Source organism: Scyliorhinus torazame, chromosome 8 (assembly GCF_047496885.1).
Source record: "Scyliorhinus torazame isolate Kashiwa2021f chromosome 8, sScyTor2.1, whole genome shotgun sequence".
NCBI classification, from domain to species: Eukaryota; Metazoa; Chordata; class Chondrichthyes; order Carcharhiniformes; family Scyliorhinidae; genus Scyliorhinus; species Scyliorhinus torazame.
Window position 1 is genome coordinate 198017558 of NC_092714.1, and position 72089 is coordinate 198089646.

Sequence of the window (72089 nt, forward strand, 5' to 3'; positions counted from 1 at the left end):
CACTGCCAGGGGTTAAGGAGTGAGGAGGGCTCCAGAAATCGGTGGGGGGGGGGGGGGGGGGGGGAGTTCAGGGCTGCACCAACTTGTAATCAGCTCGCCAGCAGGAAATCGCTCTTAAGTGCAGCCTCAGTTGTGAGAAACTTACTGAGGAAAATTAAATGGCAAAGTGCCATTAAATAATGGGGTAACTTGCCAAACACCCTGTTAAGCACACCCGAAAGCTGACTTTGTTTTAAGTCCACTGAAGCGCGCCCAGTCTAGGGGTCCATTGTCTCCTTTAGAGCAAGTTTCAACAATAGCTGATGTGAAATTCAATGACTGGTGTGAAATTCCACAAAGAAGTGCTGTTTATGCATGTCCATATGTCTGTACTAAAGCTGCAAAGGTCATGTGATGCCCGAAGCAGCCATCTTAACAGTTTATCAGTGTCCATTTAAATAAAGTACAGTTTGAAAATGTGTATTATCTGTATTCTTGTATTGGCGTGATGCAATAAAAATACAATTCAGGTACCATATAGCAAACCGCTGAACAGCAGGACATAATTACACTTTACACTCACTGTGAAGTGTATTTATATTGTATTCATCAGCTCTTTCATGGAGTTGGCCTGAAAGATAATACTATCTTATTGAATGTACAGTATGTCACCAAGGCCAGTAGATATGGTGATAGAAAGAAGCAGAGGAGGAAGAAGAGAGATTAAGTGAGTGAGGAGGAAGGAGCAGATATGTGATTTATACATAAAACATGCAATACTTTAAATTTATGAATTAATGTTGACCAAAATTCATTTTTTCAGATATCTACACCTTGGCTGATCAACAAATGACACATTAAAATAATCAGAAAACACTCACTTGTTTAAAGTATATAAAAACTGTCTGTTCACTTGTCTGTGCCACAGTTCCCTACCCCTTATCCATCAAACCATACCTCTCCCACAAGTTCTGAAGCACAGGCTTCAATGTGTAATGTTAATCCTATCGTTCACTCTCCACAGGTGCATCCTGGCCTGCTGAGAGCTTCCAGCATTTCCTGCTCGATTTCAAGTTTCTGGTATCAATTATGTGTTTTGTCCCTCACTCAAGGTTCTTGCCCTGAACATGTTTTTTAAAACAATTCTCTATCTATCCTCGCATCCTCTCTGAGTTCATCTTGTCCGTAAGACTCACTTCCTACTCCTTTGACCCGATGACCGCTGAACTATTAACCTTCCCTCCCTGTCATCCATATTAATTATCACTTTGAATGGTTACTCTCCTCATGTACTCTTTCCAACTATTATCATCCCCGTCGTGAAAACTGACTCATAGCTCTCAGTGGTTGGCAGCCTAGCAAAATTGAAGGAAAACATATTGGGCTGGTAACTGAATATCTTTCTGTCTCCATCTAGATTTCCAAGGTGTGGGTTGCCAGTGAGGTAGGAAACATCTATGGATTAAATACGCAGCCATTTAGAACAATTAAGCCAATAAAGAGCCACTTCATACCCGCAATTTATCTTTCCCCAGGGCACATAACAATATGCTTGGTAAGCATTGTGTTTTGTACCTGGAAGAGATGCAGATATGACACACAGGGTGATCAGAAACTTAATTTTAATGCTTCTACTTTTTCATTCTCAGGACTGGATTTTCCCTGCATTTCACTGAAAGTAGGAATAGGCGTTTTTGTTTTCACCGTTCCCTTTGGTGACAAGTTTTCACACCTGTATCATCCTCCCACACCACATTAGTTATGCAGGCATAGGAAACATGCCAGATCGCTGGCAGGAAGCCTCTGATTTTCCCGGCATGTCGTGACCTCAGCGCTTCCTCACTCTGGGTGTCATATTTAAACTGTGCTTGTGCACACCTATCTCAATCTTTCAGCCCAAGACTGCTACAGGACATAGCACAGAGGTGACCCACAAAGGCAAAAAGATTGCTTCCCCTAAGTTCAGTCATGCCCTCCTAGGCCAGATGCTGGACATCGTGGAGGCCTGCTGCATGTCCTCCACTCCTTCTTGGCTGCAGGAGGTCCAGCAAGCTGACCAATCTGACTAGGGAGGCATTGGCAGCAATGATCAGTGCCAATGCTGCACAGAGGAGGTGAGCCATCCAGTGCACAAAGAATGATCTTATCCAGTGTAAGTCAACCATCTCATCACTCTCAACTCACATCATCACTCAATCTCCGGCATCTCACTCACTCCAAGCTCAAGGGACATTCCTGCTCACTTTCTCATTCACAACTTCATCTCTTCTGCAGTTCACATCCTCACCCCATCTATGGCACCATTCAACATGTACACATGCCAGGCAAACGTCTCATCGAGCCTGCATATGACCCTGCTCACACTCTCTCCAACTGTCTTAATGCAGGACAAGATTTTGCGCAATAAAAGGAAGAAGTCCCAGAGCAGGAGTGGCGGGCTGGACTTTAAGGTCCTCATGGAGTTCGGCAATTGCACCATTGAACTGACCGGAGAAGATGCGGACCATGCCTCCAGCGACAGTGAGGTCGGCGACCAAGACCCACATGAGGATCCTACACCATGTCATCCATCAGTCAACGCTACTTTTAGCAGTTTGGATCAGAAATTGGCTAGCTGGAAGAAGACAAAGGGTGGTGGTTGATGGGAAATGTTCAGTCTGGAGTCCAGTTACTAGTGGTGTACCACAAGGATCTGTTTTGGGGCCACGACTGTTTGTCATTTTTATAAATGACCTGGAGGAGGGCGTAGAAGGATGGGTGAGTAAATTTGCAGATGACACTAAAGTCGGTGGAGTTGTGGACAGTGCGGAAGGATGTTACAAGTTACAGAGGGACATAGATAAGCTGCAGCGCTGGGCTGAGAGGTGACAAATGGAGTTTAATGCAGAAAAGTGTGAGGTGATTCATTTTGGACGGAATAACAGGAAGACTGAGGACTGGGCTAATGGTAAGATTCTTGGCAGTGTGGATGAGCAGAGAGATCTCGGTGTCCATGTACATAGATCCCTGAAAGTTGCCACCCAGGTTGAGAGGGTTGTTAAGAAGGCGTACGATGTGTTAGCTTTTATTGGTAGAGGGATTGAGTTTAGGAGCCATGAGGTCATGTTGCAGCTATACAACACTCTGGTGCGGCCGCATTTAGAGTATTGCGAGCAATTCTGGTCGCCGCATTATAGGAAGGATGTGGAAGCATTGGAAAGGGTGCAGAGGAGATTTACCAGAATGTTGCCTGGTATGGAGGGAAGATCTTATGAGGAAAGGCTGAGGGACTTGAGGCTGTTTTCGTTAGAGACAAGGTTAAGAGATGACTTAATAGAGGCATACAAGATGATCAGAGGATTAGATAGGGTGCACAGTGAGAGCCATTTTCCTCGGATGGTGATGTCTAGCGTGAGGGGACATACCTTTAAATTGAGGGGAGATAGAAAGAAGACAGATGTCAGAGGTAGTAGTAACGGCGTGGAATGCCCTGCCTGCAACAGTAGTGGACTCGCCAACACTAAGGACATTCAAATGGTCATTGGATAGACATATGGACAATAAGGGAATAGTGTAGATGGGCTTTAGAGTGGTTTCACAGGTCGGCGCAACATCGAGTGCCGAAGGGCCTGTACTGCGCTGAAATGTTCTATGTTCCATGTTCTATGTTCTAAGTGAACTGTCCTGTTTTATACCCGGCTGCCATGCATTATATCTACTGCCTTTCTTATGCACCTCTGTCCAGTGCCTGGTGCCGTAAAACAGCCTGGTCCTGAGCAGCAGGACATCTCTCATGAGAAAGCTGTGGAGAGTACCCTTGAAGGACCATTAACATGCTTACCCATAACCGCCACCACACACTTCGGTGGGAGCTAGATCTAGATCAGGCTCAGGTTCACAATCTGCTGAGTACAGTGCACAATCCTGGTCCACAGAATGCAGAGGTAGGGACATCCAAGTTGGCCGACATTCAGAGGACTGATGGAGGCCACGATTCTGCAAAGTCCGAGCCATGATTATGAGCCCCTGGACTGGTTCCTAAACCCATTACTGGAGCTGCAGCGACAGTTAAGGGAATATCAGGAAGGGATATCAACTGCAATCTCCAGGTTGTAATGTACAATGGAGGTGTCCATCTGCATTTAATCCTAGGTGATACTGTCAGCATGCCAATGCAGCTAGATCAACACTGGCAGCTCAGCGGCCACTGTGGAGATCTTGGTATGCGGCATTGATCCTACACTGCTGTAGGTGAAGCGCTCGATCGCTGTAGCCGTTGGTAGCAGCCATTACTGGTGACACAAGAGAGGGGGCGGTCACCTAGATCTCACTCCTACAGCCCCTTCTCCTCAGGCAGTCAGCCAGGGGCCCTCGGGGAGGCGGAAAAACAGCTGGACCTTTGCCAAAAGCCACTGTTGGCACTCAGGTTCAAAACGGCATGGTCTTAGAGAGCTTAGTCAGGCTTCAATCCACTGAGGACATCGGGTGTACTTCTCTGGCTATGGTTTTATGGAGCAGTGTCAAGTCAGTTCAAATATGGATGAACCCGTTCAGTTTTGGGACTGGGATTGTAGCAGAACACCCTAGACAATGACCCCCATATTTGGCTGCTCAGGACCAGGCTGTTGTACGGCACCAGGCATTGGATAGAGGTGCGTAAGAAAGGCGGTAGATTCATGAGTGGGGGAGGAATGTTTTGTGGTGTGAATAGGCATACAGGTTTAGCACCCTTCCTCAGTGTGATCTTGCATCTGTGCTTCAGTCACCCCAATCTAGCAAAGAGCTTCGGGATAGATTTTTTATACTTAGAGCCAGGCTCTCATTGATTGACCTCATCAATATTTTTGTAAATGTTTAAGGGCGATGCAGATTTTTCGGCTGAGAAAACAGCCCTGATTGTGGACTACAAACAGGGTCTCTCAAATTATTTTGTCTTTGTTCCTGAGTATCGACTGCAGAGTACCTTTCACTGGGAATTCGATGCTTCCTGCTCCATACAGGTGCATTGTGGGTGGCATCAACTGTTGGGTCACCAGCTGTGGTTCTCTGTCCGATTGGACTGTAATGCTGGCTCCCGTGTTCAACTAAAGGTTTGTGAGATAATCATCAACGAAGATGTAATGTAAATCCAGGATATTTGACCTTATCCAAGAAGCATTACAGTGTGCCTTCTTGGTGTTCAGTCTGGACATTGTGAACCCTCTTAGGATCTTCTGTGCTTTATGAGGTTTTGGCTTTTCACTGCTTCCAGAAGTGTCCTCTTTGATTACACTGAAAGCATTAGGCTGAAAATGCTGGACATTCATCACACCTGTGCTTTGCCTCACAGTGCTGGTATGGTCGCTCTAATGGTGGGTTAGGACATTGCTTTCCTAGGCCTGGAGTCACCCTGTTTCTGTGCTGTTTCACTAGCTGAACAGCTGGATTTACTTTGTACCATGGATTTCTTTCTCTCCTCAATATCGTTCTGCCCTACAAACGGATTTCAGATTGTCTGACCATCTGGATTGCTTTCTCAAGGACTAGCTCTTCCTTCACATAAATCATGTCTGAGAGAGTGTTGCCCATCACTCCTACATTCAATAGATCGATAGATTGGTAGATTTCTAGATACCAATGTCAGTAAGGTGAAATTGCTGGGCGAGAGTGTTGAGGTAGAAAATTAGCCATGATCTAGATAAATGACAGAGCAGGCGAGAGGGGCCAAATGGCTTACACTTGCTCCTATGTTTTTATGACATCCCTGAATGGCTCAGATTTCATGTCAAAGTATTCACAGCCTTCAGCCATTCTGTACAGCTCATTAATGAATAAGTCAACAGGTCCTCCTGGCTGCTAAACACCATTAAAAATTTCGCCCTTTCAAGGATTTTGTTACTTCTGAGGTTAAAATAATTGTTGAGTGATTTTAAAACTTCATGAAGTTTTGCAGATGATACATTGAATTTCTTATCTTGTTTTTATATCACTGGCTGTCAGGTTTATTGAATAAAGCAATGTGTTAACTTGGTCAGTTTCTGTCTTTTTATCCAGATCTGAAGCAATCATGGATCTGAGGAATCTCTTCTCCAAAGTCCCCAGTTTTGTGATTGATCTGAACCTTGGTTAAGTCCAAATTGGCCTGTAAGAGTGGATTTCTGATCCATGGTTAAAACTTTTTAATTGTCGGGCAGCACAGTGGCGCAATGGTTAGCACTGCTGTCTCACGGCGCCGAGGGCCCAGGTTCGATCTCGGCCCCGGGTCACTGTCTATGTGGAGTTAGCACATTCTCCCCATATCTGCGTGGGTCTCACCCCCAGAACCCAAAGATGTGCAGGATAGGTGGATTGGCCATGCTAATTGCCCCTTGATTCGAAAAAAATTTAAAAGAAGAAAAAAATTTAAATTGCAGGTCTAACGTCAAGAAGTTTCTAAAAATCCAAGATGGTGCCACCTTCTGCTTATACACAACGCGTTTGTCTCTGGTGGCGGTTTTGGTGGGTTCCCTTGGTGTTTGTGATCTCAGCATTTAAATGTTTTCCATAGTAGCTGCCTGGATCAACTGGTTAGAGTCTCCTTTCGTGCAATGTTTTTGGACTTGGAAGCATAAATCTGGGCTTTTGCTAGGGTTTTAAAGCTGCCTGTTCAATCGTGATTAATTTCTAATTGTTTTTTTTCTTTGTTCAGAGCAAGCTTGGCCATCATATGTTCAGGCACCGGTACGCGGGAATCATTGAGTCTTGGATTGCAATTTAAATGGCAATTTCTTATCACTGCAGTATTTAACATTTTTTCATGACTTGCGTTGTCCAGGGATTTATATTTTTAGCTCAGCCCTGCTAGGTTTGCTTACTCTGCCTGTCTGGGCTTTGCAGCTAGACTTCCACATGATCCATTGGAAGCTTCTGGGGCAGAGATGAATTAAATTTCTGCCTTCAGCTTCCAAGCCTTTCTTTGTAGTTTTACTCTGGCTATTTTCTTCTGCGCCTTTACTTCAAGACCTTTTCTTCGGGTTGGAATGATACATTGATTTTTACATTAATTTTTCAACAGTTTCCCTCGTCTGTCACCTCTGTGAGGTTTTGAGTTTCTCCATTCACTGCCACCATATTGTAAGGTGTTGGGCATACTTTGATAGGTCCGATTAAGGTATTTGTAGTCTTAGGTAGTTCAACAGTAAGTATTTATTAGCTACTAGAAAGTATATACATTGGCACAGTGAAGTTCCAAGTTAGGAGCTATCTCCAAGCTTGCTTCTGCACACGGCTCTGTCCAATACAACACTAACCACTAGGTGCAGGTCATGGGATGGATTCTCCAAAAATGGGGCTATGCCCCCACGCCGGCGTTTCACTCCGAAGATTCCTGAAGAAAGTCTGAGCTGATTCAATGCCCTGCAGGGGGCTAGCAGGGACACAGAGTAATTTGCGCAGCTTTAGCTGCAGATACGGGCCCCGCACGTCTGGTATCGAGTCCGCACATGCGCACGGTGGCGGCTTCCAGTGACTGAGTCCGCAGCCGCCATGCAAGGTTCCCGAACGGCAATAGGTTGTTAGAACCACGTCGTTGGGAACTCGGCCGGTTGGGAGCAGAGGATCGCTGGGCAGGCCTCTGGCAATGGGCCCCCAACTGCGCGGAATACTCTGCAGAAAAGCTGATTCTCGGGTCCTGGAGAATCGCCAGACCGGCGCCGGACCCAATTTCGGCGCAAAGGTTGATTCTCCGCACCTGCTCTTAAACTCTTTGCCTTGGCTAATAAAGACAAGCATACCATATGCCTTCTTAACCACTGTAACCACCTGCCCTGCTACCTTAAGGGATGTGTGTACATGCCCATCAAAGTCCCTCTGAATCTCGGTACTTCCCAGGGCCGTGCCGTTTACCATATATTCCCTTGCCCTGTTTATCCTGACCAAGTGCATCGCCTCACACTTATCTAGATTGAATTCCATTTGTCACTAATCAGCCCATCTGACCAGCCCGTATATATCCTCTTGTAATCTATGGCTCCTCACAATTTACCACCACACAAATATTCGTATCATCCACAAACTTACTGACGAACCCTCCTACATTCAAGTCGAAATCATTTATATCAAATAAAAAACAGCAAGGGTCCTAACACCATACGCTGAAGGGACCACTGAACACAGGCTTCCAGTCAGAAAAACACCCCTCAACCATCACCCTCTTCTTCCTGACTCTCAGCCAATTTTGGATCCAATTTGCCAAATATCCTTGGATCCCATGGTCTCTTAACTTCAACACTAGTCTCCCAGGTAGGATCTTATCAAAAGCCTTGCTGAAGCCCAAGAAGATTGGGTTAAATGCATTGCCCTCATTTACACACCTCTTCGAAAATACAATCAAGTTTGTCAGATATGACCTCCCCTTAACAAAACCATGCTGACTGTTCTTGATTAATCCCTGCCTCTCTAAATGCAGACTGGTTCTGGGCTGGATTTTCCAGTCCATCAGTCGCGTGTTTCTTGACTGCGTGCCATTCACTGGTGGCAAGATTCTATTTTCCTGCTGCTTTTCGATGGGATTTTCCATTAAAACCACCCACACTGCCTGGAAACCTATGAGCGGGGGTGCACTCTTGGCGGGAAAAGTGAATCGCCACAACTGGAGAATTTCAGCCTCTGTCTCTCATAATTGCTGCCAATAGTTCCTCCACCACTGAGGTTAGACTGACTGGCCTGTAGTTTCCTGGTTTATCCTTCCCTCCCTTCTTGAATAATGGTTCCACTTTGGCTATCCTCCAGTCCTCCGGCGCCTCTCCTGTGGCTGGAGAAGAATTAAAATTATTGCCAGCGCCCATGTATTTCCTCCCTTGCTTCACTCAACATCCTGGGATGCATTTCATTTGGCTCTGGAAATTTGTCTACTTTTGAACCTACTAGACCACTCAGAACCTCCTCTCTGCGTTAATTTCTTAATTTGTTTTATCATAGGTCCTTCTATACCCACATCCTTCCTCTCATGAGTGAACACCAATACAAAGTATATAGTTAGACCCTACCTACGTCCTTCGGCTCCACACACAAATTACCACTTTGTTTCTTAATGGGCCCTACTCTTTCCCCAGTTATCCTTTTACCCTTAATATACTTGAAAAACAACTGACAGCATGTCCCCTTTTGCTCTCCTAATTTCTTTTTTATTTTATTTTTATAAATTTAGAGTACCCGATTATTTTTTTCCAATTAAGAGGCAACTTAACGTGGCTAATCCTCCAAACCTGCACATCTTGGGTTATGGGGGTGAAAGCCACGCAGACACTAATTTCATTTTTAAGTTCAATCTGGCACATTCTTGGGCTCCTGCTGTTTAGAGCCTTCGATATCAACCAGAAGTCTCCCTTTTTTTCTTTATCCAATGCTGTATATCCTTCAATATCCAGGTTTACTGGGTTTGTTGCTCCCAACCTTTTTCTTTACTGGAACATGTTGGACCTGTACTCTCCCTATTTCCTTCTTGCCTGCGTCCTACTGTTCTGTCACAGATTTACCTAAAGGTGTCTGCTCTGAGGTCACTCTGGCCGAATTATAGCTGATCGTATTCAAATAGATCTTCTCTCAGTTTAGAACTTTGATTCAGGCTCACCCTTGTCCTTTTCCATAACTATCTTGAATCTAGAGGAGTTTTGATCGCTGTTTGCAAAATGCTTCCCCACTGATACGTCAACCACTTGCCTGGCTTTGTTACCTAAAATTAAGTCCAGGACACGCCCTTTCTTGTAGGTCCTTCTACATACTGGTTTAAAAAGTTCTCCTGAATGCATTTTAAGAATTATGCTCCCTCTAAACCTTTCACACAATGACTACTCCAGTTAATGCTGGGGGTGTTGAAATTCCCCACTAACATTAATCTATTACTTTTGAAATTTGTCTAGGCGGCACTGTGGCACTGCTGCCTCACAGCACCAGGGACCTGGGTGCAATTCTGGCCTTGGGTGACTATATGTGTGGAGTTGGTACATTCTCCCTGTGTCTGCATGTGTTTCCTCCGTGTACTTTGGTTATCTCCCACAGTCCGAAGACGTGCAGATTAGGTAGATTAGCCATTGTCAATGAGCAGGTTTACGGGATAGGACGGGGAAGTGGGCCTGGCTCGGGTGCTCTTTCAGAGAGTTGGTGTAGACCTAATAGGCCGAATAGCCTCTTTCTGCACTGTTGAGATTCTATGCATATCTGCTCTTCTATTTCTCTCGGACTGTCAGGAGCGTTATTGAGCACTCCCAGCAATGTGATTGGTCCTTTTTGGTCTTTAAGTTCTACCCATATGGCTTCATTTGAAGAGCCTGCTAAGATGTTTCCCCTCCTTACTGCTATAATTAATTCCCTGATCAAAATTGTGACACTCCATCCTCTTTTACCTCCTTCCCTGCCTCTCTCGAAGAACCTGTATCCTGGAATATTGAACAGCCAATCCTGCCCCTCTCTCAACCATGTCTCAGTGACAGCAATGACATCATACACCTTGTTTTAATGTGTGCCCTCAACTCATCTGCCTTGTTCATCAGACTCCTTGCATTAAAATAAATAGCATCCAATCTTGCCAAACTATTTTGTGACTTAACTGACCTATAACGAGGATGCTGACCGCAACACCGGGCCTAGCCTAGATCAGCACCGCCACCAGAAAAACAAGATGGATCTGATAACTGGCTCCAAGGACTGCAATGACACCCCTATCCTTACAGCCCTCCGAAGCTCACTCAGTCCTGTCCTGTACAAGACATGGCTCCGAAAGAAATCCTCCTGAGAGGGATCACCTCACCAGACACACTACCTGCCACCAAAAATATTTAGACCAGCATCATTCAGCTTCAGGGGCAGCATGGTAGCATAGTGGTTAGCACAGTTGCTTCACAACTCCAGGGTCCCAGGTTCGATTCCCGGCTTGGGTCACTGTCTGTGCGGAGTCTGCACGTTCTCCCCGTGGGTTTCCTCTGGGTGCTCCGGTTTCCTCCCACAGTCCAAAGATGTGCGGGTTAGGTGGATTGGCCATGCTAAATTGCCCTTAGTGTCCAAAAAGGTTAAGTGGGGGTTACTGGGTTACGGGGATAGGGTAGATACGTGGGCTTGAGTAGGGTGCTCTTTGTAAGGTCCGGTGCAGACCCGATGGGCCGAATGGCCTCCTTCTGCACTGTAAATTCTATGATTCTATGATTCTATGATAACCTCTATGCCTTCCTGACCCACTTGCTGACTCTTTTACTTTTGACTGTGAAGCGGGTGGCACGGTAGCACAGTGGTTGGCACTGTTGCTTCACAGCACCAGGCTCCCAGATTCGATTCCCATTTGGGAGTCTGCACATTCTCCCCGTGTCTGCATGGGTTTCCTCCGGGTGCTCCGGTTTTCTCCCACAAGTCCCAAAAGACGTGCTTGTTAGGTGAATTGGACATTCTGAATTCTCCCTCTGTGTACCCAAACAGGCGCCAACTTCATTCCTGTGTTAATGTAAGCCTACTTGTGACAATAATAAAGATTATTATTATCTCCCCCGACTGAAACTTCTCTCAGGATCTCACCCACTGGCAAGTTAATTTAAACCTTGCCTTAGCAAACCTCCCTGCAAGGCCACATTTCAGTTCAGGTGCAACCTGCCTGACTTACACAGGTCTGACCGTCTTATTGTCTATTAACACATTCCTTAAATGTTGCAGCCTCCAAATTATTCTCCCACATCGTCCATTCCACTAAGAGATTTTTCATTGTCCTATTCTGCACACGGTACTAGTTTCAATCTAGTCAGATGAAGCTGTTTTAGTGTCTAAAAGCTATCAAGAATTGTTTTACAGATTGTATGCTTCGTAATGCAGTACACGACGGCACTCTTGGCAACACCATAAAGCACACATTGTACTCTTGATGTAATGTTCCCTGTGAAGTACTTGTAATGAAAACAATACTACGTATGTTTGTTGAATAGTTCCCCGACCTGGAAGAACAGAAGGCAGCTGGAATGTCAAAACATTGCTCGTGAACCCTGAAGGACATGGGTGAGAATATAAAATTCATTGTTAAAGGTACAGTAGTCCTTAAAATGAATGGCTGATGTGAAATGCATGAGTGGTTCTCCTGAATTCTTCTGAGGGAAATATGGAAAGAAATGCATGCATTTTTAAACACTTCTTTGGAAAGTTCAAGGTAACTGTGGACTCGGATGTTGAGTGCATCACTTGATACGTTAATATTCTGTTTTTTTAAATTACTTTCCACATTTAGTGATTGTTATTTGAAGAGCTATTCCATGGAGTCCTAAAGATGTCAGTTGAGTCCATGAAGAAATCAAGCAGATGTATCACGTTGATGTCAGTGAATGAGACCCCTGTTGTGTATATCCACTATCAGCTACTTACATGTTGGTCAGTGCTGTTCAAATGGGAATGAACATGATCAATATCAATATCCTGAGGGTTACCATTGATCAGGAACTGAACTGGGTTAGCCATGTAAATATTGTGGTGACAAGAGCAGATCAGAGGCTAGGAATTCTGCAGTGGCTAACTCACTTCCTGACTTCCCAAAGCCTGTCCAACATCTACAAGGCACAAGACTGAATACTTTCAACTTTCCTGGATGAGTTCAGCTCCAACAACACTCAAGGAACTCAACACCATCCAGGACGGAGCAGCCCAGTTGACTGGCACCCCATCCACTACCTTCAACATTCACTCCTCAAATCACTGAGGCACAGTGGTAGCAGAGTGCACCATCTAGAAGATGCACTGCAGCAACTCACCAAGGCACCTTCAACAACACCTTCCAAATCCATGCCCTCCTCCACCTAGAAGGACAAGAGAAGCAGATGCATGGGAAAGCCGACATCTGCTAGTTCCCTTCCTGCAAGCTCTACGCCATTCTGACTTAGAACTATATCAACATTCCTTCACTGTCACGCTGTTTCAATTGGTTTCCCAGGTGAAGTCCTCCAATTTGTTATGATTCCAGGTGGGACACTCCTAAATTGTTCTGCTCCCGGGTGAGGAGGGAGGGATGAACTGACTCCTTTCTTTATTCTATCCTGTTTTTCGGTCAAAGCAAGAGTAATTTAAAAAGGATCCTTTCCCTCATGCTTACTTCTGCCCAGTACAAATGTATTTATGTTTTAAAATAAGCTAAATTAACCAGGCTTTCTTGAGTTAAACAAAACATGAGAAAACAATAAAACGCATCCATACACAATCAGATCAAGGGTGCGATTCAGTGACCGTGTTGTGCCCAGTGCGGATCTGGGTGCAATGGGTGAATCCCCGAGAATCCCAAAGCAGGCTCCGTGCCGGGCGTTGGGCTGATCGTGAGTCACCCAATCGGGCATGATCCAGATCTGCATGTTTAAATGAGCCATTAGGCTCATTTAAATACCCGTTCTCTGCTTCCACCCGGAGCCCGGGAGTCAACAGCCATGCCTGGGTTCCTGGGTGCCAGGTTGGCACCCCCAGGTTGGGCCTTGCCCATTAGAGGGGTAGTGAGGACAAGTTCCAGGGGCCTTGAGAAGATTGTGGGTGGTGAAGGGGGCGGGGGTCCTGAAAGCCGGGGGTAGCTGAAAGGGGGTGTCAAGAGATTGGGGCAGCCTCACAAAATGGCTCCCTGATCTGTGAGGTGCCGTTGCTGCTGATGAGCTTAGCTCTCCAGTGCAGGATAGATACCTAAGTGGCCTCGATGAGGAGAAATGCCCCGAGGCAAATAAATATGGCAAAGTGCCACTTAATAGCGGGGCTATTTTCAGCGCTGCAGCCGTTGAGAAACACCCTGCCAAACACGCCCGAAAGAGGACTTTAACTTTTTTCCATTGAATCGTGCCCTGGAAATGAAAAGAAAGAGTTAAATAAACATATAACAATCAGGCATTGGTCAGTCTCGAAGGAGTAGATGGTGAAATGGTGAGGCCGTTAAGTTTGGCAGTTGGGCAGTTGGTGTGGATATTCCTGTTTCTGCAGGTTATCCTGTTTCCTTTTCAGCTGTGGCTTTTCTGACTTGACTTGCTTGACTTGTAATCAGAGAGAGAGTTTTTATCTGTCAGCATTAGGGATGCCTCGTCGATGTTCTTCAGCTGTGACATACACAGCACTCATCAGCAAAGTAGACCGAGAAGACCATACTTGCATGCAGAAACCATGGTTGCAGTTGGCTTTTATCCCTTTTTCCTGTGTATTTCTGGAAGGAAAAAACACAAACAGATCTGACACACAACTCAAAAACTATGGGGCGGGATTCTCGTCTCGCCAGCCTCGTTTTGCAACGCAGCGCGCCCCTGCCAGCAGCGGGGATCCTCTATTCCGGCAAACAGCCAATGGAGTGTCCCATTGAGCCATCCCACGCCATGGGGAAACCCGCGGGCGTGGCTATGCTGCTGGCGAAGCGGAGGATCCCGCTGATGGAGAATCTCGCAGATCGTCTCTGCTGAGATGGTAATTAGCTTACATTATCACTACAGGAGATTACAGTTAAGAGTTTTCATTGCATCCTTTCCTTTGAAATGTCTCTGTCTAAAAAAGGGTGTGACATTCATTGTCTCGCTTAGAGGGACTGAGGATAGTCCACATAGAAATTTCAACAAGTGGTTACTTTGCAGTCTCAGACAGTTTTTGCTTGTATGTCCACTTTTTACAAATGCATGTCTTATTTAACAGGTGAATATGGCCAAAAAATAAATTGAGGCTATACAAAGAACAAAGAACAAAGAAATGCACAGCACAGGACCAGGCCCTTCGGCCCTCCAAGCCCGTGCCGACCATGCTGCCCGACTAAACTACAATCTTCTACACTTCCTGGGTCCGTATCCTTCTATTCCCATCCTATTCATATATTTGTCAAGATGCCCCTTAAATGTCCCTATCGTCCCTGCTTCCACTACCTCCTCCGGTAGCGAGTTCCAGGCACCCACTACCCTCTGCGTAAAAAACTTGCCTCGTACATCTACTCTAAACCTTGCCCCTCTCACCTTAAACCTATGCCCCCTAGTAATTGACCCCTCTACCCTGGGGAAAAGCCTCTGACTATCCACTCTGTCTATGCCCCTCATAATTTTGTATACCTCTATCAGGTCTCCCCTCAACCTCCTTCGTTCCAGTGAGAACAAACCGAGTTTATTCAACCGCTCCTCATAGCTAATGCCCTCCATACCAGGCAACATTCTGGTAAATCTCTTCTGCACCCTCTCTAAAGCCTCCACATCCTTCTGGTAGTGTGGCGACCAGAATTGAACACTATACTCCAAGTGTGGCCTAACTAAGGTTCTATACAGCTGCAACATGACTTGCCAATTCTTATACTCAATGCCCCGGCCAATGAAGGCAAGCATGCCGTATGCCTTCTTGACTACCTTCTCCACCTGTGTTGCCCCTTTCAATGACCTGTGGACCTGTACTCCTAGATCTCTTTGACTTTCAATACTCTTGAGGGTTCTACCATTCACTGTATATTCCCTACCTGCATTAGACCTTCCAAAGTGCATTACCTCACATTTGTCCGGATTAAACTCCATCTGCCATCTCTCCGCCCAAGTCTCCAGACAATCTAAATCCTGCTGTATCCTCCGACAGTCCTCATCGCTATCCGCAATTCCACCAACCTTTGTGTCGTCTGCAAACTTACTAATCAGACCAGTTACATTTTCCTCCAAATCATTTATATATACTACAAAGAGCAAAGGTCCCAGCACTGATCCCTGTGGAACACCACTGGTCACAGCCCTCCAATTAGAAAAGCATCCCTCCATTGCTACTCTCTGCCTTCTATGGCCTAGCCAGTTCTGTATCCACCTTGCCAGCTCACCCCTGATCCCGTGTGACTTCACCTTTTGTACTAGTCTACCATGAGGGACCTTGTCAAAGGCCTTACTGAAGTCCATATAGACAACATCTACTGCCCTACCTGCATCAATCATCTTAGTGACCTCCTCGAAAAACTCTATCAAGTTAGTGAGACACGACCTCCCCTTCACAAAACCGTGCTGCCTCTCACTAATACGTCCATTTGCTTCCAAATGGGAGTAGATCCTGTCTCTAAGAATTCTCTCCAGTAATTTCCCTACCACTGAAGTAAGGCTCACCGGCCTGTAGTTCCCGGGATTATCCTTGCTACCCTTCTTAAACAGAGGAACAACATTGGCTATTCTCCAGTCCTCCGGGACATCCACTGAAGTCAGCGAGGATCCAAAGATTTCTGTCAAGGCCTCAGCAATTTCCTCTCCAGCCTCCTTCAGTATTCTGGGGTAGATCCCATCAGGCCCTGGGGACTTATCTGCCTTAATATTTTTTAAGACACCCAACACCTCGTCTTTTTGGATCACAATGTGACCCAGGCTATCTACACCCCCTTCTCCAGACTCAACATCTACCAATTCCTTCTCTTTGGTATTAATTTAGTACCTCGCCCATTTCCTCTGGCTCCACGCATAGATTCCCTTGCCTATCCTTCAGTGGGCCAACCCTTTCCCTGGCTACCCTCTTGCTTTTTATGTACGTGTAAAAAGCCTTGGGATTTTCCTTCACCCTATTTGCCAATGACTTTTCGTGATCCCTTCTAGCCCTCTTGACTCCTTGCTTAAGTTCCTTCTTCTGTTCCCAGCCTTTTAGCTCTGACAAATGCCTCCTTTTTCTTTTTGACGAGGCCTACAATATCACTCGTCATCCAAGGTTCCCGAAAATTGCCGTATTTATCTTTCTTCCTCACAGGAACATGCCGGTCCTGTATTCCTTTCAACTGCCACTTGAAAGCCTCCCACATGTCAGATGTTGATTTGCCCTCAAACATCCGCCCCCAATCCGCCTATGATCTGTTGTCATGACAAACGGAATCCTTGAACTTTCTCCCTAACAGCACTGTGAGTGTTCCTAACCACATGGACTGCAACAGTTCAAGGAGGCAGGTCACCACCACATTCTCAAGGGCAATTAAGACTGAGCTATCAATCCTAGCCTAGCCAGTGATATCCACATCCCACGAAGGAATAAAAGAAAAAGTAATTTCTCCTTTTTTCCCAAATAAGACTCCAATAAACTTTGATTGTATTTAGATTCATTTGGGACTGAGAGGGAAAGCTTTCGAGATGGGCTTTGATTTTCCGCATCATTCAATGGTATGTTTTGGGATTTTTAAACATTAACAGTGTTACTGGCATATGAAAAGACATTTGGAATGTAGAAAATCCTTCCCTTTCAAACAGAGAGCAAAAAGAAATGCTTTAAAACATCAGTATTCACCAGTATTGCATCAGTATTAAACAAAGAGAAGGAATTGGTGGATGTTGAGTCTGGAGAAGGGTGTGTAGATAGCCTGGGTCACATTGAGATCCAAAAAGACGAGGGGCGCGATTCTCCACTCTCGCGCCGGTTGGGAGAATCGCCTGGGCCGCCAAAATTTCCCGGGAGGCCGGTCCAACACCCTCCCGCGATTCTCCCAAGCGGCGGGAACGGCCCGGTCGAGTTTCGCGGGCCGCAGGCCAGAGAATCGCCGGAGACACCCAAAATGGCGATTCTCCGGCACCCCCGCTATTCTCAGGCCAGATGGGCCGAGTGGCCAGGCCAAAACGGCGGGTTCCCCCCGGCGCCGTCCACACCTGGTCGCTGCCGTCGTGAACGGTGCGTGAACGCTGGGGGGGGGTGGCCTGCGGGGGGGGGCGAGGGGGGATCCTGCACCAGGGGGTACCTCAAATGTGGGGTGTCCCGCGATCGGTGCCCACCGATTGTCGCACCGTCCTCTCTGAAGGAGGACCTCCTTCCTTCCACGGCCCCGCAAGATCCGTCAGACGTCTTCTTGCAGGGCGGACTTAGAGAGGACGGCAACCACGCATGCGCGGGTTGGCGCCGGCCAACCCGCGCATGCGCAGATGACACCCGTTATGCGGCGCCGGCCGCGTCATCTATGCAGCGCCGCTTTTACGCGGGCGACAAGGCCTGGCGCGTGTAGATGATGCGGCCCCGATCCTAGTCCATTGTCAGGGCCTGAATCGGTCGGGATCAGAGTCGTTTCGCGCCATCGTGAACCTCGACGGCGTTCACGACGGCGCGGCCACTTCGGCGCGGGAGTGGAGAATCGCGCCCGACGTGTTGGGCGTCTTGAGAAATATTAAGGTAGATAAGTCCCCAGGGCCTGATGGGATCTACCCCAGAATACTGAAGGAGGCTGGAGAGGAAATTGCTGAGGCCTTAACAGAAACCTTTGGATACTCACTGTCTTCAGGTGATGTCCCGGAGGACTGGAAAATACCCAATGTTGTGCCTTTGTTTAAGAAGGGTAGCAAGCATAATCCAGGGAACTACAGGCCAGTGAGCCTTATGTCAGTGGTAGGGAAATTACTGGAGAGAATTCTTCGAGACAGGATTTACTCCCATTTGGAAGCAAATGGACGTATTAATGAGAGGCAGCATGGTTTTGTGAAGGGGAGGTCTTGTCTCACTAACTTGATAGAGTTTTTCGAAGAGGTCATAAAGATGATTGATTCAGGTAGGGCAGTGGATGTTGTCTATATGGACTTCAGTAAGGCCTTTGACAAGGTCCCTCATGGTAGACTAGTACAAAAGGTGAAGTCACACGGGATCAGGGGTGAGCTGGCAAGGTGGATACAGAACTGGCAAGGTCATAGAAGGCAGAAAGTAGCAATGGAAGGGTGCTTTTCTAATTGGAGGGCTGTGACTAGTGGTGTTCTGCAGGGATCAAGGCAGGGACCTTTGCTGTTCGTAGTATATATAAATGATTTGGAGGAAAATGTAACTGGTCTGATTAGTAAGTTTGCAGACAGCACAAAGGTTGGTGGAATTGTGGATAGTGATGAGGACTGTCAGAGGATACAACAGGAGATTGTTTAGATCGTTTGGAGACTTGGGCGGAGAGATGGCAGATGGAGCTTAATCCGGACAAATGTGAGGTAATGGATTTTGGAACGTCTAATGCAGGTAGGGAATATACAGTGAATGGTAGAACCCTCAAGAGTATTGAAAGTCAGAGTGATCTAGGTGTACAGGTTCACAGGTAACTGAAAGGGGCAACACAGGTGGAGAAGGTAGTCAAGAAGGCATACGGCATGCTTGCCTTCATTGGCCGGGGCATTAAGTATAAGAATTGGCAAGTCATGTTGCACCTGTACAGAACCTTAGTTAGGCCACACTTGGAATATCGTGTTCAATTCTGGTCGCCACACTACCAGAAGGATGTGGATGCTTTAGAGAGGGTGCAGAAGAGATTTACCAGGATGTTGCCTGGTTTGGAGGGCATTAGCTATGAGGAGCGGTTGAATAAACTCGGTTTGTTCTCACTGGAACGACAGAGGTTGAGGAGCGACCTGATAGAGGTCTACAAAATTATGAGGGGCATAGACAGAGTGGATAGTCAGAGGCTTTTCCCCAGGGTAGAGGGGTCAATTACTAGGGGGCATAGGTTTAAGGTGCGAGGGGCAAGGTTTAGAGTAGATGTACGAGTCAAGTTTTTTTACACAGAGGGTAGTGGGTGTCTGGAACTCGCTGCTGGAGGCGGTGGTGGAAGCAGGGACGATAGTGACATTTAAGGGGCATCTTGACAAATACATGAATAGGATGGGAATAGAGGGATACGGACCCAGGAAGTGTAGAAGACTGTAGTTTAGTCGGGCAGCATGGTCGGCACGGGCTTGGAGGGCCGAAGGGCCTGTTCCTGTGCTGTACTTTTCTTTGTTCTTTGTTCTTTAAAACAATTTTCCAAAATTAACCACATTCAATTCACCCATTATTTAGAGATTGAAAAGCGAAGCATATTTGCATGAAAACTGAACTTTATGTTTCTTGTAAATAATTCTTTAGTCAGAGCATTCCCTTGCCGGCAATCCAGCCAATCACTAACTTCAATGTAATGTGTTGAAGTGCCTTGTCGGCAGTACTGTATCTGTCTGATGACATTTTTATTGTGTTCAGTGCTCTATTATGAATGTAGCCTTGGATGACACCGTGTGGAGATTTGCCTTTACAGTGCAGTCGAGCCCTGTATTCTTGCTGTTTGCCAAGCAACGAAAGCCAATAACAATAGCAGCCTCGAGTGACAACAACTTGGATCCTTTCCTATTTGGTCTTGTTTTCCCCACAGCACCATTTGTGCTGCAATAAAATAAGTCTGTCCCTATTTGCAGTGTCTGTTTCTGCAATTCTACATCTATTTTAATTCTACTGCTCATTTGGAGGAACTGGGAGCATTTTTACTCTTGACTCTTGTGACACGATAATTAGAATCAAGCATACCAGAATGTGAAAAAGTTACACAGCCAAAACCCAGTGACATTATTAGCCAAAGACAAATGGAGACCTTGTGAAACAAATTAGAACATTACAGAATGTGCTAAAAAGTAAAGTGAAATCTACTTCTGCATATATTAAGCAATAATGGGTGTGGGAGCGTAGCAATTGTAAAGAGGCAGCACAGTTGAAGGGTGAGAAAGGGTCTCTTTTCTTTGGTAAAATAATTTGCTCTCACTTAAAAAGGATTTTGTAACTATACTTTCAATGCTTTCTTTCCAAGAAGGCCTTCGGCTGGATTCTCCGCCCCACCGCGCCACTTTCGTGTCCCGACCCGCCGGCGGGATTCTCCGTTACACCGGCCGGTCAATTGGGTTTCCCATTGTGGGGCAGCCCCACGCCTTCGGGAAACCCCCGGGCGCCAGCAAAATGGAGAATCACGCCGGCGGAGAATCCCGCCCCTTATCCTCAATCCAATTTTTAAAGTATTTTTTTCTTGATATTTGGGAGCATTTTGCAACTGTTCAGTCAAGTTAATTTAAAGTGGCAGCTTTGTTCCGAGCATTCATTTACAACTCTAAATTAATTTCAAGGCAAGGCTTTCTTTCTTACGGAATTTGATTTTTTCTCTTCTTTACGGATGAGCAGTGTAAATTTCCATCCAAAGTCAACGGACTTTATGCTGCCTTCCAAATTCTCCATTATGAAAAGGTTCACTATGAGTATTGGTGGAACGGTGGCACCGTGGTTAGCACTGCTGCCTCACAGTGCCAGGGACCCGGGTTCAATTTTGGCCTTTGGTGACTGTGCGGAGTTTGCACTTTCTCCCCGTATCTGCGTGGGTTTCCTCCGGGTGCTCCGGTTTCCTTCCACAGTACAAAGATGTGCAGGTTAGGTGGGGTTGCAGGGATACAGCGGGGGAATGAGATTAGGTGGGGTGCTCTTTAGAGGGTTGGTGTAGACTTGATGTGTTGAATGGCCTCCTTCTGCACTGTAGGGATGCTGTGGATTCTATGAAAATCCGAGTCTAAGTCTTTAGGTGCCATACATCATTTAATGTCCACCAGTGCAAATCTGAATCCACTAGTGCCCTAGTGTTACTATTTCAACAGGAAAATAATCAAAGGGTCACATCCCCACAAATCCATGACTGGAAACTCAGCATTCGAATACAAGAAAATTTGGATGAAGGAGAGGGCTAATCCATCAAATCCAGCCACTTGACATAGTTCACTTATTGCCTATAGCACTATTGGTTCGCACTGTTGCTTCACAGCACCAGGATTCCAGGTTCGATTCCCGGTTTGGGTCACTGTTTGCAAGTTCTCCCCGTGTCTGCGTGGGTTTCCTCTGGGTGCTCAGGTGTTCTCTCACAAGTCCCAAAAGACGTGCTTGTTAAGTGAATTGGACATTCTGAATTTTCCCTCTGTGTACCCGAACAGGCGCCGGAACGTGGCGACAGGGGATTTTCACAGTTACTTCATTGCGGTGTTGATGTAAGCCTACTTGTGACAATAATAAAAATAAAGAGAAAAGAGAAAGATTATGCCCACATACAAAATGAGGTCAGTGAGCTCAGTTGGCTCGTCGGCTGGTTTGTGATGCGGAGTGATGCCAGCAGTGCGGGTTCAACTCCCGTACTGGCTGAGATTATCCATGAAGGCCCTGCCTTCTCAACCTTGCCCCTTGCCTGAGATGTGGCGACCGTCAAGTTAAATCACCACCAGTCTGCTCTCTCTCAAAATAGGAGAGCAGCCTATGCTCCTCGGGTATTTTGGCGACTTTTATTTCAATCTTTCACATCAAAATGTCCTATTAGACAGTTCTGCATGAATTGTTCACTGATTCATTACAGCTGAAACACAAATTAGAATTCCACCATAAACGTATTAATCTTTAATCCCCTTGTTGGTTAGTTGAAATAATGTGGCAAATTATTTGGAACAGAGAAACAGCAATACATTATTCACCCCCTTGAGTCTGTTCCACCATTCAGGTAAATTATGGCTAATCTGTATCTTAACTCTATTTACCTGCTTTGGTTCCGTAGCTGTGACGACGACTCTTGCCGATCAGAAATCTACCAATTTCAGTTTTGAAACTTTCGGCTCAACAGTTTTTTGAAGAAGAGAGATCCAGATGTCCACTCCCTTATTAGTGGATTAGAGGATCATGCCATTGTCTCCACACTGCCTCATGTTATGACCCCAGAGGGAAGAGCTTCCACCAAATCAGTTCCTTTAACCATCTTGAAAATCTCAATCAGATTATCCATTCATTTTACAAACTCAAAGGAATGCAAGCCTACTCTATGCAACCTCTTAATTTAATTCCTTTTTAGTCCCACTTCGATTTTGATTAATTTGCATTGCACCCTCTCAAAAGGCAAAGTATCCTTCCTAGGTAAGAACTGAACACAGTGCTCCAAATGGAGGATATTGAGAGCTTTACATAACTGGAACATAACTTCCACCCTTTGCGTTCCAGTTTCCTTGGGATTCAGACTGGATTACTACCTTCAGTTTAAAAAAAAGCATGAACGATTGTCATAATTATGAAGTAATGTGTTTATCTTCAATATCACACAGAGCAATTTTATTTCAAACATCCTCATTTCCCAGTTTTGAACACTGGCCATCTGTCTTCCATACAACCATTCTCCTCTATCCCTGTATTGAATATTGCTGAAAAAAAGAGACATGCTGTCAAATCTTTTTGCCTTGCACTCATCAGGACAGATATGCAAGGATATTAATTGTAAAAAGAAAACAGCAATTGATATGGCGTGAAAAAAGAGTGCTGATCGGCATGTCTTTTCTTTCAGCAGCACTCAGATTTTTTTTTAAATGTTGGAAACATTCAAAAAGTCAGACAGCATTTATGTAGAGAACAGAATCATATTCCACTTCATCAGAATAAGAAGCTATTACTGAAATACAGCATTTCAGGAGAAAAACAAAGGAAGCAAGGATTGGAATAAACACAAAGATAAGAAAATAGAACAAATAGGATAACATGTAAAGTTGTGAAATGATAAACAGGTGATGTTTCAGAACTATTTGACCCTTAGAATACCTAATAATCTCAGCCCACGCATACCTTGAGGAATTGTATTTACTGACTCACGAGTGGGCATAATACATTGGTGTTCCAATGCTGTAATGTAGGGCGGGATTTAACTAAACGGGAACAAAGTCCTATAGCGAATGCGTTTAGCCACGTGTTTCCCAGCGCTCACAGTGCTGAGAAACACAATGCTATAAAACGGCACTTGCATTAGATAGAGTTCCTCAGCAGGGAATGCGTGGCAGAGGACACACATAGTCCTGTTTTGTGCACTGAGGAGCTCTGCTCGTCAGGACACCTCAGTGTAGTAAGAGATCGGGACACCATTTTAAAATGGTGTCCCCGATCTCTGGAGCCCCCAAAGCGATCACTGATCCTATCCCAAGCAGGGGAGGGTCCCAACCACCCCTTCTCCCTCCTGCACTCCCCACCACCCATACAGGACGCCCACAGCCCAGTCGCCACCATGCAAAAAAATGCAAGCTTGGCACTGCCAACCTGGCAGTGCCTCTTCCAGCTGGCAATGCCACCTGTGCACCTTGGCACCAAAGTGGTAGAATAGCACTGACAGGATGCCAAGTTGACATTTACAGGGTGCCCAGGTGGCACCAGCAATGCCAGAGTGCCACCCTGCCCAGAGGGCATGCACCTGGGGACCTCTAATCTATGGGACACCCCTATAAGTGCCATTCCATCTAGTACCCATTTGTGGAGAACAATACTGAACAGCGCTCGCTCGAGGCCTCCGAGGTAAAGGGATAGATCCAAATGGCTCGGGTACTTCGGAAATCTGAACATTAAAGTGAGACTAGCTGCCTCGCTTTAATATGCAGATTTGCCTAAAAGTGATCTTGTGAGGTGTTGCGAGCTGGCTAGATCCTGGAAGCGGGGTCTCCAGCTTCTATTAGCCATGTTGCGCTGCGGGGAGCTGCTTTTCAGGCGCAGTGTGACCGTTCGAGCATGCTCCTATGCTCAGTTAGTATTAATTAACTTACAGACGTAGATTTTCCAGGACACTTGCTCCATTGTAATGAGGCATTTATGATGGTAGGTACTTTGACTGGCACAAATAAAGAGGAAAGCATAGAGTGAATGTATTTAAAAAAAATTTTTTTTAGAGTACCCAATTCATTATTTCCAATTAAGCTGCAGTTTAGCGTGGCCAATCCACCTAACCTGCACATCTTTGGGTTGTGGGAGCAAAACCCACGCAAACACGGGGAGAATGTGCAAACTCCATATGGACAGTGACCCAGAGCCGGGATCAAACCTGTGACCTCAGCGCCGTGAGCAACAGGGCTAACCCACTGCGCCACCATGCTGCCACTGGAGTAAATGTCTTAATTGTGCTGTACTTTCCTGAGATCTCTGTTGGTACGCTTACTGAAAGCTGTTAGAAGCATCATCAGCCTGTTCCATCGAACTCTACAGCAATTGAAATTTTCCTTTACCTTCATGAATCAATCAGTCAATGAGAAACCTGTTACCAGCAACAGAGATTCACTTTTGGGTAGTTGAATATGTTATCTTTATGGATTTCTCCCATTTGATTTAGAAACAGACCTGGAGAATCTCGATCCTTTCCTCATCCTTCGTGGTTACAATACTGGCTGCACCAGGCTGATTGCATTTGAGAGCCAGGTCTACATGCAGAATAACCACGGTAGACTTTCAAGCTGCAGGGCACAACTACAAGTAAGGGTTTAAAATATATTGGCTTGAACATGGAATCAATGGAGCAGGAGTGAATTCCCACCTCCATATTCAAGGCACATGTCCTCAGTTGGCATTTGCACTCTCCTGATTAACTCTCAACTCCCAAATCGCAAATGCATCCCCCTCCACCATATTGTGACCACTACACACGACTGTTGCCGGCCGCTATCCGCCCTTTCTGTCCTAGTCACCATTACTCTCTCTATTGACCACTGCCACCCTACTACTTCCCAAGCACTCCTATTTCTAGTTGGCCTCCTTTCCCACTGGCAACTCACCCATTATCCCTCCCACCCACAACCACACCACTCCCACCCTCCCTCCCCACCAACGCACCATCCTATCACCACACAACGGACCCTCTCGGTCTTTATAGATTTATTTGGGATTTGCAGCAGCTCAATCATTGAGTCTACTTCACCAGTAAACTGCTGCGGTTGTCTATTAGGCTTGCCAATTCAATGGCAACGATGTCCATTCTACATCATTAAGCATTTCGGGCAAATCAATGCAGGTTCAGGAAACAAGCCCTATAAACCCACATACCTGTTTTGATCTGGTCTAGATCTTCATGACTTTTATCCTCCAAATGAAACATGCCTTACTCTCACAGAACTAACTCTACCTCGTCAACCACTCAGTGAAATAAGTATGTTACTTTTTGGAAAACAACGTCCACAGTCAACTGGCCTTTGTTTCAAATGTACTGAATTTGATGAACTCACAGAACAGTTTTGCCATATCTCATGTTCCTTGACCAGACCACTAGATTTTTGGTAAAATCCAGTTCTAGACTAATAAGGTTTTGGTTAAAGTGGATGAAATTTCAAGACACTTGCTCAGAGAATAAAGCCACAAGATTCCACAGGTTTTGAACAAACAAAAATAAATTTTACTATACAAGATCAGAAAGATAAAACAATTTACAAAGCTATCCTATATTCTAATTCCAACAAGGTTAATATGAGGTGCATATGAATTAACAGGCAAACTGTAGTTAAACACATCACATTGCGCAATAAATGGAAAAGGCACTGAAGACAGAGTCCATGGATTTCTTAAGAACCCACCAAGATATCAGTAAATGAGCCAACCGCAAACCTCAGCGAAATTCAGATTCTCTATCTTTTTTTATGAAGCACACTGACATGCGCTATTGCTGTCGAACTAACGTGATTGATAACACACGTTCCTAACATGAAGACACATTTGCAATGCATCTGATGCCTTACCCTGACCTCTGTAACATGTGCTCTCTGGCCTGAGGTCAGGTGACCCCATATACAGAACAGAGTGTACCGTATAGTAAGTAATACTGGAGTCCACAACCACAATCAGCTATTATCATGACATTCCTTTTTTACTTCAGATTAGCCGCTATCTACTCAAGTACACAAAGTTCCTCATCTACCATTTCACACTGTTTTCTCTTTTACTCATCTCTGTATCTCTCTTTTTTCACAATCCTTCCATTGGATATTCTGAATGGTGACTGAGGTGATGCGGAAGGACAAGGGGGCCTTCTTCAGACCTGTGTCACTTTCACCCCTGGGATAGTTTACAGGACTCTCAGGCTTTGTCTGGTGATCTATTACTTCACTGGTGAATTCTGGTTCTTGATCTTTGGATACACTTCCTGGTTCATTTCTTTTCCATAGAAATTTCCAATTTCTCCTGGACTGCAGTCCGTTTGCAGTCTGTACTCTGTAAGATCTTGGCAGTCCTATATTTCCTGTGACAACAGCAGGATTCCAGATCCCTTCTTCCTGAATCCTCACTGTCTCGCCCATGTTCGGTGTCATGATATCCACATCAGCATATCATGGTGCAATCACACACACACTGATGGACAGACAGATGGACCAACCAGCACACACATAACATCACAGCCAATCACCAGTGAGAGCACACGCACTATAAAACAGGGAACACCACAGTTCCCGCTCATTCTACCAGGAGATAGCTCAGAGCACAGAGCTCACAGCGCGCCACTCAGACATAGACCATGTGCTGAGTGCCTCACGAGGATAGTGATAGGGCTGGGTCCACAGGTTAGCTGGTGAAGCACGTACCCAAGCCAGTGGTTAGTTGTTACCGTTGGCTAGACAATAAAACAGAGTTGTACCATCTACAGCCATGTTGGATCATTTGTGCATCAGAACACCCAACATTCGGTTCAGACAGAGGATGGGCGCATCGATCAAAGTACTGTTTCTGCTTCTGCTGTCTCAGTTTGAGCAAGGCCTGCACATTTATAGCCCACAGAATGTGGAAATAGCATGGTATGTTCCATCATTCCGTTGGATTATGGATATTTGGGACTTGATGCAGTGCGCCAAAATTCCCAGCCCTGTGCAAATTTGCAAAACTCAGTGCCAGAGAATTGTGGGTCGCTGTCTGAGATGAACACTGCAGGAATGCTGTGGCGAGCAAAAATTGATTTCAAATGATTTATTACAGTGATGCTCTTACTATCCTTTCTCTGTAGCACAGACTCAAAAATATTTGAGTTATAATCTATCGCAAGTAGGTACTCACAGTTATCAAATGTGAACAAGACAATTGCAATTTAAAGCAGGGCCTCTCAGGAACACTGTGGTTAAAATGGTTATTCTTGCTGTAATTGACTGCACTTATGCTGAGGTGACTTGCATGCATGCGTTGCAGCATTCCTTTCCTCAGTGTTTCAGGAATTATTGCCTATTCGCCCTTGAAAATAATTTCCTCTGCTACATGCCCATGGGCGAAATTCTCCCCCAACGGCGCGATGTCCGCCGACTGGCACATCAGTGGCACAAACAGCGCCAATCAGACGGGCATCGCGCCGGCCCAAAGGTGCGGAATGCTCCGCATCTTTGGGGGCCGAGCCCCAACTTTGAGGGGCTAGGCCGGCGCCGGAGGGATTTCCGCCCTGCCAGCTGGCGGAAATGGCGTTTGTTGCCCCGCCAGCTGGCGCGGAAATGCGGCGCATGCGCGGGAGCGTCAGCGGCGGCCGACAGTTTCCCGCGCATGCGCAGTGGGGCGAGTCTCTTCCGCCTCCGCCATGGTGGAGGCCGTGGCGGAGGCGGAAGGGAAAGAGTGCCCCCACGGCACAGGCTTGCCCGCGGATCGGTGGGCCCCGATCGCGAGCCAGGCCACCGTGGGGTCACCCCCCGAGGCCAGATCGCCCCGCGCCCCCCCCAGGACCCCGGAGCCCGCCCACGCCGCCTGGTCCCGCCGGTAAATACTGTGGTGTTGGGTGCTCTGGTGCACAGATGAGCCAACACAGTTGTATGTGGTACAACTCTATTTTATTATAACTCTTATAATACAGTTCGTACTGGACACTCTGCACGTGCTGTCTCCCTGAGTGTCCCCGGCAATAGCTGTGTCCTGGTTCTCCTCTGCCGCTCTTACTGACCACACAGGGGTCGTGTCTGTGCTTTTATATCTTTCTGTCATTGGTTGTGGTGTTGTGTGTTCTGATTTGTCTGTTGGTGTGTCTATCATGATGTGTGTGTTTGAATATCATGACATCCCCCCTTTTTACAAAGACAAGTGCCTACGTGGTTATAAATATAATTGTGTCGTGAGTGCATCTAAGAGTGTGCGTTTGTGTTGTGTACAGCGTGTGTTTATGACGTAACTATTTACATGGGGCGATGTCGGGTGCGTCACACTAACAAGGTTGTACCATAACAAAACTTGGATGGGAGAGAAAAAAAAAACTTGAACATTGGTCCGGTCAGACGATATCTGGAACAATAAACAACAACAGGTTATAATACAGAAGTGTTTGACTTTTTGAACGTATTAACAGCGTTGTAAGTCCAGTCTAATGGGTGACCGCCTCAAGAATGGGCTGGTCCTCAAGCCGGTTCAGCTGTGGAGATTTGGGGTCACACTGGTTCACCTTGGACTGTTGTGGGTGATGCTGTTGTCGAAGTCTCTACTTTACCATTTGTTGTACTTCATGCAGTGCTTGGTTTTTTTCATTCTTACAAATATAACATTCAACATCTTTGTTAGTGGTGCCCTGGCTGTGGTTTGGTTCTGGTGGCGATGGAAGGGGCATGATCCGTGGCATCTCCACGAAGTCATCCTTGGGAACCATTGGAGGATCCGGCGTGTGCGTACGGTGCAGTTGCGAGCGTGGAAGGCGGCACAAAGCCCGCTGATTGCGCCTACGCACCAATCCATCCGCCCTGCATGCCAGGAACAAGGTGGAGTCTGTTTTCTTTTTATGTTTGTGGTGGACGGCATCTTGTAGCCGATGGATCGTTGCCATCGAAGTAGCACCATCACTAATATCATGCAAGGCGATGACTGTGCCAGATGTGGAAGTTGGCCAAGACCGTGTACGCTGGTTCCGGCCACCTGCTGTGCCGGAAGGGCGACTCCGCAGAGAAACGTCGAAGCATGTCGCCTTGGATAGAGAATTGTTGCTCGCATCAACGTCTGGCGATGGCGCGAGTTGGTGTGTCCACCTTGGACCGCCGGTGCTGGTTGCCACTGCCGACCCAGTGGGACTGCCACGCGATCCATTCCCTGTCGCCGTGGCATCTGCCATCACCCTGAGCGTGCCATCACCGAGGTCGCGACACCGCCCGTCCGGAGCAAGGTCTGGCGTGCGCAGATCAGAGTCGGCGCTTGGCTGCTCCCCATCTGGAGTCCGGTCTGCCTTCCGTCGATGCCCCCCGTCCGGAGTCCCAACAGGTTCACTGGAGGCAGCCGAGATTCCCTGAAGCTGCACTTCTGGAGTCGGAACATGCAGGAATGCACCAACCAGTGGAGAGGCTCGAGCCATCGAGGGTGGAGGCGGTGCGCCGCCACCGCAGCCGTCAGTGGTCCCACCGTGATCGTTGAGTGCCTCGGTACGCACTAGGCGAGGTCTGTCACCTTGCACCTTTTGCATGGGAAGTGGGATGCTGTCGTCACTCGTCTCACATCCCGTGGATAGATCGTCATTAGCAGCTTGCTGTTCACTAGGGTTGGGTAAATTGTCAGAGTTTTCATCTGGTGGTGCACACCATGTCGGTGGACTGTCATTGTCTTGCCATTGTCCTTCATTTGGGCTTTTCTTCTTTGGAACTTTAAATCTTCCCCCAGACAGTGCAGAACCTTGTTTATTACCCCCAAATTCTCCCATATGTATGGTCTCGAATATAGTATCCACTGTTTCTATCGACATTGTACCATTTTCCAAAGAACATTCCGTTTCACTTTTCTTCTCAGGTACCTCATATGTGACTTTGTTTGATGTACATGCCTTCATGGTCTCTGGGTCTGATTTTGCTGGGACTGGCATGGTCACAGTCTCTCTTTTACTGTTCTCAATTGCCCACATTATACTCCCCATACATAACTGCTTAATCACTGGGGTTAGTGTGGTACAATGGATAATCGGGTCGACCTTATCTGCATCTTTATCATTAGTGGAAAGCACACTTGGTTCACTTGAAACTGCTGTGGGTGTTAAATTCGTTATCTGGCTACTCGATGTCGGTGTCCTCAGGATTCTTGCTCCAATGTTCTGCTCAATAATCAGTGGAGTGTGTATAGGTTCAATGCAATTAATGTTCCCCTCCAGGTTTGAAGAGTCATTACTGACTAACTGCTGGTCTCCGAAGTTGGGATTTTGCGGCATTGTGTTGAAGGGAGACATTTGTCCCTGCTGTAGATATGAGTCAGGTTGTGTTATTTCCATTACCTGAGGATCAATGTCTTGTCCATTTTTTCGATCCGTACTAAAACACTGGCAATTCTCAGTCTGCTCCTTGCAAGTTAAACATACAATTAATTTCGTTAGCAAATCCTCAGCATCCTTCTGTGGCCGTGCTGCATTATTAATCTCTGTTCGGCTACAATGATCCTGAAGGTCAGCGCATAAACCTTTTTTCTTCGGGCTTGGACGAGGCGATTCCTTTGGCTTGTCTTCAGTTGGGCTTGAACAGTCTTCAGCGCTGTGCCCTTTATTGTAGCATGAGAGACCGTCATGGTCATGCTGCTGTGTAGTGGAGCATGGTAGGCTGTTATAGCCTTCTTGCTGTTCACGGGAGCATGGCAGACTTGCATCGTCTGCCGCTGGTTGGTCAGGAGAGGTTGCTAGACCCTCATGGTCTTGTTCCTGCAAGGACTGCGCTCTGGAGTCTTGCGTTCCTTCCATCGTGGAGTCCGTCCACGAGCTCTCTGTGGAGGCTTGTGACACTGGAGTCACTTCTTGTTCGTGCAAGGACTGCGCTCTGGAGTCTTGCGTTGCTTCTATCGTGGAGGCTGTCCACGAGCTCTCTGTGGAGACTTGTGACACTGGAGTCACTTCTTGTTCGTGCAAGGACTGCGCTCTGGAGTCTTGCGTTACTTCTATCGTGGAGGCTGTCCACGAGCTTGCTGTGGAAGCTTGTGACACTGGAGTCACTTCTGGTTCATGCGAGGACTGCACTCTGGAGTCTTGCATGTCTTCTTTCATAGAGTCGGGAACGTTGAGCGGGACGTGGACCACGCTCTGTGTGGCAGCAGGGCACTCTCCGTGTGCTTGCACCGCTCCCTGTCTGGTAATGTCAGGCTGCAGCATCATCCGGTACTGATAAGTTGGAACGTCATATCTGCTGGGTTGAAGATCTTCAAATCCGAAAAATGAATCCGCATCTGCGTCGGATTCAATATGGGGGCCGCCAATGTGCAACACGAAAGGTTCGTCCGAGTCATAGTCATATAGGACCACGGAGCTATCATTGGGCTCGCGAGGTCCGGAAACACTGTAAAAATCGTCATCGAAGTATTCAAGGTCGGAATCATCGGCTTGTGCGTAGGTAACTGCTTGTCGGAGGGTTCTTCGGAGGTAAAATTCATCTCCTTGGTCAATTTGCGGCACTGCGCTGTCATTCCAGGTGAGGGAAGGTTGTTTTACAGCTTTAACAGATTTTTGTTTTTTTGATTTGGGACGTTTCCCTTTTAAATTGGATTTGGGACATTTCCTTTTTAAATTGATCCAGTCTTGGGCCTCTGACATCCTGACGCTCGGTATGTAGCACGTAGGAAGCGACTGCGCATGCTCAGATCGCTGTTCCTTTACCGATGGCCGTTTTCTTAACTGCGCATGCGCACCATATTGCGCATGCGCAAACGAAACTTCCGGTTCTGCGCACTTCTCGCGCAACTGTGCTAGCGTTATACCTTTAGCAAGATGGCCGCCGACCTCGACCCAGCCTTTTCTCAGGCCCGGGATTTTGGGCTCCGGGATCCCAGCCACGAGGTGAGTACTGCAGCTTTTCTTACCTTTAAGTCCCCATTGGATTGCGTATTCTTCACAGTACTTGGCGAATTTGCCCATGACTGCCTGGTAATCGTGCCTTTGCTGCCTCCTGAAGAACCTGAACCTTCTGAACATTGCTCTTGCCCTTGCACCGGCGACGATGAGGAGAAATTCAATTTTTTCCTTATCATCCAGGTCTTGGAGTTCAGCTGCCGCCAGGAACAACTCGAACATTTGCCGGAATCGCCGCCAGTTTTCGTGGAGGTCGCCGTCGCACTGGAGCGCCTGCGGAACCGGGAGCTCTTGCATTATGCCTGGGCACTGCTGGTTGTCTGTGTACACTGAGGTATGCCGGCAGGTATCGATCCACTCCTGTACCATGTGGTGTTGGGTGCTCTGGTGCACAGATGAGCCAACACAGTTGTATGTGGTACAACTCTATTTTATTATAACTCTTATAATACAGTTCGTACTGGACACTCTGCACGTGCTGTCTCCCTGAGTGCCCCCGGCAATAGCTGTGTCCTGGTTCTCCTCTGCCGCTCTTACTGACCACACAGGGGTCGTGTCTGTGCTTTTATATCTTTCTGTCATTGGTTGTGGTGTTGTGTGTTCTGATTTGTCTGTTGGTGTGTCTATCATGATGTGTGTGTTTGAATATCATGACAAATACCAGCTTTGATTTACGCCGGCGGGACAGGCAATTTCTGGGCGGGACTTCGGCCCATCCGGCGGAGAATTGAGCGGGGGGGTCCCGCCAACCGGCGCGGCCAGATTCCCGCCCCCGCCCAATCTCCGGTACCGGAGACTTCGGCGGGGCGGGGGCGGGATTCCCGGCGGGGGGTCGGAGAATGACTCCCAAGAAGTTTCTCACAAAGGTTCCAACACTCTTGCACATCAGATGGTTTTCTGCTCTGATGTGGCGGCCAGTCATTTTACACAATTTGTTGCAGTTTACTCAAGGGTTCATTGTTTTTGGTTGCTCCTTTGATTTCATTTAATTTGGTTACAACCATGGGTAAATTCTTTGTCAGCATGTGAAGCTGTGACTCTGTTTCTTTGTCCTCTTATTCCGTGATGACAGATATGCACGTGGGAAGGCAGTGCTTTTATCACTGGACCGCTGCCTCACAGCACCAGGGACCCAGGTTCAATTCCAGCCATTGTGTGGAGTTAATACGTTGTCCTGGTATCTGCGTGTGTTTCCTCCGGGTCCTCCGGTTTCCTCTCACAAAGATGTGCAGGATAGGTTTACTGGCCATGATAAATGACCCTTTAATGTCCAGGGATTTGCAGTTTAGGTTATAGGAGTACGGAGATAGGGCGGTGTGAATAGGGGAGCGTAAATTGGTAGCGTGCTCATTCGAAGGGTCGGTGCAGACTCGATGGGCCAAATGGCCTCCTGCACCAGAGGGATTCTGTGTGTCTATGATTCTAAGTAATCCAGAGACCCAGGGTAATATCTGGGGACCCGTGTTTAAATCCCATCCTAGAATATGGTGATAGTTGAATTAAATAAAAATCTGAAATTCAAAGACCCATAACCATGAAAACATCATTGATTGTCGTAAAAACCCATCTGGTTCACTGATGTCTTTTAGGGAAGGAAATCTGTCATCTTTATCTGGCCTACGAATGTCGTTGACTCTTAAACATAATCTGAAATGGAGTGCCGTTAGGGGTGGGCAATAAATGCTGGCCCAGCCAGCAACACCACATCCCAGAAATCAACAAAACATAATTATACATTTTATGAGGAAACAACTAGAGAACCGAACATCCTAGACAGGGAATTGTGTCATGAGAAAGGAATAATTGACTATCTAATTGTCTGAGGACACGTGGGGATAAACATATGATAGAATTCTTCATCAAATGGAGAGTGACGTAGTTGATTCTGTGACTAGCGTCCTGAATCCAAATAAAGGAAATTGGTGCTAAGAGGCAGGAGATGGCTATGAGAGATTGGGGAATGTTACTAAAGGATGACGGTGGATAGGCAATGGGAAACATTCAGAGAGCGCATGGGTGAATTGCAACAATCCTGTCTGGCGCACAAATAAATTCAGAAAGGTGGCCAAACCATGGCTTGCATGGGAAATTATTATCAGTATTAACTCCAAGGAAGGAGCATACAAACTGGCCAGAAAAAACAGCAGACCTGAGGATTGCGAACAGTTTAGAATTCAGCAAAAGAGGACTAAGGGATTAAGAAGTGGAAAATAGTGTACGAGAGTAAGCTTGCAGGGAACATACAAACTAACTGCAAAATCTTAAATCTTCCATCGAAATCTGAAGATAAAAAGATTAGTGAAGACAAATGTAGCTGCTTTACCGTCAGAAACAGGGGATTTTATAATGGGGAAAAAGTAAATGGCTTACCAACTAAATACATACTTAGATTTTGTCTTCATAAAACGGGGTACAAATAACAGACCAGAAATGTTGGGGAAAACAGGGTTTAGTGAGAGGGCGGAACTCAGGAAATCAGTATCAGTAGGGAAATGGTGCTCAGGAAATTGATGGGATAGAAGTCCGAAAAATCCTCAAGGCCTGATAATCTACATTCCAGAGTACAGAAGGAAGTGGGACCAGATATAATGGATGCATTGGTGGTCATTTTCCAAGGATCTATGGACTGAGTAACGTTCCCTACGGATTGAAGGGTAGCTAATGTAACCACAATATTTTAAAAGGGAGGTAGAGAGAAAACCGAATTATAGACCAGTCAGCCTGACGTTGTTAGTGAGGAAAATGCTAAAGTCCATCATCAATGATTTAATACCTGAGCAGTTGTAAAACAGTGGCAGGATCGGACAGAGTCAGCATGAATTTATTAAAGAGAAATCATGCTTGATAAATCTTTGAGAATGTAACTGATAGAGTTGAGAAGCGGGAGCCTGTGGATGTAGTCTATTTGGACTTTAAAGGCTTTTGACAATGTCCCACATAAGAGATTAGCGTGTAATATTATAGCGCATGGGATCGGGGTGGTGTATTGAGATGAATAGAAAACTGGATAGCAGACGGGGAAACAAAGAGCAGGAATAAGCAGTTATTTTTCCAAGTGGCAGGCAGTGACTAACGGGGTACCACAGGGATCGGTGTTGGGACCCCAGCTATTCACAATGTATATTAATGATTTAGATGAGGGAAACAAATGTAATATCTCCAAATTTGCAGATGACACAAAGCTGGATGGGAGGGTGAGCTGTGAGGAGGATGCAGAGATGCTTCAGTGCGATTTGAAAACGTTGAGAGAGTGGGCAAATGCATGGCAGATGGAGTATAATGTGAATAAGTGTGAGATTATCCACTTTGGTAGCAAATCAGGAAGGCAGATTATTATCTGAATAGTTACAGATTAAGAGAGGGGAATGTGCAATGAAACCCTTGCACACCAGTCACTGAAATTAAGCATGCAGGTGCAGCAGGCGGCGAAGAAGGCAAATAGTTGGGTGTCCTTTATCGCAAGAGGATTCGAGTATAGAAAGAGGAATTGTCATGCTGCGGTTATGCAGGATGTTGATGAAACTACACCTGGAATATTGTGTGCAGTTTGGTCTCCTTATCTGCAGAAGGATGTTCTTGCTGTGGAGAGAGTGCAACAAAGGGAAGTTCACTCTCTCTTGCCATGCTAATTTATGTATGGAGGAGGCTCCTGGGATTCCATTCCAAATCCTGCTAATGGGCCGCCATTTTGAGCGGGCAGCCCAAAACAGAGGTCAGGTGTCTGTTCCCTCCCCCCACAATGCAAATCTTGCCCCCCCACCCCCTCTAACAAGTAGGGGCATACTATCCCCAGCTAGGGAATTGCTGGGTCACACCTCCGACAACTCACGCACATGAGGGTGACCCGACCCCCCCCCCCACTAGACTTCCATCAGAGACCCCTATCAGAGACCCCCATCAAACTCTCGCACCACAGACTCTCAACAGAGACCGCATCAGGCCCCCCTAAAAGACTGCCAATCAGAGACCTCCATCATTGATCCCCATCAGAGACTCCGAACAGAGATCCCATTCAGACCTCCAACAGAGATCCCCATCAGATCCCTCCATCAGACTCACCATCTGAGACCCCCATCACAGACTCCCATCAGCGGCTCCCACCAAAGACCCTCATTAGTCCACCAACAGACTGCCCCCATCAGAGACCTCTAGCAGAGACTCCCATCAGAGACCCCACCAGACACCCCCGCCAGAGACCCCCATTAGAGACCAACAATCAGAGCCCCCTTATCAGAGACCCCCATCACAGACCCCCCTTATCAGAGACCCCATCTGAGACCCCCTATCAGAGACTCCGCTATATCTGACACCCCCCCCCCCCCGTTCCCCCATCAGTCACCCCTACCTGGAAGCTAAAGAGCAGTGAAGGCAGTAAAAGTAAACAAATTACAGGCTTGATTCTCCGTCTCGTCACGCCACATTTCTATTTCATCCCGCCGACGGGATGTTCCATTACACCAGCTGGCCAATGGGTTTCCCATTGTGGGGCAGCCCCACTTCCGTCAGGAAACCCCCGGGCTGCCGGCAAAATGGAGAACCCCGCTGGCGGAAAATACAGCCCCACTGCTTTTTCAATGACCTGTCTCTTACACTTGCTGCCTCAGACAGAGCTATAGAAGCAGCAGCTAGCTAAAATTGACAATTCCTGACCACATAAAAAGCGGTGAAATGCTTTCTGCTGAGATCAAGAGGACATGAAACCACTTAACTCCTAGGTTTTTATAAACATTGTGGTTAGGTTCAAAGCAGGGTACTTGAGATGCATTCAAGCATGAAGGGATATGAAAATAAACAATTCAGACACCTAGCTATCTAGAAGATAGAACATAGAATATACAGTGCATAAGGAGGCTATTCGGCCCATCGAGTCTGCACTGACCCACTTAAACCCTCACTTCCACCCTATCCCCGTAACCCAATAACCCCTCCTAACCTTTTTGGTCACTAAGGGCATTTTATCATGACCAATCCACCTAACCTGCACGTCTTTGGACTGTGGGAGGAAACTGGAGAACCCACAAGAAACCCATGCAGACACGGGGAGAACGTGCAGACTCCGCACAGACAGTGACCCAGTGGGGAATCGAACCTGGGACCCTGGCGCTGTGAAGCCACAGTGCTATCCACTTGTGCTACCGTGCTGCCCTTTGAAAGGGTAATAGAAGCTATTACCCTTTCAATAACAGCACACTAAAAGCAAATTCCCTTTCAAAGGGAATAGAAGCCTCGCAGGCCAAAGGATCTGGCAACTGCTTGCACAAATCCACGCCCGTGTGAATCCCGGTCGTGAGGGCCGAAGCATCACGGAGACGTGAAGAATCTGGTGTGCAGCCTGTTAATAGGATGCAAATGGATTCCAATAATCCACTTTATTCCTGCCACCGGCGTGGGGTGGGAACATCAATGCCATCGCCAGCAGGCAGCAGAGAATCCCAACCATTGTTTGTTTTCAAGAAGGAGTTAGATATAGCTCTTGGGACTAAAGGTACCAAAGAATATGAGGTGAAAGCAGGAACAGGTTACTGAGTTGGGTGATCAGCCATGACCATAATGAATGGTGGAGCAGGTTCAAACGGCAGAATGGCCTCCTCCTGCTCCTATTTTCTCTGTGACAGTGTGTCTGCGATGTACATTTCTTTGCCTGGTTTGTATCTAACTCTTTTCCTGATACTTTTCCATGCATTGCTATTTCACATTATTTTGTGGAAGTTGTCTGATCAATGCTGTCAGGTCTGAGATGTACGGAATGAATTTCCCAAGACAAGTCACAATTCACAAAAAGTCTTTCTTACATTCATGGGGTGGCATGTCCACGACTGTTCCAATTGTACTCTGGTCCATCGCGTCATCTATCCCTCACTTGTTACCACATGTCCCAAGTACCCGGGGCGGGATTCTCCAATAATGGGGCTATTGCCCCACTCCAGCGTCAAAACATGGGAGTTTCGCTCTGGACTTCCCTGAAGAAAGTCCAGAGTGATTATCCTACCTGGACGGGGCTAGCAAGGCCCCAGAGTAGTCCTTGCAGCTCCGGCTGCCAATACGGGGCCCTGCACTTCTGGTCGGGGGTCCGTGCAGACCCACACCACGGACCGGCACCAAAAATTAGGCCCCTCCCCGAGATCGTGCCACCAGCGGTTTGGTGGCCCCCAATCGATAGCCTGGCCATCTGTGAGGCCCCCCCCCCCCCCAGTGAAGGATTCCCCCGCCCCCCCATTAGGGCGGCCGCGGACTGACTCCGCAGCCGCCACTGGCCGTTCCCGACGGGCAAAACATGGTTAGAACCACGTCGTCGGGAACTCAGCCAGTTTACGTTGGAAAATCGCCACAGGGGCCTCTGTCAATGCCCCTGGCCCACGCCACGTAGACCGCGCGGGTCCAGAGAAATGCGGGAGCAACCTCGGACCAGATTTTGGGTTTGACGCCCATTCTCCGCCCCCGTGCCAATCGCGATTCCTGCGGGGAGGCTCGGAGAATCCGCCTGCTATTTTTTCTATGTTTCTATGGGAAAACGGGGTTAGGTATTGAGTTGGATGATCTGCCATGTTCATAATGAATGGAGGAGCAGTCTTGAAGGGCTGAATGGCCTCCTCCTGCTCCTATTTTTTCTATGGTTCTATGTTTCTATGTTTCTATGTTTCCACTCGATTTCATGAAGACTTATTTTGCCTTTTTACTTCTTCGGTTTCAATTTATTTTCTCTAGCTCTTGCCAACACCTACCTTAGTTTGTGGTCGTGTTCTTCTTGTGTGGCTCCCTAGACCAGCATATTGTCAATAAAGGTTTCCAAACCCTCTCATACTTCAAACAGTGGCTTCACTGTTCCAGTGGAACACCTCAGGAGCTGAATTGACACCGAGAGGTAAGTTTAAAAGCCTTTAGCAGCAGTAGCTAGCTTACACGTGATCTATTCTACTGTGGGCAAATGGTATGCTCTCTTTGTACTGGCTGGTTTAGGTCCAGAAAAACTCGCAAATTCACATCTTATTTTTCTACCATTACAATTGGATAAAACAATTTTGGAGGTTCTTCAGTTTTCTTGATGATGTGAAGTTTCTCTGTTGTGTCCAGCTCACCTTTCAGTCGGTTTCTCTGCATTACATGTTGTTGAAGCAGAAGGTAATACAATGAGGCAGAGTTAAATCACAACATGTTTTATTCAGAATGGAAGAACTTTATATACACAGGTCAACACAGGTCCAGTGCCACCGACTCCAAGGCTTACTCTGATGATTCCCTGCTCCTTGGATCAATGCCCTGGCACCTTATAGGCCCAGGTTAGTGTGCTCCTTTCCCATTGGTTCTGGGCGGGTCATGTGGCTCACAAATGATTGGCCCCTTAAAGGGGCCATGCTGTCACATTCATGCTTTCCCAGGTTGGCGTATTTTGGACGGCGCAGTTTCATCAATCTTGATGGTGTGTTCTCCTTTTCTGCAACCACTCCCCTGGAACACATCGTTGTACTCACTCAAGATGCCATTATTCTCTTTATTAGCTGAACATTCTCACAAGCTTTGATTCCATGGACAGGATTTTCCACCCAACCCACCGTGTGTTTCGACTTGGCAAATGTGGTCTGCCATTGGTCGGCGGTGGGATATCCTGGTCTTGCCATTGTCAACGGTGTTTTCAGTTGAATGTAACCCTCACTGCTAGGAAACCAAATGTGGGGGTGCGCCATCGACGCGACCAGAAGATCACGCCAGCATGAACAGCCAGTTTCTGGACTAAGAGGTTTTGCAACAGTTTCTAACACTATGAATGGTAGAGCTTGAGCATGTTCTTTATTGTTGACTTCAAGTGTGCATTGGCCTTCTGCAGCAATTTCTTCACCTGAATAAGTTAACAGTTTCACTTTTGTTTTTCTTTACTTATCTTGCAATACAGACTTATGGGAATGACATTTGCTTGTGCACCTGTGTCAAGCTTAAAATTCATCATCATGTTGGCAATTTCTAAACCAACCTTACACTTGTCTTCTTTGGAATTTGTTGTGACTGCAGCAATGAAATGTTCAGTTTCAGAGTCTGTGTCACATCTGTAATTGTGAGCAGTTTGTTCGATTTACATATCTTAGCAAAGGGAGTTTATCACAGTTCTTATACTGTTTTCCATTGGCTGAACAACTATGCGGTCAGCGTTCTTTTCTACATCTACTGCGTTTAAAGGTTTTAATATCAGTTTTGTACATTTTAACTTCAGGCTGTCTATTTGTTTTTTCCCCCTGTGCTGTTTATGTTTAACTGTAGCTAAATTCATGACTGTGTGCAGCTTATCGCTCCCTGGCATTTGTTTAATCTGGCATTTTGTTGCCTCTGCAGATATTTATTTTTCTCCAGCGAGAGATAAACTTCTCTCAAAAGTTGTTCTCTCAGATAATTATTTTCATCCTGTGAATTATTCTATCCCAGATGAGTGATTCTTCAAGCTCTCCAAATTCACACAATTCAGTTTGTTGGCTCAGCTCACTTTCATACTGACCAATATTGTCACTGCATTACTTTCTTGTAAAAAATATCTTTCATACGTGATGTTTAAGGGCTGCATTAAGCTTAGAATGTTTCCATTATTTCTTTCAAGCCATTTCATTACTCATCACTTTTAAATGTGAGTGTGTTATAGACTTCTGTGGCTTTACCCCCTGCTACATGAAGACTGGACCTGTGCCTCTTTTTTATCGCAGCCTGCTACTGTGAGGTACAGTTGGAACCGCTGCCGCAATCGCCATCAGTTTTCAGCGAGATTGCCCTCCAAACAGAGCTCCATCGGTGATTTCAGAACCTCCGTTCTTGTGTTTAATTTACTTTTGATACCATGCGTGAGATTCTCTGGTGTTCCCATGATGTGTTTCCCGGCGGTGGGAGGCTGCCTGCTGTCGGCCGGCAGTCGGATTTTCTGGTCCCACTGCTGTCAATGGGATTTCCCATTGAATCCACCCCCACTACTAGGAAACCCGGAGTGGGGGTGCGCCATCAGCGAGACCGGAAGATCCCGCCGGCGTGAATTGCTGGAAAATCTCGCCCCATGCCTTGATTTTATGATTCATGCTGTTATGGGCCATGATTAGAGAACACCAAAGTATACCATGGAGTTCACTTGGCCCACAACGTTTAATAGATATTGGTTATAGGGAGCACAAGGGCCCATTTCATGGGTGTGTTGCAACAGAGATCTAAAATATTTTAAAAACAAAACAATGTTTATTCTATGAATCCAGATAACATTTTATAAACCCACAGTAAACATCTTACCAACACTGATAACCCCCCCCCCCCCAAAAGAGACAGTACTCTATAGGTAACCCTTAGTAATTTTCCTAACAACATCCATTAGCCAAAACACTTTTTAACAAAGACGGTAGGTTTGAATCCTCTACAGAGAACAGTTATCACCTTTAAATTATCAAATGATCTAAACACCTTGTTTAACATACAGAGAGAGACCAGTGTACATCTGCTTGGTTTGAATACAGCTCTCCAACTAAAAGCGAAACTAAAACACAGAGCCAAAAAGAGCTTCCAGCTCAAAACAAAAATAAAAAGCAGAATCACATTTCATCTCCACCCACACAATCACATCACTGCAGCCATTTGATAAAACACACTTTTCTTAAATGGACTCTTACATGACACTTCCCAACCACCCCCTCCGGCAAAAAAAAAAAAAACATCAAATTCAAGAGGGTTTCACTTTTCACCTTTTCACTTTCCGTTTAAACAACAGTGACAGGAAATATAGTTTTTTTTATTTCACAAAACAAAACACGCAAACATTTATAATGACATAGTCCATTTGAGTTCTTCTTCCTCCAACTGGAATCCAAATCCCTCTTTATTGACAGTCTCTTTGGACAAGAAGGTCTCTGCACGATCCATCCATTTCTCTATGCCTCGGTATTTCTCTTTAAGGTCTGATACTGTAGTTCAATCTGATCACAGAGCCCCTTGTAATTCTCCAACACAGATGCATTGGTTAACACAGCCTTTAGGCCTTCAAATGTCTGTTGACACTCCGCTGTCCACTGAAATTTGCGACATTTCTTCAGCTAGTCCGTCAATGGAGCGACCACACTGCTAAAGTTCGACACAAATTTCCAGCAAAATCCACTCATGCCAAGAAATCGCATTATTTCCCTTCGTGTCAAGGGTATTGGAAACTCCCCAATAACTTTTGTTTTCACATCCCGTAGGACCATTCGTCCCTGTCCGATTGTATGGCCAAGGAAAGTGACTTGGGCTTTTCCAAATTCACTTTTGGCTAGGTTTACCACCAAACCCGCCTCCTGAAGTCGATCGAATAACTCCATCAGATGCTGTAAATGCTCTTTCCATGCCTAACTGAAAATTACCAGATTATGGATGTATACTGCGCAATTAGGTAATCCTGAAACAACTTTGTTAGTTAACCGTTGAAATGTGGCTGGGGCATTTTTCATGACAAATGGCATAACTTTGAATTGGTATATACCATCTGGAGTCACAAAAGCTGAAATCTCCTTCACCCTTTCGGATAAAGGTACCTGTCAGTAACCGTTAAGTAAATCCAGTTTGGAAATAAAAGATGACTGTCCCACCTTCTCAATGTAATCCGCCAAACGTGGGATAGGATAAGAATCCATTCTTGTAACTGCATTAACCTTTCTATAGTCTACACACACCGTTGGGTACCGTCCGATTTCGATACCATCACGATGGGTGAGCTCCATTGGCTGCAAGCCACTTCAATTATGCCATTTTTAAGCATACTTTCAATTTCCTTGTTAACCTGTGCCAATTTTAAAGGGATAAGTCTATCTGGATGTTGTTTAATTGGACCAGCATTTCCCACAATTACATCATGTATAACCATCTTAATACTTCCCAACTTATCTCCACAAAATTGCCCATGTGATATCAATAACTATTTCAGATCAGTTTGTTTTTCCTCTGGAAGGTAACTCAACAATTTATCCCAATTTTAAAAAACATCCTCATTTTCCAATTTAATTTGAGGGATGACAAATTCAAAGCCATCTGGATTTGGTTCTTCACTTTGAGTTAGAATTATTAAAACCGCCTCCTTTTGCTCTCCTTCCCTTTCAAAGTACCTTTTAAGTATATTCACATGACACACTCAGTGAGTTTTCCTTCTATCTGGCGTTCTTGACACATAATTCACCTCACTTAATTTCCTTTCAATCTGATAAGGTCCACAAAACCTTGCTTTTAAAGGGTCACCTACCACTCGTAACAGCACTAAAAGTTTATCTCCACTGGCAAAACTACAAACTTTTGCTTTCTTGTCCGCTATCCGTTTCATCACATTTTGTGCAACTTTTAAATGTTGTCTAGCCAATTCCCCTGCTCTATTTAATCATTCCCTAAAATTTGACACATAATCCAATAATGTAAGTTCCGACTGCTCACTCACCAATTTTTCCTTAATAAATTTAAGTGGTCCTCTTACCTCATGACCAAAAATTAGTTCAAAAGGACTGAATTTGGTTGACTCATTAGGTGCATCCCTAATTGCAAACGGTATGAATGGAATTCCTTTATCCCAATCCTCTGGATAATTGTGACAAAAAGCCCTCGACATTGTCTTTAATGGCTGATGCCACCTTTCTAACACTTCCTGTGATTATTGATGGTACGCAGTTGATTTAAATTGTTTTATTCCTAAGCTATCCATAACTTCTTTGAATAACCTTGAAGTAAAATTTGATCCTTGATCCGATTGTATTTCTGTGGGTAGTCCATATCTCGTAAAGAATTTAAGTAACTCCTCCACAATCTTTCTAGCTGTAATGCTGTGTACTGGAATGGCCCCTGGAAACCTAGTATACACATCCATTGTAGTCAAAAGATATTGATTCCCACTTTTTGTTTTAGGAAGCGGTCCTACGCAATCCTTGTAAAAGGTTCCTCAAATGGGTATTAAGGGTGCTGGTTTTATCACTGCTTGAGGTTTCCCTATCACTTGACATGTGTGACATGATCGACAAAATTTATTTACATCTTTATGTAGTCCAGGCCAATAAAAATGTTTTTGTATTTCAACTTGAGTTTTCCTTATTCCGAAATGACCTCCCACTGGTACCTCATGTGCTACTCGCAACACCTCCTTTCTATACCCTACCAGGAATACCACTTGATGAACTTCTGCTCACTTTTCATCCGCCTGCATATGTAAAGGTCTCAATTCTCTCATCAAGACATCACTTTTACTGGTAATAACATTCTGGTAAACACTCAGATTCCTCCTCCGTGTATGCTTTCTGGTACATCCGTTTTATTTCTATATCTTTCTGTTGTAACTCCGCCAATTTTCCTGAATTAAAAATATCCGCCTCATCTTCCACCTGTTCTTGTCCTTTTCCAACCATCTGATCAAAAATCGTTTCTGATAATTGAACTTCAACCTTTTCTTCACTCTTTGATTTCGCCTCGACTTAACCTGTGGGTTTGCGACCTTGTTGCTACACAATCCGGAAAAATCCCAGGACATTCGTTCTTCAACACTTCAGTGGTCTGATTTTCCACGGACTTCCACAGTAGGCATCACTCTCACCTGCGGTCCAGCTATATCGTTACCCAAGATAAACTGTATTCCTGGACAAGACAGTTTCTCTATTACTCGTACTACCACTTCACCACTCTTCATTGGATTCGAGCCTTACCTTATATAATGGAACTCTTCTCATCCTGAATTCCACATATTACTACCTTTTCTGGCAATATTCCTCCCAAACTCCAGAACTCTTCATCTCTTACTATCAAAGATTGACGAGCTCCCGCATTGCTTAAAATTGTGACTTCATTACCTACTCTTCCTCGTACACATGAGTAAACTTTCACCCGCACAAGTAAATTCTTTAAAGAGATCTGGCACCTTCTTATCAATCACCTCTTGATCAGGCTGTCCAATCTTTTGCACCTCTTCGCTTCACTTGGGCTTTCCTTTACCACTTTAACAAACCCCACTGACCGATCCTGGTTTATCACATCAGCCTTCCCAGTGCTTTTCTTCAACCACCAGCACTGTGACTTTACATGGCCTAGTTTAATACAGTGAAAACATTTGAAACTTTTTGTTTCTTTTCCACCCACGTGGATTTATTTTTTAGTCTGAGGTATACTCTCCTTATAATCTCACGTCAGGTCTCCTTTACCTCGACCACGAGTATTTCTCTTTTCCCCAGTTTCTATCCCTCACAGGCTGAAACTGATGTTGTAAACCAAGCTTTGATTTATAAACTAATTCATAATCATCTGCCATTTCTGCTGCTAACCTCGCAGTTTTAACCCTCTGCTCTTCCAAATGATTTCTCACTACATCAGGAATTGAATTTTAAAATCCTCCAAAAGCATAATTTCTCTGAGAGCTTCATACTTTTGGTCTATTTTCAAAGCCCTTATCCACCTATCAGAATTACTCTGTTTGATCCTTTCAAACTCCATGTATGTTTGACCAGGTTCTTTCCTTAAATTTCTAAACCTTTGTCTGTAGGCTTCAGGCACCAGTTCATATGCACTTAAGATGGATTTTTTCACCTCCTCATATGTCCCAGATACCTCCTTTGACAGTGATGCAAACACTTCACATCTCCACCAAGCCTTCGACTATGACGCTCAAGCTCATTACCCTCATCACTCTCCTCAAACTGTATGTTTCCCTTTATATCTGCCAATTTTAACTGACTGTCATGTTTCATGGCCATTTTCTGAAGTTCAAACTCTCTCTCTTTTTCCCTTTCCTCTCTCCTTTTTTTTCCCTATCTTTTTCTCTCTCATTTTCTTTTTCCCTGATCTGTACCTCCCTTTCTCTTTCTTTTGTTCTACCAGGGCAATTCTTTCTTTTTTCCTTTCTTCTCTCTCCTTTTCTGTCATTTCATATTCAAGCTTTTTGAGGACATTACCAGTGCGGTAGATAACGGGGAGCCAATGGATGTGGTATATCTGGATTTCCAGAAAGCCTTTGACAAGGTGCCACACAAACGGTTGCTGCATAAGATAAAGATGCATGGCATTAAGGGGAAAGTAGTAGCATGGATAGAGGATTGGTTAATTAATAGAAAGCAAAGAGTGGAGATTAATGTGTGTTTCTCTGGTTGGCAATCAGTAGCTAGTGGTGTCCCTCAGGGATCAGTGTTGGGCCCACAATTGTTCACAATTTACATAGATGATTTGGAGTTGGGGACTAAGTGCAATATGTACAAGTTTGCAGACGACACTAAGATGAGTGGTAAAGCAAAACGTGCAGAGGATACTGGAAGTCTGCAGAGGGATTTGGATAGGCTAAGTGAATGGGCTAGGGCCTGGCAGATGGAATACAATGTTGACAAATGTGAGGTTATCCATTTTGGTAGGAATAACAGCAAAAGGGATTATTATTTCAATGATAAAATATTAAAACATGCTGCTGTGCAGAGAGACCTGGGTGTGCTAGTTCATGAGTCGCAAAAAGTTGGTTTACAGGTGCAACAGGTGATTAAGAAGGCAAATGGAATTTTGTCCTTCATTGCTAGCGGGATGGAGTTTAAGACTAGGGAGGTTATGCTGCAATTGTATAAGGTGCTAGTGAAGCCACACCTGGAGTATTGTGTTCAGTTTTGGTCTCCTTACTTGAGAAAGGACGTACTGGCACTGGAGGGTGTGCAGAGGAGATTGACTAGGTTAATCCCAGAGCTGAAGGTGAAGGATTACGAGGAGAGGTTGAGTAGACTGGGACTGTACTCGTTGGAATTTAGAAGGATGAGGGGGATCTGATAGATTCATATAAAATTATGAAGGGAATAGATAGGATAGATGTGGGCAGGTTGTTTCCACTGGCAGGTGAAAGCAGAACTAAGGGGCATAGCCTCAAAATAAGGGGAAGTAGAGTTAGGACTGAGTTTAGGAGGAACTTCTTCACCCAAAGGATTGTAAATCTATGGAATTCCTTGCCCAGTGAAGCAGTAGAGGCTCCTTCATTAAATGTTTTTAAGATAAAGATTGATAGTTTTTTGAAGAATGAAGGGATTAAGGTTTATGGTGCTCGGGCCGGAAAGTGGAGCTGAGTCCACAAAAGATCAACCATGATCTCATTGAATGGTGGAGCAAGCTCGAGGGGCCAGATGGCCTACTCCTGCTCCTTGTTCTTATGTTCTTATGTTCTTAAGCTGCTTTAATTCTTTTTTATGTTCAAGTTGCTTGATTGGCAATGGAATTTTTGCCATTTCCAATGAGTCCGACTGTACCTCAGGTAATTTTAAATGTTCAGCTAATGCCGTAAGTACCTCATCTTTTTGTATTCTGTCAGGTAATGTTAACTCCAATACTTTTGTCAAATCTATAAGCCTGTTTTTAGTCTCTGGTCATAAGGTATTATGTGTGACCTTCCCCACCCCAAAAAACTTCAGAGCCTCTGAACGAGCCATTGTCCACAACACACTCCCTACTTAAACTGGAATAGCACACCTGAAAAGCAAACACAAATATGCTCACCCCTCACTGTCTTTAAGATCACTAAGCCATCCCAATCATGAAAGATAGACTTTTATCCCACAAGCCCCCAGTTTGTTATGGACCAGGGTTTAGAGAACACAAAAGTATATCATGGAGTTCACTTGACCAACAGCTTTTAATAGATTATGGTTATGGGAGCACAAGGGCACTCTTTACAAGTGTGATGCAACGGAGATCTAAAGTATTTTTAAAACAAAACAATGTTTATTCTATGAATCCAGTTAACATTTTATAAACCTAGAGTGAACATCTTACCAACTAACAACACTGATAACCCCCCAAAAGGTTTCTATAGGTAACCCTTTGTAAGTTTCCTGACAACATCCATAATCCAAAACACTTTTCAACAAAGACAGTAGATTTGAATCCTCTACAGAGAACAGTTATCACTTTTAAATTATCAAGTTATCTAAACACCTTGTTTAACATACAGCGAGAGACCAGTATACATCTTCTTGATTTGAATGCAGCTCTCCAACTGAAAGCAAATCTAAAACACAGAGCCAAAATGAGTTTCCAGCTCAAAATGAAAGTAAAAAGCAGAATCACATTCCAGCTCCACCCATACAATGACATCACTGCAGCCATTTTATAAAACACTTTTTTTTAAGAGACTCTCACGTGACAATGCTGACTGGCATCATTGCTGTTGAACAAACCTTATTGATAACACATGTTCCTAATATGAATACACGTAATCAATGCATCCAAAGCCATATCCCTAACATGTGCTTTCTGACCTTTAACCCCCAGATCAGGTGACCCCATATGCAGTATAGAGTATACCAGGTAGTACCGAACATTGGCGTTCACAACCACAGTCAGCTATGATCATGACAATCCCCATATTAAGCTTCAAAGGAATTCTCTCCAAAGGTCACTTCAGCTCAGAAGGCATCAGCAATGGCCCACTTTGCAGGATTCCAATCTTGTCTCTGTCATAATATCCACGCATGTATATAATGAAGTGCAGACAGGCAATTATTGACACACAGGATGACCAGTAAGCACACAGCTCAGTGCAGCCAATCACCAGACAGGACACCACCACTATAAAGCCAGAGGGCACTAGGTTTCCCGCTCTCTCTGGACCCAGCCACTGAGACAGTCAGAGTCCACGAGCTAGCACAGTGCAAACACCATGCGGTAGCTAGTAAGTCTGGTCAGGCTAGTACTAGGTCTCCAGTCAGTTCAGTATAATGTCGACCCATGGTTAAATATGTATGTTAGTTCTATCATTCAATAAAATCATGTTGGATCTTCTACAGTGTTAGAGGTCTGTTTCTTGCATCACTGCATCAAGTGCAGTCCACACCGAACCGACCTGCCTAACACATCAGTCTCCTGAGATTCTTTTTCCCTGGATTCCTAAGTATTCACTGAAGCACCAACACACAAGCACATCTTTAGCTCTTTGGTTGCACTGAACAGAATACTACTGCTCCAAAGGGGTACTTTTGGCCCAGTGACCTACAGCATGGAGTTACCAATCTTCAGGGCTACCATTGAGCCCTCTTCATTTAATATCTGCTACCTACAGCCCTTTCTCTAAGAGGCCCATCAGGATCAGGAGTTCCCAACATCTGCTCTCACATCCAAGGTAAATCTGGCTTTTGTGTTTTTTTTTAATTTAGAGTGCCCAATTCATTTTTTTCAATTATGGGGCAATTTAGCATGGCCAATCCACCTACGCTGCACATCTTTGGGTTGTGGGGGTGAAACCCATGCAAACAGAGGGGGGGGAGAATGTGCAAACTCCACACGGACAGTGACCCAGAGCCGGTATGAAACCTGGGACCTCGGCGCCATGAGGCAGCAGTGCTAACCACTGCACCGCCATGCTGCCCGTCTGGCCTTTGTAACACATGCACTTCATGTGTTAGAAATAGAGACAGTTCTTGGATACTGAGTTCTCATGCACTCACCTGAACACTGTCCTCACATATTTGTGGCAAGCAAAACTGGAGTTGAGGGTGGCATGATTTAAGTGCTTCAGTGCTCTGAGTGACATCTTACATTAAATAAGTATGAGCTATCAATTGAGAATCTAGTCTCACCAATAAAAAATATCAGCTTCACTGTGCTGACATTAAAATGCATTCTTATTGCATAAAATTGCACTGTCTCCCACATTTTAAAAATTATTTCACAGGTTGTGGATGTCACTGGCTCGGCCAGCATTTGTTGCTCCTCCCTAATTGTCCTTCCGAAGGTGGTGGTGAGCTGCCTTCTTGAACTGTCGCAGTTCAGGTGGCGTAGGTAAACCACAGTGCTGATAGGATGGGAATTCCATGATTTTCAAACATGACATTTGTAGAATCCGATGGGAGAGACAACAGGAACACATGGTAGGGTATAAATGAATAAAATACGCATGTAATACAAACAAACAAAGAACAAAGAAATGTACAGCACAGGAACAGGCCCTTCGGCCCTCCAACCCCGCGCCGACCATGCTGCCGGTCTAAACTAAAATCTTCTACACTTCCGGGGTCTGTATCCCTCAATTCCCATCCTATTCATGTATTTGTCAAGATGCCCCTTAAATGTCACTATCGTCCCTGCTTCCACCACCTCCTCCGGTAGCGAGTTCCAGGCACCCACTACCCTCTGCGTAAAAAACTTGCCTCGTACATCTACTCTAAACCTGGCCCCTCTCACCTTAAACCTATGCCCCCCAGTAATTAACCCCTCCACCCCGGGGAAAAACCTCTGACTATCCACTCTGTCTATGCCCCTCATAATTTTGTAGACCTCTATCAGGTCGCCCCTCAACCTCCTTCGTTCCAGCGAGAACAAACCAAAACTACAACTCCTCTCCCTGACCTGCACCCAGGTCAGTGTTTTCATACTGAGTGGTTCCCCCTTGTTAAGGGGAAGCCCTGTCCCCAATTACGAGGGATTTCATCAGCTGTGTAAGGGGTGAAACATATGGAGCACAGTCCTTGGCCCCCAAAGGGGTCATGGCACCTCTGTCCTACATTATTGCTCTTGTCCAGGTTTCTAGCAAAAAAAATAATTCCAAAGATTTTTATTCCTGCCTAAGCCATGAATTTTGAATTAACCGGTATAGGTGATTACACTTACATGTCAGTATTTGTTTGGAGTTCAAGACTAATATTGGACACCGAGAAAATATTGAACAATAAACTACTTCAATATACAATTAAATGGTTACTTTCTTTTTTGACTTGACACAAAATAAAACAGCCCTTGATTTCAACTCATTGACATGCTTCGTTCTCAACTGCCTATCAAAGTATCAGTATGTGACACAATGTTTTGAAAAATTAGCAAGTACCATCTGCTTAGTATTAAGTTACCTCGAAGCTATGATATGATGGTTTGGCATTAACCGGTATGCTGCATTTAACATTATTCCACCTGGTTGGATTGAACCTTTATTTAGGATTCTGTTGTCACCTTGATTTTCTACCTGCCTGGCATTCTGAAAGAAATGTGCACATGAAAGGAATGCTATTCAAGACGGCCACAAAGGAAAGTCTGAAGAAGGAAAACACAAGATCACATGTAACAGCACAAGACCGAGAACTAAATTCCTTGAATAAAAGCACAATACACATTAAGTTATTAACTCGCTGTGATTTATGAATACGAAGAAGGTTAAATTTGACAACTAATTGGTATTAGTGAAAAGAAATTGGTATATTGTTTGTTCATTTTATTTTTGTGCGATGAAATGAATTGCTGCTGTAACCTGGCACACCACAAGCAGAAGTATCACTGCTGCTACTTCAGTGCATACCACCTTCTACATTCAATTGTTACTTTAAATTCCACTGGATAATAGAGTGCTCTCACTTCCACTGGCAGACATCAATAATAACTAGAGAAAAGAACATGGGTTCAATCAGTCTCGGCCGCAGAGTACCATTCAATACATTTCATCACATGTCATTTCAACTCACTCCCTGGAGGCTGGTGACTGACTGAAATCACAAATAAAATGGGCTTTTGTATCTCGTCCCAATTCTTTTTTACTTTATCATGTCACCTTTATTTTGTTTCTTTGACTTCCCTGCTTTTCTATTATCCCTCTATTTTATTTGATTTTCAACGTTTTTTTAGTTTTCTCTCTCGTCCTACTTTTTTTCCTTTTGCTCCAATTTCTGGCTGAAATATTTTTTTTCTTTTATTTTCTTTTTCACTTCCTTGTATTCGCCAAGTTTCTCCTGAGGAATCGGTATTTTCTCAGGATAACTGTTTCCTGTTTACCAAAAGATATTACTTTAGAAATCAAAGTCCATGACTTTTCCCATTCCCCCAATCTTTTGAGGTTTCCCTGGCTATCCGTAGATTTCAGCTGAGAAGGGTGAGACTGACACAACCTTTATAAACCACCTTTGTACCTCAGAATGATGATAGCGTATGCCCTTCTTCATTATCCTTAAATTCTCATAATTGTGTATGTCCAGGGTGGGAGATAAATCAATTGAAGCAAATAATAATAAATAACAAATAATAATCTTTATTGTCACAAATAGGCTTACATTAACACTGCAATGAAGTTACTGTGAAAAGCCACATTCCGGCGCTTGTTCAGGTACATAGAGGGAGAATTCAGAATGTTCAAATGACCTAACAGCACGTCTTGCTGGACTTGTGGGAGGAAACCGGAGCACCCGGAGGAAACCCACGCAGACAAAGGGAGAACGTGCAGGCTCTGCACAGACAGTGAACCAAGCCGGGAATCAAACCTGGGACCCTGCGCTGTGAAACAACAGTGCTCACCACTTGCGACCGTGCTGCCCATAATTGATCAAAGTGTACTGATACTGATTTTAAGCAGTATACTTCCAATAATTATTGTCAATTTTTTAGAATTGGAATTAAACAGCTATCTATTAATCTGTGCTGACCACTTGACAGAATAAGAATAAAAGTATCACAAATTAGACTACATATTAAGCAGTTAATCTCAAATAGCAATGCAACTAAATTTAGAGTATGAAATGTCACTGATTGGTGATTGCACGAAACATTATTTTGCTTTAATTGACTGTTCGACTTGGGAGCAACATGTACAGTTTTATTTGTCTCAGAAATTGCTGGAGAGGGTTCTGGGCCAGGCGGAATCTGTCCAATGTGGAAGGGTTGTACGTGAACGGAACTGAGACCCAGGGCGAGATTTTCCAGTCGTTCATGCTGATGCGATTTTACGGTCCCGCCGACAGTGCACTCGATAGTGTTGAAAGTCAATGGACTTTTGACTGATCTGCTGCTTCCCCCTTGGCCGGGCTGGAAAATCACAGCCTATGACATAGAGACAATATCAAAGATGGGAAGAGTTTGGAATTTTAGATTCCCAGATACAATGTGTCCAAGAAATATAGGGAAGAGAAAAAGATGGAATGGAGGCATTGATCAAAAAATCTTACTACAAAGTCATGAAGGAATGATTTAGTTGAGGGTTAGGCGGTCTTGTGACACAACAGGTAGCATCCCTACCTCTGAACCAGAAGCTTTAGGATCGAGTCCAATCAAGTTAATGGCCACAAAATGTGCACTTGTGCCATGGCCAAGCAACATAGAAACATAGATAATAGGAGCAGGAATAGGCCCTTCGAGTCTGCTCCGTCATTCATTATGATCACGGTTGATCATCCAACTCAGTAACCTGTTCCCACCTTCACCCCATACCTACTGATTCCTTTCTCCCCAAGTGCTATATCTAAATCCTTCTCAACAAATTTTTGCCTCAACTCCTTTCTGAAATAGCGAATTCCACAGACTCACCACTCTCTGGGTGACGAACTTTCTTCTCATCTCAGCCCTACATGGTCTAGCCCGTATCCTCAGACTGTGACGCTTGGTTCTGGACTCCCCCACCATCGGGAACATCTTTCCTGTGATTGATTGTCAGCCTATAAATCCTTCTGATATTCTCGTGGAGAATTTCCTGGTCAGCTAGAACCAAATGATAGCAGCAGTGCAACAACCTCCCCATATTAAAAGACCCCTCATACAAACTCTTATCACAGTGTCCATGGCAAGCACCCTGTTTGATAGAATATCCTCTACCAACGAGCATGAAGAAGGTGGAGGAGAATATGAGATAGAATAATCACAGATAATGGGGGTGTTTGTTCAGAGTCATATGGACGCGAAACTTTAACTCTATTTTCATTCTCCACAGATACTGCCAGACTTGCTGGGTTTTTCCAGAATTTTTCTGTTTTTGTTTAAGGTTCCAGCATCCGCAGTGTTTGGCTTTTATTTCTGGAGCATATAGATGGACAGATCAAATAGCCAAACCGAGGCATTTGAAATTTAATGCAATGAGATGAGAGGTAATGAATTTTGGTCGGAAGAACTAGGAGAGGCAATAGGAACTAACAAAGATCTTTATGAAAGGTGTACAGTAAGACCTGCAAATGTATGTATATAAATCTATGAAGGCAACAGCATCGTTGACAAAGCCGGTAAAAGGAAATATGTGGGGCGGAATATTCGCATATTTTTCAGAGTGTCAGGCTCCAATTGAAACCCAGCTCCACAGGTGAATTATTAAATTCAGATTTTGAGCCACTCAGAAAGAAAAAGTCAGTGGCCTTGGTTTACGGCGTACCTGTGGCAGGGTGAGGTCTGGAAGATGCAGCAAGGCTGCTTCCAAAGAGATAGCGTTCCGATCAGCAGAAAAAGAAATCCTAACCCCATAGTCCCCACTCCCTAGCCTCCACCCACTCATGGATATGGGGAACACCCCCACAAGCATTGGAAACCCCTCCAAGAACAACCATCAGTATGGAGGGCTTCCCACACACCACCACAATCAGCATCGGGGTTCTCAACTTCCTTCTTACCACAACCATTGTCATAGGGGCTCCTCCAAACCTCCCTCACCACCATCACCATTGGGGGCTCCTCCCCATCAGCATTGGGGGCTCTCAACCCTGTCCCCCCCCCTCACCACCATTACATCAGGCTCCCCCCCTTTCTCTCACCACCATCAGCACAGGAGGCTCCTCCACAGCCTCACCATCATCAGCATTGGGGGCTCCTCCCCACCATCAGCACCATCAGCATTGGGGGTTCTCAACCCATCACCCCCCCCCCCCCATCGCCACCACCATCACAACATCAGTCTTATCTCTCTCCGCCCCCGCCCCCCCCCCCCCCCCCCCCGCCCCTCCAGTCGGAACACTCAGTCCAATCAGTGAAACCACCTATCTTCCTGCTCTGCTCAGCTCTGCTCCGGATGAAAAGACCTCAGGTCCTCCAGGTAATGTTTTTATACACCTACCTTCCCACTGTGCTCAGCTTTGCTCCCGATGAAAAAGCCTCAAGTTCCCCGGGTAATGTTTTTATACCACCTACCTTCCGACTCTGCTCAGCTCCCGATGAAAAGACGTCAGGTCTCCAGGTAATGTTTTTTTCCCACCTACCGTCCCGCTTGATATGTTAGGCAGGTAGGCTTGATGTGGACTGCATCGATGCAGGGAAGCTAGAAACAGACGTCTAACACTGGAGAAGATCCAACAATGTTTTATTCAACGATAGAACTGATATACATATTCAGCTGTGGGTCGACACTATACTGAACTGACTGGAGACCTTGTAGTAGCCTAACCAGACTTACTAGCTACCGCATGGTGTTTGCACTTGCTAGCTCGTGGACTGTGACTGTCTCAGTGGCTGGGTCCCGAGAGAGCGGGAAACCTAGTGCCCTCTGGCTTTATAGTGGCAGCGTCCTGTCTGGTGATTGGCTGCACTGTGTTGTGTGCTTATTGATCATCCTGCGTGTCAATCACTGCCTGTCTGCATCTCATTATATACATGAGTGGATATTATGACATCTCCTCACTTTTTTTTAAGATAAATAAATACTAAGGTGTGCGTGCGTATATATGCCTGACCATATACAAAAGGTGTCTAAATGAACATATATACATAGGAAGGTGTCGATAGTGCAGATACATGGCAAACAAAACAATATTTACAGAGGTTAAATCGATGAAGTCACAAAATGTACAAAAGTTCAGTCGACAGATTCAGTCTTAGTGGTGGGCGACAAATTCTTGTTGATCGCCGCAGAGGTGGATCAGGAACCGCCTGCATGTGGATAGGAGGGATCGCTGCCATCGCGGTGGTCGCGTGGGCCAGCAGGATTGCTGGCAGATCCGTGGCCTCGTGGCAGGGTATGTCCGGAGGAGGCATCGTAGGCGGCGGGGCACTTCGGTCAGGTAGCGGGCGTGGAATTCTTCGCAGTGCCCGTCTGTTGCACTGTAGCAGGCAGCCATCAGCCATGCAAACAAGGAACGACCTTGGGGCCACTTGTTTGATCACAACAGCTGTGGCTGACCAGCAACCCTCAGGCAACTGGACACGAACATGATCAGTTGGGGCCAGCTCGGGCAGATCCATGGCATGAGCATTGTATGTGGCCTTCTGTTGGGCCCGTGACTGCTGCATTTTCTGTAAGACCGTGAGGTGGTCAAGGTCTGGAACATGGATGGCTGGAACTGTGGTCCTCAGAGTGCAATTCATGAGCATCTGCGCTGGAGACAACCTAGTGGACAGTGGGGTTGCCCTTTATGCCAGCATCGCCAGGTTGAAGTCGGAGCCTGAGTCTGCAGCTTTGCACAGCAACCGCTTTACAATATGGACCCCTTTCTCGGCCTTCCCGTTTGACTGCGGGTAGTGTAGGACGGAAGTTGTAGGACTGTGCTAAATCAGACCATTCCTGGCTGTAAAAGCAAGGACCGTTGTCGCTCATTACCGTGAGCGGAATCCTATGCCTGCCGAACGTTTCTTTGCAGGCTTTGATTACCGCCTTCGGCGCGAGGTCGGACAGTTTCACCACTTCTGGGTAACTGGAGAAATAGTCGACAAGGAGTACGTAGTCACGCCCCTTGGAGTGGAAAAGTCTGCACCTACTTTGGACCACAGAGAGGTCACGATCTCGTGCTGTTGCAGCATTTTCTTGGTTTGAGCTGGTTGAAACTTCTGACAGGTGGGCAGTTGAGGACTGTGTCGGCAATGTCCTGGATGATGCCCGGCCAATAGACCGTCTGCCGAGCTCTGCGTCGGCATTTCTCGACCCCAAGGTGACCCTCATGGAGTTGGCCCAGCACCATAGCCCGCATGCTCTGCGGAATTACGATCCTGTCGAGTTTCAGAAGGATTCCCTCCACCACCGTCAGGTCGTCTTTTATGTTATAGAACTGGGGACATTGTCCCTTCTGCCAGCCATTGGTGAGGTGCTGCATCACACGCTGCAGCAGAGGATCCTTGGCTGTCTCCTCACGAATTTGGACCATCCGTTCGTCAGAGGCCGGAAGGTTGGTGGCACACAACTGCAGTTGCGCTTCTATGTGGCAGATGAAGTAACTTTGTTCACATAATGTGGTAATGGACCTGAATAGGGCATCTGCAACGATCAGTTCTTTGCCTGGCGTGTAGACAAAATCCAAGTCCTAGCGGCGTAGATTGAGAAGAATTCGCTGTAACCGAGGTGTCATGTCATTTAAATCCTTCTGGATTATATGGACTAGAGGCCTGTGGTCCATTTCTACCATGAATTTTGGCAGGCCGTAAACGTAATCATGAAACTTGACTACCCCTGTCAGGAGGCCCAGACACTCCTTCTCAATCTGAGCGTACCGTTGCTCCGTGGGCATCATGGCCCTGGAGGCATACGCCACCGGAGACCAGGGTGAGGAGTCATCTCGCTGAAGGAACACTGCCCCAATGCCGTCCTAGTTTGCATCAGTCAATATCTTGGTTTCCTTGGTTGGGTCGAAGAACGCTAGAACCGGGGCTGTGGTGAGCTTTGCTTTCAGCTCATGCCATTCCTCTTCATGCGTGTGCAGCCACTGGAATTCCGTCGACTTCTTGATGAGATGGCGGAGGGCCGTGGTGTGGGAGGCCATATTGGGAATGAATTTCCCAAGGAAGTTGACCATCTCGAGGAAGCGGAGGACCACCTTCTTGTCCTCCGGGGTCGTCACGGTGTTGATCGCCGAGACCTTGTTGGCATCTAGCCGCACGCCCTGCTGCGAGATGTGGTCAACCAGGAACTTAATATCCGATTCACCAAATGAGCACTTGGCCCTGTTGAGCTGGAGACCATGTTCTTGAATTCTCTGGAATACCTTCTTGAGGCGAGCAATGTGTTCCTGGGGGGTTGTGGACCAGATAATTACGTTGTCAACGTATACTCGCAACCCCTCGATGCCCTCCATCATCTGCTCCATGATGCGGTGAAATACTTCGGAGGCAGATATGGTCCCAAAAGGCATCTGGTTGTAGCAGTAACGACCAAACGGGGTGTTGAACGTGCACAGCTTGCGACTGGATGCGTACAGCTGTATTTGCCAAAAAACCTTGGATGCGTCCAGCTTGGTAAAGAATTTGGCATGAGCCATCTCACTGGTCACCTCTTCACGTTTTGGTATCGTGTAATGCTCCCGCATGATGTTGCGGTTTAGATCCTTAGAGTCAATGCAAATGCGAAGCTCCCCTGACGGCTTCTTTACGCAGACCATGGAGCTGACCCAGTCTGTGGGCTCTGTGACCTTTGATATGATGCCCTGGTCTTGGAGGTCCTGTAATTGCTTCTTCAGACGATCCTTGAGGGGCGCCGGCACCCGGCGAGGTGCATGAATTACAGGGGTGGCGTTCGGCTTGAGCAGGATTTTATATCTGTATGGGAGCATGCCCATTCCATCGAATATGCTGTGGTACTGCGTGATAATGTCATCTATGTCGGCTTGCAAGTTTCCATCAGGCGAGGTGATGATGACATGGTGTGGACGCGCTGAACCTGGTTCAGGAGCTTGCAGGCTCGAGCACCGAGCAGGGACGCTCTGTCACGCCTGACGATTTCAAACCGCAGCGTTGCCTTAGTCGCCTTGTTGGATACCCCTAGTTGACAGGAACCACTGGCAGCTATGGCATTGCCATTGTAATCAAGGAGCTGGCAGGCCGGTGGAAGAATGCTTGGTCTGGCACGGATAGTGTCGAGGTCTGATTTTGAGATGAGGTTCGCTGATGCACCGGTGTCCAGTTTAAATCAAGCCTTGTGAACTGTGAGGACAGCACACCACCCATTGTCGGGATCCACACTGAGGATTGAGAGGCGTAACACCGTTGTGGTGGCAGGCATGTGTAGTTATGATGCCCACCCGGTATGGGGACTGGAGGCACTCAGCATCAGGGTCGGTTGGGCTGTCGAGATCGGAATCTGGCATGCCTTGTTGTATTGAGCGGACACTTCTGCGCCGCAGCTGTGATCGATGGTTGCTGAGCGGTGGAGCAGATCTGCAAAGGGCTGCGTAGTGGCCAAGCTTGCCACACTGTAGACACCGGCGTCCTTTTGCTGGACATTGCCGCTTTAAATGGGCGGAGCCACAATTCGGACACGTCATGATGCCGACGTCACGCGTTCCGTGCGCCATCGCGCATGCGCAGTGTGGTTGGTCGACGTACACACCTGCGCAGTCGGGCTATCAGTCTCATCGTTCACTTGGTCGTGGCACGCATGCACAGGGACCCGGGAAAAGCACGCGAAATGGCCACTCTCCTCGATGCTCAGGACCTGCATTTGTGCAATGGCCTGCACCCGTTCCGCCTCGTGGGAGGCCAGCTTTGCAATTTCTGCCACCCTGATTTGGGAGTAACGAGTCTTAGCATGCTCATGGGCAACGGACGTCTCGATAGCGACAGAGAGGGTCAACTGTTTGACTTTCAGGAGCTGCTGCCGAAGGGAGTCGGAGTGGACCCCGAAAACGATCTGATCACGGATCATAGAATCGGCTGTCGAGTCATAATTACATGACTGCGCGAGGATTCGGAGATGGGTCACGAAGGACTGAAAAGGTTCATCCTTACCCTGAAGCCTCTGCTGTAAAACTTACTGTTCAAAGCTCTCATTCACCTCAATGTCGCAGTGGCTGTCAAACTTCAGCAGGACTGTTTTGAATTTTCTTTTGTCTTCGCCGTCAGCGAACGTAAGGGAGTTGTAGATGTGGATGGCGTGGTCCCCGGCGGTGGAGAAAAATAGCACCATCTTCCTGGCATCTGATGCTGCTTCGAGGTCAGAGGCCTCGATGTACAACAGGACGTTTTGCTTGAAGATTTTCCAATTGGCGCCGAGGTTGCCGGAGATGCGGAGCTGCGGAGGAGGCTGGATGTTTCCATTTCACCGGATGGCTGCTTGCTGGTCAATGCTGATTCACTCGAGGTAGGTCCATCAAGATCAGTATCACTCTGGTACCATGATGTGTTAGGCAGGTAGGTTTGATGTGGACTGCACTCGATGCAGGGAATCTAGAAACAGACGTCTAACACTGGAGAAGATCCAACACTGTTTTATTCAATGATGGAACTGATAAACATATTCAGCTGTGGGTCGAGACTATACTGAACTGACTGGAGACTTTGTAGTAGCCTGACCAGACTTACTAGCTACCGCATGGTGTTTGCACTTGCTAGATCGTGGACTCTGACTGTCTCAGTGGCTGGGTCCCGAGAGAGCGGGAAACCTAGTGCCCTCTGGCTTTATAGTGATTGCGTCCTGTCTGGTGATTGGCTGCACTGTGTTGTGTGCTTACTGGTCATCCTGTGTGTCAATCACTGCCTGTCTGCATCTCATTATATACGAGTGGGTATTATGACACCGCTCTGCTCAGCTCCGCTCACGATGAAAAGGCCTCAAGTTCCCCAGGTAATTGTTTTATACCACCTACCTTCCTGCCCTGCTCAGCTCCCAATGAATAGGCCTCAGGTCCTCCAGGGAAGGTTTTTCTACCACCTAACTTCCCGCTCAGCTCAGCTCTGCTCCCAATGAAAAGCCTCAGTCCCCCAGGTAATGTTTTTCTACCATCGACCTTCCCGCTCAGCTCCACTCCCGATGAAAAGTCCTCAGGTTCCCCAGGTAATGTTTTTATACCATCTACCTTTCCACTCTGCTCAACTCCCAATGAAAAGGCCTCAGGTTCCCCAGGTAATGTTTTCATATCACCTACCTTCCCACTCAGCTCCGCTACCGATGAAAAGGCCTCAAATTCCCCAGGTAATGTTTTTCTACCAACTACCTTCCCGCTCTGCCCAGCTCCAAATGAAAAGGTCTCAGGTCCCCAAGTAAGGTTTTTATATCACCCAGTTTCCACTCTGCTCCACTCCCAATGAAAAGGCCTCAGGTCGCCAAGGTAAGGTTTTTGTACCACTTACCTTCCTGAGTTTCAGTTCGAGTTTCTCCCGCACTGCTCAGCTCTGCTTCCAATGAAAAAGCCTCAGGTCTCCCAGGTAAATCACTCACCATCCTGAGTTACAGTTGGAGTTTCTCTCGCTCTGCTCAACTCCGCTCCTGATAAGCAAAGGAGAAGAAGGACATTCACTGAGATGCAAGGGAAATTTCCCAAGAACAGCTGAATGATGTTATTCAATTATAGGAAGGCAGCAACCAAGAAAATGCCAGCTACTTGTTCCAATATTCCCACTGTGTCAGGCAGAAGATACACAGGTGGGAAAGAATGCCCTGGTGTATTGCTGGGATATGGCAAGTTAATGGTCTGCCATTCCAGGAACCTGGGCGGGGTTCTCCACTCCCGCGCCGAAGTGGCCACGCCGTCGTGAACGCCGTCGAGGTTCACAACGGCGCGAAACGGCCCCGGTCCCGACCGATTCAGGCCCTGACAATGGGCCAGGATCGGGGCCACGTCATCTACACGCGCCAGGCCTTGTCGCCCGCGTAAAAGCGGCGCCGCATAGATGACGCGGCCGGCGCCGCATAACGGGCGTCATCCGCGCATGCGTGGTTGCCGTCCTCTCTAAGTCCGCCCCGCAAGAAGATGTCTGACGGATCTAGCAGGGCTGCGGAAGGAAGGAGGTCCTCCTTCAGAGAGGACGGCCCGACGATCGGTGGGCACCGATTGTGGGCCACCCCACATCTGAGGTACCCCCCGGTGCAGGATCCCCCCTCGCCCCCCGCAGGCCCCCCCCCCCCCAGCGTTCACGCACCGCTCACGACTGCAGCAACCAGGTGTGGATGGCGTCGGGGGGAACCCGCCGTTTTGGCCTGGCCGCTCGGCCCATCCGGGCCTCAGAATAGCGGGGGTGCCGGAGAATCGCCATTTTCGGTGTCTCCAGCGATTCTCCGGCCTGCGGCCCGCGAAACTCGACCAGGCCGTTCCTGCCACTTGGGAGAATCGCGGGAGGGCGTCGGACCGGCGTCCCAGGAAATTTTGGCGGCCCAGGCGATTCTCCCAACCGGCGTGGGAGTGGAGAATCGCGCCCCCTGTATTTACCAGGCAGAAGTCAAAACCTGTTAAAGGAAGCTCCATTTAATATTTTAAAGGCATCAACGACAGGAAAGTACCTTACTTGGAGAAAAATTATTTTGGAGACCTCTATCTAATCTCCTCCCAGCCTTCTCTTCTCCATAGAAAACATTCAAGGAACGCATGGGGGAACTACAATAACTGTTCATTCCTGCCTGGCACAAAAGAAAAATGGATAAGAGGGCCAATCCATGGCTTACAAAGGAAATTAGAAATAGTATCTAATCCAAGGAAGAAACATACAGATTGGTAAAGAAAAATAATAGTTCTGAAGATTGGGAGCAGATTAGAATTCAGCAAAGAAGGACAAATCATAGAATTTACAGTGCAGAAGGAGGCCATTCAGCCCATCGAGTCTGCATCAGCTCCCCATAACCCAGTAACCCCACCCAACACTAAGGGCAATTTTGGGCACTAAGGGCAATTTATCATTGCCAATCCACCTAACCTGCACATTTTTATACTGTGTGAGGAAACTGGAGCACCCGGAGGAAACCCACGCACACAAGGGGAGAACGTGCAGACTCCGCACAGACAGTGACCCAAGCCGGGAATTGAACCTGGGACCCTGGAGCTGTGAAGCAATTGTGCTAATCATTGTGCTACCATGCTGCAAAGGGATTGATTAAGAAGGGGGAAGTACAGGATGAAAATAAGCTTGCAGGGAACATAAAGACTGACATTAAGAGTTTCTATAAATATGTGAAGACAAAGAGATTGGTTAAAAGACATGTAGGCCCGCTACAGACAGAAACAGGGGAATGTGGAATAAGGGACAAAGAAATGGCTGAGCAATTGAATACATACTTTGGTTCTGTCTTCACAAAAGAGGACACAAATCAGATAACAGAAATGTTGGAGAATGAAAGGTTAGTGAGAGGGAAGAACTGAGTGAGATCAACATTAGGAGAGAAATGGTGCTTGGAAAATTGATGGGATTGAAGGCGAATAAATCCCTAGGGCCTGAGAATCTGCATCCCAGAGTGCTTAAGAGGTGGCTCTGGAAATAGTGGATGCATTGGTGGTCATCTTCCAGGATTCTACAGACTCTGGAACAGTCCCTGCAGATTGGAGGGTCACTCACGTCACTCCGATATTCAAAAAGGGAGGTGGAGAGAAAGCAGGGTATTATAGACCAGTAAGTCTAACATCGGTAGTGGGGAAAATTCTTGAATCCATTATCAAGGACATTATAGCGGAACATTTAGAAAGCAGTGGCAGGATCAGTCAAAGTCAACATGGATTTATGAAGGGGAAATCATGCTTGACAAATCTGTTGGAATTCTTTGAAGATGTAATCAGTACAGTTGACAAGGGGAGCCAGTCGATGTAGTACATTTGGACTGTCAGAAGGCGTTTAACAAAGTCCCACATAAGAGATTAGTGTGCAAAATTCAAGTGCATGGGATTGGGGGCAGTGTATTGAGGTGGAGAGAAAACTGGATGGCAGAGAGGAAACAAAGAGTAGGAATTAATGGGTCCTTTTCAAATTGGCAGGCAATAACTAGTGGGGTGCCACAGTGATCGGTGGGCCCGAGCTATTCACAATATATATTAATGATTTGGATGAGGGAACAAAATGTAACATCTCAAAGTTTGCAGATGATACCAAATTAGGTTGGGGGGGGGGTGAATTGTGACAAGGGTGCAGGGATCCTACAACAAGATCTGGACAGTTGGGCAAGTGGGCAAACCAATGGCAGATGCAGTATAATTTGGATAAGTGTGAGGTTATTCACTTTGGAACCAAAAACAGGAAGGCAGATTGCTACCTGAATGGTAGTAAATTGGGAGAGGGGAGTGTGCAGCGGGACCTGGGTGTCCTTGTGGTCCCTGTCGCTGAAGGTAAGCATGCAGGTGCAGCAGGGATTAAAGAAGGCTAATGGTATGTTGGCCTTCATTGCGAGAAGTTTTGAGTACAGAAGCAAGGATGTGTTGCTGCAATTATGCAGGGCCTTGGTGAGGCCACACCTAGAATATTGTGTGCAGTTTTGGTCTCCTTTTCTGAGGAAGGATGTTCTTGCTCTCGAGGGAGTGCAGTGAAGGTTTACCAGACTGATTCCAGGGATGGTGGGACTGTCATATGAGGAGAGATTGACTAGGTTAGGATTATTCTTGCTAGAGTTCAGAAGAATGAGGGGGGATCTCATAGAGACTTATAAAATTCTAACAGGACTAGACAGGGTAGATACAGGGAAGATGTTACCAATGATGGATGTGTCCAGAACCAGGGATCACAGTCTGAGGATTCAGGGTGAACCATTTTGGACAGAGATGAAGAGACATTTCTTCACCCAAAGAGTGGTGAGCCTGTGGTATTCATTACCACAGGAAGTAGTTGATGTTGAAACATTGAATATATTTAAGAGGCAGCTAGATATCGCACTTGAGGAGAATGGGATTAAAGGCTATGGGGAGAAAGCAGGATTAGGCTATTGAGTTGGATGATCAGCCATGAGCGTGATAAATGGCAGAGCAGGCTCGAAGGGCCAGAAGGCCTCCTCCTGCTCCCACCTTCTATTTACCGATGTATCTATGTAGACCCTACTTCTCCAATCGCTCCTCATACCTGTGAATGGAATCCTACCACAATTTTTCAAAGTGTCAGGCTCAGCCTAAAAACCAACATGTAGCTCTCCAGCTGCACAGTCCAGTTTCTCTCCAGATCTTGAGCCTCTGTGAGTAAAATAAATGAGTAGTCGGGGTTTACAGCATCAGTCTGGCGGGGTGGGGCCTGATAGAACCAGCGAAGCCGGCTCAACATACTGACTTCACTTACTTCGACATATTGTGGAGATGCCGGCGTTGGACCGGGGTGAGCACAGTAAGAAGTCTTACAACACCAGGTTAAAGTCCAACAGGTTTGTTTCAAATCACTAGCTTTCGGAGCACTGCTCCTTCCTCAGGTGAATGAAGAGCTGGGTTCCTGAAACATATAAAAAGACAAAGTCAAAGATGCAATACGATACTTTGAATGTGACTCTTTGCAGGTAATTAAGTCGACAGGTATAGACGGAGCAACTTGAGAGAGGGATAATCACAGGTTAAAGAGGTGTGAATTGCCTCAAGCCAGGAAAGTTGGTAGGATTTCGCAAGCCCAGGCCAGATTGTGAGAGGTGAATGTAATTACCTGCAAAGACATGCATTCAAAGTATCGTATTGCATCTTTGACTTTGCCTGTATGTATGTTTCTGGAACCCACCTCTTCATTCACTGAGGAAGGAGCAGTGCTCCGAAAGCTAGTGATTCAAAAAAGAACTGTTGGACTTTAACCTGGTGTTGTAAGACTTCTTACTGTGCTCACCCCAGTCCAACGCTGGCATCTCCACATCATGGCTACCATCGACACCGCAAATTGTCGGCTCAAAGTGGAGAGGATCTCCAAGAAGATCGCGCATATAGACACTGACATTAAGTTTCTACAAAGATGCAAGAAAGCAGACAAGATCCCCAAAGTGCTACAGATCACAAACCCACTCAAGTCGACCTACAACACACACTACGCTGAGAGACTTTGCCGTCGCACCTCTCACACTCCTCAACCACCTCGTACACCAGCTCTACAGCAGACACCGAAACCTGGAAACCAAGATAGAGTCCATATTCTCAACTTGCGCTCAGGACGCAGCAGACCAGCTGCGGAACACCGCCAAACAGATGAGACAACGATACTACGCCACCTATATGCACACCAAGAACAGAAAGCTTGAGAAACTCGGCATCAACACCAGCAGAAACTAAGCCTCCCCGGTACCACAGTTAGAAACAATACAGGGAAATCTATTGTCAACTTGTCGGACTACACCCTTAAACCAGATGAAATCGAAGTCCTCAGCAGAGGGCTCAATTTCTGCAACACCACCAAAATGGACCCCATCAGTCTCGCGGCAGACACAGAGGAATTCATCAGGCGAATGAGGCTCCGGGAGTTTTCCACAAACCCCAAGAGGCCGACAGCGAATCCAATGAGACAACCAATGAACTGGAACAGCAGACCGAGAGATCTGCGGTGCAGCAACCAAAGAGGAAATGTCGAATTGGACCCCTCCGGAAGGCCGCTGCCCTGGACTCGACATGTATGCTCAAGCCGTCAGGAGTCGCCTCAATGCCAGATTCATCAGTCACATTCACAAGACAGACCCGAACGTCACCCAAGCACAACACAACGACATCCGTGCTCTCAAGACCAACCGTAACATCGTCATCAAACCAGCAGACAAAGGAGGGGCCACCGTTAAACTGAACAGAATGGACTACTGCAAAGAAGTGTACTGACAACTCAACAACCAGGAACACTACAGACAGTTACCCGCAGATCCAACCAAGGAACACACCCGCCAACTCAACAGACTGATCAAGACCTTGGATCCAGAACTTCAGAGCACCCTACGTGCTCTCATCCCATGTACTCCCCGCGTTGGAGATCTCTACTGCCTCCCGAAAATACACAAGGCCAACACACCAGGCCGTCCTGTTGTATCAGGCAATGGGAACCTGTGTGAGAACCTCTCTAGCTACATTGAGGGCATTTTGAAACTCATCGTACAAGGAACGCCCAGCTTCTGTCACGATACGGCGGACTTCTTACAGAAACTCAGCAACCATGGACCAGTTGAACCAGGAACATTCCTCATCACAATGGATGTCTTGGCACTCTACACCAGCATCCCCCATGACAATGGCATTGCTGCAACAGCCTCAGTACTCAACACCGTCAACTGCCAGACTCCAGACGCAATTCTGCAACTCATCTGCTTCATTCTGGATCACAACGTCTTCACTTTCGACAACAAGTTCTTCATCCAGGCTCACGGAACAGCCATGGGGACCAAATCAACCTCAATATGCCAACATCTTCATTCACAAGTTTGAACAAGTTCTCCTCATCACACAGGACCTTAAACTGGCGTTATACACCAGATACATCGATGACATTTTGTTCCTTTGGACCCACGGTGAAGAATCACTGACATCTATAAGTTCCATCCCACCATCAGACGCACCATGGACTACTCTCCAGAATAGGTTACATTCTTGGACATACTCATCTCCATCAAGGACAGTCACCTCAGCACTTCGCTTTACCGCAAGCCTACGGATAACCTCACAATGCTCCACTTCTCCAGCTTCCACCCGAAACACATTAAAGAAGCCATGCCCTGTGGACAAGTCCTCCATATACACAGGATCTGCTCAGACGAGGAGGAACATAACAGACATCTACAGAAGCTGAAAGAAGACCTCGTACAAACGGGATATGGCGCTTGACTCATCGATCGACAGTTCCAACGCGCCACAGCATAAAACCGCATCGACCTCCTCAGAAGACAAACACGGGACACAACCGACAGAATACCCTTCGTCGTCCAGTACTTCCCCGGAGTGGAGAAACTACTACATCTTCTTCACAGCCTTAAGCATGTCATCGATGAAGACCAACATCTTGCCAAGGCCATCACCACACCCCCACTACTTGCCTTCAAACAACCGCGCAACCTCAAAAAGACCATTGTTTGCAGCAAACTACCCAGCCTTCAGAACACCGACCACGACACCACACAACCCTGCCATTGGAATCACTGCAAGACGTGCCAGATCATCGACATGGGTACCAACATTACACGTGAGAACACCACCCACCAGGTACGTGGTGGTGTGACTCGGCCAATGTTGTCTACCTCATATGCTGCAAGAAAGGATGTCCCGAAGTGTGGTTCATTGGCGAGACCATGAAGACGCTGCGACAACGGATGAACGGACATCACGTGACAATCGCCAGGCAGGAATGTTCCCTTCCAGTCGGGGAACACTTCAGAAGTCAAGGGCATTCAGCCTCTGATCTTCGGGTAAGCGTTCTCCAAAGCGGCCTTGGGGACACGCGACAACGCAGAATCGCCGAGCAGAAACTTATAGCCAAGTTCCGTACACATGGGTAGGGCCTCAACCGGGACCTTGGATTCATGTCGCATTACATTCACCACCCACCATCTGGCATGGGCTTGCGAAATCCTACCAACTGTCCAGGCTTGATATAATTTACACCTCTTTAACCTGTGATTATCCCTCGTACCAGTTGCTCCGTCTGGACCTGTAGAGTTAATTACCTGCAAAGACTTGCATTCAAAGTATCGTATTGCATCTTTGGCTTTGTCTATATATATGGGGCAAAATTCTCCGGAAACGTCGCGATGTCCGCCGACTGGCGCCCAAAACGGCGCAAATCAGTCGGGCATCGCACCGCCCCAAAGGTGCGGAATGCTCCGCATCTTTGGGGGCCGAGCTCCAACCTTAAGGGGCTAGGCCCGCGCCGGATGAATTTCCGCCCCGTCAGCTGGCGGAAAAGGCCTTTGGTGCCCCGCCAGCTGGTGCGGAAATGACATCTCCGGGCGGCGCATGCGCGGGAGCGTCAGCGGCTGCTGACGGCATTCCCGCGCATGCACAGTGGAGGGAGTCTCTTCCGCCTCCGACATGGTGGAGACCGTGGCGAAGGCGGAAGGGAAAGAGTGCCCCCATGGCACAGGCCCACCCGATGATCGGTGGGCCCCGATCGCGGGCCAGGCACCACTGGGGCCACCAGATCGCCCCGTGCCGCCTTGTCCCGCCAGTAAGGTAGGTGGTTTAATCTACGCCGGCGGGACAGGCATTTTAGCGACGGGACTTCGGCCCATCTGGGCCGGAGAATCGCGGGGGGGGGGGGGGGGCCCGCCAACCGGCGCGGCGCGATTCCCGCCCCCGCCGAATCTCCGGTGGTGGAGAATTCGGCAACCGGCTGGGGTGGGATTCACGCCAGCCCCCGGCGATTCTCCGACCCGGCGGGGGGTTGGAGAATCTCGCCCATGTTTCTGGAACCCACCTCTTCATTCACCTGAGGAAGGAGCAGTGCTCTGAAAGCTAGTGATTTGAAACAAACCTGTTGGACTTTAGCCTGGTGTTGTAAGACTTCTTACTGTTCAACATATGGCACAGAGATTGGGTTCCCATCTTCAAAGGGCACCCAATAGCACTAAAATGGAACTCCCCTCATCCCACCATGGAGATATTGCAGGCAGAACCAACTTGGCAGTGGCAATGTGCCAGAGGGCAGTGCCAGGGTACTGCTTGGGCATACCCCTCACCTCGGGGGCTATACTTACTGTTGCGCTCCCCCGGGAGATTCCCTCGCCTGAATCCTGGACGGGATTCTCTGTGACCCGTCACCGATACGGTAATTGGGGATCGGGCGGAGAATCGACTCTGGTGCCCAAACGGGGCTGGGCACCGGATTGACACCGGTCTGCCATGCTCCGCCCCCTTGAATATGGCATAATCATATCAGGTCCCGCGCGCCATTGCAACGACGTTGGCATGTCATTGGCCGGCCCTCCCGTGATGCCCCGATGGGCCGAGTTCCAGATGGCGTGGGACACGTGTGTTCTCAGCGGTCAGGAACCCGGCTTGCCAGCTGCGGACTGTGTCCAGCGCCGCCACACTCGGCCGGGATCCGTGACGCTGACCACGGGATCTTATGTGAGGGCTAGGGGGACTGGAGGGGGGTGGCCAAAGATGGCCTATCGGGTCATGGATGGCTGGTGCAGGCCAAAGCATGGCTAGCGGCATGTTGCACGGCGCAGCTGCTGCAAATCGTTAGCCGTGTACATGTGCGGCCAGGGACCCAGACATTCTCCGGCCATTTTTGGCGCGGGAGTCGGGAGTTTCACCCGGCGCCGATGCTCGCCCCCCACCGGTCCTGGAATCGGTGAGGGGTCGGCCCCGCTTTTCGTATCGTAAACCTCTTGCAAATTCTCCGTTCGAGCCGGCACTTAGCCGCTGAAACGGAGAATCCAACCCCTTGTCTTTCAAAACCTGTTGCAAACCTCACCTGTGTGATGTCACATCGGCGAGGTTCGAATTTTCAATGAGGAGGGGATCATGTGGCTGGCTAGTGATATTAAAATTTATTGAAACCCATTAAAATTAGCTTCTTGGCTTTGTGGGCATGAACTTCATGACGTCACCGGTGATTGGCGTAGAAAATCGGGAAATAGGATTATCTTCGGATTTTCCACCCATCGAGTCAACACCAACTCTCTGAAACAGCACTCTACCCACATCCATTCGCCCATAACTCCGTAACCCCACCTAACCGCTGGACATTAAGGGGCAATTTTGCATGGCCAATCCACCACACCTGCACATCTTTGGACTGTGGGAAGAAACCGGAGGAAACCCATGCAGACACGGAGAGAATGTGCAAATTCCGCCTAGACAGTCAACCAAGGTCGGAGTCAATCCCAGGTCCTGGCATTGTGAGGTAAAGTGCTAATTTTCCTGCATCAGTCCATGTGACTATCAATTTTGCACAGATTATTGTTTCCAGAGGCTTTCCCGCCACATAAGTTGAACTGACTGATCTGTAGTTGCTGCATTTATCTTTACAAACTTGTTTTGAACAAGTGTGCTACATTTGCCATTCTCCAGTATTCTGGATCACCCCTGATTCTATGGAAGAACTTCATAGCCAATGTCTCCGCAATTCCCCCTTTCACTTCCCTCAGTATCCTTGGATGTATCTCATTTGTTTTTTCTGCTTTATCAACTTTAAGTATACACAGTCTATATATTGCTTCCTCCTTATCAATTTTATGAACACATTGGAGCATATTTCTGAGAGCCCTGTATTTTGTTCCCAGTTGATGTTATAGATGGACTGGAAGATTCCAGAATAAAACCCTGGCTCAAAAGATTGTCGGGCTGGATTTTCCATTTTTGAGACTAAATGTTGATGCAGGGGCAGGATTAGTGGCCTTCCACCTCACCAAAACTAGTGCCGCACTTGGAGCGATTCAGCGATTGTTAAGAGGCTAACACTGGTGCCATGTGGAACACAATCGATTCCAATGAGAAAGGGTGTTGGATTCGCAACTGCCACTTAGAAGGTGTAAAAGCCATAGCTGCATACACACACTTCCCTGCTGGAGCGCGCCCATATGGCTGAAGGGTCGGCTGGGTTCAGAGGGCACCTAGGGGGGATACCCATACGACCCGTGGCCCTACGTTCACAATAGGCAGTCAGCAGCACGCACAGCTGCATGGCTGCCTTGCAGGCTGCAGAAATAGTGTCCCATGCCCGATCACCCCAACCCTACAGTTTACCCCATGGTCACCCCTGCTACACCCCCCAGCCCTGACAGAAGCACCCCTGGCCAGCGAAACAACTGTCAGTAAACTATGGCGATGTTGGACACTTTCCTCAATCCCTATCACTCCCTCAGCAGCCACGGCACCTGTTTCATGATTGTTAAAAGCACAAGTGAATCTCGCCATCGGGAAATTGGTCCATTGGGGAATTGTGGCGGCCCCAGAGAGTACCGGGTCAGGCCCGCTAATGATATGCCAATGGCGTTTACTATACATATGTCCTGGAACATATTGACGCCACTGTTGAGGCGATGGAGAATTAGAATTTGTCGTGAAATCGGTACCCGCCCGATTTTGACATCAGAACCGATTCTCCGCCCAATTGAGTTTCCTGATTCCGCCGCCAGCCAACAGAGAATCCCGCCTTTTGCCTTTTTCTAATGAAACTTAGCGGAACAGAGTAACAGGACCACTAATTGATTTTAACAACAAGAAAAAAGATATTAGACATGTAGAAAAATGGATTATAATACAATACTCATTTACTCTTACCTTAGCTTCACAATTGCACACAGCTTTTAAGGTGAATATGGATGGCAAAGCACATCTTATGCTGTAACTGTCTGAGTAACACAAAATCCCTTTATACACACAAGGTGACTGTGGTCAAATACACTCTCCACTCTGAACCTCAAGTGAATGTCCACAGATTTCTCCTTAGAATTCAGATGATTGTCATATGAGAGTTTCTGTTGGGGAAATAATGTTAGACGAGACTTCGAGCTTCATTTCAGGAGTTTATTAACACAATATCGTGGAGAGGTTGCAATGTTTAATGACCATTTGTCAGCAGAATAGAGCATATCTTTAACAAAATAAACAGCTTTCCGTGCGAAACAACGTCTGGTCTGAGCATGTTTATATTAGACAACCTTGGGAGTGCGACTATTTTCTCTTGGTTTATTATCTCTTAACTGACAACATCCTGCAGTACGTTCTGGCGT